The sequence below is a fragment of the Anomaloglossus baeobatrachus genome, chromosome 6, assembly GCF_048569485.1.
Source record: "Anomaloglossus baeobatrachus isolate aAnoBae1 chromosome 6, aAnoBae1.hap1, whole genome shotgun sequence".
Classification (NCBI taxonomy): domain Eukaryota; kingdom Metazoa; phylum Chordata; class Amphibia; order Anura; family Aromobatidae; genus Anomaloglossus; species Anomaloglossus baeobatrachus.
Genome location: NC_134358.1, coordinates 501,751,881 through 501,823,969, shown reverse-complemented (window position 1 = coordinate 501,823,969; position 72,089 = coordinate 501,751,881). Strand labels below are relative to the sequence as shown.

General features: G+C 44.1%; 1 protein-coding gene across 1 annotated transcript; it reads left to right on the top strand.

The window, feature by feature from the left end:
* The first annotated feature begins 21,657 nt into the window (after window positions 1–21,657).
* KLHL10 (kelch like family member 10) lies at window positions 21,658–50,107 on the top strand. The gene is made up of 5 exons (XM_075316740.1): window positions 21,658–21,889; window positions 28,086–28,575; window positions 31,335–31,952; window positions 40,004–40,153; window positions 49,673–50,107. The coding sequence occupies exons 1-5, from the start codon at window positions 21,711–21,713 to the stop codon at window positions 50,030–50,032; spliced, it is 1,797 nt and encodes a 598-aa protein (XP_075172855.1). The 5' UTR covers window positions 21,658–21,710; the 3' UTR covers window positions 50,033–50,107.
* The last annotated feature ends 21,982 nt before the right edge of the window (window positions 50,108–72,089 follow it).

Genomic DNA, 72,089 nt, shown 5'->3' with positions numbered 1-72,089 from the left:
GAACTTTAAGGAAGAAGGATTGATCATCTGGGAGAAGCTGTGACTTCTCATAGAGACGGGGACATTTATGCCACTACTGGACAATTTTACCCTCTGTTTTGTGGATTATGTTATGGACCATTTGATTTGCTTAGAATAAATGCTGTTTGGATTGTACAGCCATTTCTCGCTCTGTTGATTGTGTGATATGGGAGAAGGACCCCGTGACAACTGGTGGCAGCAGTGGGATCAACAGAGCGCAGCCTAATGGATATCCACCAAGAGAGTGAGTTCAGAAACTGGACTGCTTCCAGTCTAAAGGAGAGAGCCAAAGATCTGGGCCTGAGCTACCAGGGACTAAGTAAAGAAGCCTTAATTGATTTAATTGTGGGTGAGAGCCAGTCCACTTCCTCCCTGATGTCTGACGGACAAACACTGGGGACGGGGATCCCTGCCCCAAAAAGCCAGTGGGTGGTGTGGTTCGAAGAACAGATGGCAGCTCTTGGCCCCGGTATATCTCAGGAATATAAGGAGCAGGCTGCTCGCCGAGCACAGAGGAGATGATAAGCAATGGAGTCCGACAGAGGGAGTAATGTGAGTTGGAGTGTAAACCCAGCGATCCAGGAGCCTGTGCAGATCACCCGGGCAGACTTCAAGCCATTTGATGAGGCTTCCGGAGATGTGGAAGGGTTCTTCAAGGACTTTGAACAGCAGTGTGTCATGATGAAGGTTCCCCACTCTGGCTGGGTGCGTTATTTGATCTCTCAAATAGGCACACAGTTTGGTGAAGGGGGTGCCACAGAAAGTGACGTACCTGATGTAAGGGACTTAAAGCTCAAAATTAAGGACTATCTCAAGCGTCGTACTCATCTATGGTGGAACAAGGTTACCCTAGAAACGTATCTTCAAAAAAACATAGTCCCACGTTGGCTGCGAATACAAAAATTTCCCATGGCGGTAATCTCTGACCCTCTGTTCATTGAAAGGTGGGAGGAGCCACTGACTAGATGCTCTTGCACTCTCATAGAGTTACTTATAGGACTGGACAAAAAAGCTGTTGACACAGTAGAGAAAGATTTAGATAATTATAAAATCCAGATTCAGGAAAGTCTGTCTCCAGAGGAGCATTCCAAGTTCGATAAAGAGCTTGATTTAGAAATTAATAAATATGAAAAGGAAGTTCAAGATAGAAAAATCAAGAAATACCAACGAGATTTATCAGACTATCAGAATAAAAAAATATATCGTTGGTATAATAATACTCAAAGTGGGAGAGGGAGGACAGCTAGGAATTCAAGATCATCATCTCTAGCATCCAGTTTTTCTGAGGAATCATGTGGAAACCTATTTTTAGCCAAGCGGCAAGGGAGGGGAGACATATTGGAACATGGCCCCCTAGCCGATGCCATAAATTTGAGTGGTTCCGGACGAGTTCTGAGAAATTAAAAGAAAGGAGTGCAGAAAGACAGGGTAAATTAAAGGTAATTAACCTTTTTAATATAACACTTACGAAGTCTCAGATCAGTGTACTTGAAAAGGGACTTACGTTTTCCCCCACAGCAAAACTAGATCACTTTACTATCATAAAAGATTTAGAGCTGTTTGCTAGAAAATTGAGATATAAAAAATTCTTTGCCAACAGTGATGATAATAATTTATTCTCTACATTTAAGGAACAGCAAGCTCTTTCGGATTTGGAGTCTCTGTTGGAAGAGCAGAAAGAAGAAGAAGAACCTGAACAAGTTAAATTTCCTACTTATCTGCATAGCCGAACACAGGTTTTCCCCCCTCACGGCCTTTGTCCGAATGTGGACATCTTTGTAAAGCTGGTAAGAGAGGCATTATATACCATTCCAGACAAAATTACAAAATTTAATTTGACCTTTAATGAACCACAGGCAATTAAGGAGTTAAAAAATATGAAAACGGTGGTGATAAAACCCGCCGACAAGGGGGGGAATCTTGTTGTTTGGCCTGCAGATCAGTATGAATGTGAGGTTTTTCGGCAGTTGAACACTAGGTATGTTATCAAAGACTGGATGCCAATCCTACTGCCCAATTCAAAAGAATATTAGATGACATTATAGAAACGGTCTTTAGGAAAGGCATAATCTCACTCAAAATGAGAGATGGACTCATGGTTGACTGCCCAAACCTTCTATGTCATTCCAAAAGTCCACAAAAATAGAGACCGTCCACCCGGTCGCCCCATAGTATCGGGAATTAATGGACTAAATGAGAAGGCTTGCAAGTTTATTGATTTTTTTCTCCAGGGATGTGTCGGGACCCTGCCATCATATATCAGGGATACGACAGACATCTTAAGGCGCCTCAACCACATTCAACTGGAACCAGATATGTATCTGGTTACATGTGATGTTGAGGCGCTATATACGATGATTGTTTATAGCCATGGGACCGCTGCATCTAGAGCCTTTCTGCAAATGACTAACATGGACACTGAACTTATGGAATTCGTTATGGAGTTATTGGATTACATCTTAACCCATAACTACTTTATCTTTAAAGACCGCTATTACCTACAGCTCCAGGGGGTGGCAATGGGGGCGACTTGTGCGCCCTCATATGCTAACCTTTTCCTGGGGCTGTGGGAGCAGGAGGTTGTCCAACATGTAGAGGGGTTCGATGCAGTGGTCTCATGGTATCGTTACATTGATGATATCCTGTTTATATGGCAGGGCCCTGAGGCATCCCTGGTGAATTTCTTGCAAAGACTGAATGTGAATGAATTTAACATTCGGCTAACATCCAAATATGACTATTGGAAGGTGGAGTTTCTGGACGTTCTAATCATGAGGGGTGAGGATGGTCACATTGTTACAGATGTATTCAAGAAAAAAACAGCAACCAATACACTTTTGCACGCCTCGTCCTCACACCATCCTCAAACCATCAAGGCAGTGGCTACAGGACAGTTCCTACGCATGAGGAGAATATGTTCAAATGATAGAGATTTTGGTGTTCAAGCCCAACGATTAAGAACTAATTTGGAGGAACGGGGTTATAAACCGAAAAACATCAGACAGGGCTTCATTAGGGCAGAAAGGAGTGAGCAAGAGCATCTATTGGTGACACATAAAAGAAATCAGAACCTCCAACCAGTGAGATTCATCACTAACTTCAATGATAGGTGGAACTAACTTCAATGATAGGTGGAACGAGATTGGGGGCATTTTTAGAAAATATTGGCAGATCCTGTTGGCTGACAAGGACCTGGCCAAACATTTCACAACATACCCAGCAATGACTTGGCGTAGGTCCAAAAACCTAAGAGACATGCTTACGCGGTGCCATTATGTCCCACCACAATATAATCTGCTGGGTCAAAAAGGACCTAGATGGGGATGCTTTCAATGTGGGAACTGCACCGCTTGTAAATACATACAGAGGAGTGTGAAGTTTGACAATAGTTCTGCTTCCAGAAACTATTCTATCACTCATAACATTACGTGTAGGACAGACATGGTCATATACTACGCTTGGTGCCCGTGTAACAAAATATACATAGGCATGACCACAAGGCAATTAAGAGTGAGAACCCTGGAACATGTGAGGGACATAGTCAATGCCAAGGGCTGTAAAGATATAGTGGGGTTAAAATCAATACCACAACATTTCTTTCTCACCATAACAGTAGCCCAATAGGCTTTAAGGTGAAGGGTATTGACTATGTCAGCTTAGGTGCCAGGGGTGGAAACTATAAGAACGAATTATTGAAAAAGGAAACTAAGTGGATACTAGTCCTAGATACAATGACACCTAAGGGACTAAATGAGTCCCTGAGCTTTAAGTCCTATTTATCAGGTTAACGCGAATTTTAACTTAATTTTTCTTATACATGTTTTTAATTGTATTTATTTGTTTTCCTTGTAGTTCCCCATGTATGTTATAGTTCCGCTATTATTCACCATTTATTGAATGATGACCCCCATTGGATGATGCGTAATGAAAGAACCTAATTATCATAAGCCAAAGGAATGAAGGAAGGAAATGAAAGACAAGAGAGAAGAAAACTGGGATTGCAATATTTAATATATATATATATATATATATATATATATATATATAATGGTGGCTATTTTATGATAAAATATACAAAGATTACTAAATAGCTATTCCATTCTATTATCTAAATTGCAAGAATATAGGATGCGATCCCTATATTGATTTTTTGTTCTCTCTTTATCCTTCCAGGATAAATGATCATATGTAAATTAGGCTATGAATAGGCGGTATATGTACTGACATCATCTATGAAAAGGGTTACTTACAACTGGCGATGTTTTGTTTTCTGATGTGATTCAAATGATCAGGCCCAGGGAATGCGCGCTGATGGAGAGACGCGCCTGCAGCATGCGCTGCGCATTACCGCGAGCAAGTCAGCCGACAGAGAGAGTTGGCATGGCGACCGGATGATACATCCGGTCTCCCTGCTGGCTCCGTGTCACATGACCGCTGACCGCACATGAGCGGTCACGCGGCATATGACGCACTCGACAGGCGACGGGCTCACGGGATGTGCATCATGGGGCGGGCGCGTCCATAACAACTGACCGGGCGCGCACACCTGTGCTGGATCAGGGGATCTTTAAAAGGTGAAATCATTGCATGTCACACAAGCCTCCTGACGAAACCAGAGCGGTGAAATGCACGTAGAGGTATATTCTCTGGCGACGGCCCCCGCCACGTGGTGACTTTCAAACTATTGAAAGATATGACTTCAGGTATGGACTAAAATACTAGTATTGCAAGTGCATTGAAGGTTACAACTTGTTTACTTAGCATACTACAAATTATCTGAGTGGTATCTATATGTGGCCTTGATTGATTTATATATGGTAGTATTATGTTAATAACTTGAACACTATTTGCACATGTATTGAATGGTATCCATTTGCAGCTCTCATATAACCTATGGTCATTATGGTTATTATACTGACAGTCTAGATATACACAGTCCTACCATTTGGACTAAAGTAGGTTGCTGAGCGTCTGTGCATGGAGATATTCAGGCATGTTTGAACATTTCTTCAGACATCATCTCCTTTGCAATTTCTTGTAATTTAGTCAATGCCGGTATCTAATGAATAAATATACTATTGTTGGTCACCTCCTGCTCGGGGATCGCCAACTTACGAATTTTAGTGCCGCTCTACTATTCTTCCCCCATTGTTCACTAAACTGTTGTCCTATTGTTAAATGTTATTAATTAAAATGACTATGCACTTTGCTTATGAATAAAAAGAATTTTTCACTTTTTGAAAGCAATCTAGATTCCTGTATCATCATTGTAGGTAATATATGGGTGCGTTTGTTAGTGGGACTCCTGAACGGAAGCCTGGCAGAGGCTTATCGCACCATTGACTCACAGCAGAACCGGGATTACAACATTGTAAAGCGGACTATCTTGGATTACCATGCCATCACCCCAGACTCACATAGGGCACAGTTCCGAGACCTCCCATGCACCACGGGGGGGATCGTTCAGGATATATGCTCATAAGATGTCCCAGGCATGTCGGAGATGGCTGGAAGCAGAAGACGCCTTCACTGTGGAAGACGTTATACAGGTATTTCTTATTGAACAATTTCTGTACAAGTGTCCCTCAGAAATAAGGGAATGGGTCAGAGAGCGCATGCCGTGCACCTTGGATGGAGCTGCAGCCCTGGCTGATGAGGCCCTTACTATCCGACCACAATGGAGGTGGCTTCTGGACAATAAGACCCAGCCTGATCCTGCTCCCCGGCCCTCTTCAGTTATATCTTCCCCTCCAACCTGCTGCAGGCCGATGACAACAACGGCTCCCAATCCTGGGCCTCAACAGTTCCGACCACGCCCTGTGGGGATCACAGAGAGGAGGTATTATGGTTGTGGAGAACCTGGGCACCTGCAATCCAGTTGTCCTGCAAGGATTCAGAGGGACCCCCACGCACTTCTATCTCATCTGGTGCATTTTGTGCATTCCATCTCACCTGACGAAGAGTTACCAGCACCTCTACCGGAGTGTACCACTGATCCCTGCACCATAGATGCACCTGTTGGAGTGTATGGCCTCCGACCTTTGTCACTAGGTTCTCCTACTGCCTTCTCCAGAATGCACACTGGAAGGAATACGATGCAGAGGAGATGTTATCGATATGGACAGCCTGGGCATTTGCAAAACACTTGCCCTGTTGGTCGATTGAGGAATGACCTTGCACCAAATCGACCTGTTCATTCTCTACAGCCAAACACAATGGGGGAAGAGTTCTCACCCCTTCAAGTTGACTTGCCTAATGATTCAGACACTCATGGTCGGCCACTAGGTGTTTATGGGGTGCGAGCCACAGCCCCGAGTTCCTCTTACCATCAAAGCAAGCACTTACAGGAGGTTGCGCTGGATGGACAGAGAGTCATTGGATTTTGTGATTCTGGGGCATTTCTCACAATAGCTGATCCCCTGGTGGTTCGGCTAGAGGTGATACATCATGGACCAGGGATTGTTATTGAATTGGCTGGAGGACAAACAAGGAATATCCCAAAGGCGACTGTGAATCTGGACTTTGGAGTCAAGCAATGTGTGGTTGGGGTGATGAGCGACCTGCCTGCAGATATTCTCCTAGGTAATGATGTGGGAGATCTACAATGCCGATTTGTGGGTGCAGGAAACACAGTTTGAGTGAAGGAGGACACAAAGAGAAGCTTGTCCTTCCAACCCTATTGCTGTACAAGGGACTACCTACAGCTTCTCCATCCAATACAAGCATGGAAGCCAACACCAGAACGCTGATGGACTGTTCCGGCAAGAAGAACCATAGACTATTCACAGCTGAGCAACATGGACTTAAGTGAGGTAGCCAGAGGTCTGTGTAGACCTCATGGCATACTCACTTATTCAGAAGGAGGGAAAGGTTGTGATGGTGGGATATGAGGGGAGGTGTATCTTGCTGTACAGATTCCTATATTAAGCTTGGTTCACTGTCTTATTTGTACTGCTTCTGTGTACATTGTCCCATTTACAGGTTTAATTCCTCCCCTGCCAGGCTTTTGATCCTAAGTTGGGGGAAGGGGAGTGAGATCCACCTAAACTCTCTGCTTACCTGAAGAATTAGGCAGTCTGATCGAGAACTTTAAGGAAGAAGGATTGATCATCTGGGAGAAGCTGTGACTTCTCATAGAGACGAGGACATTTATGCCACTACTGGACAATTTTAACTTCTGTTTTGTGGATTATGTTATGGACCATTTGATTTGCGTTTGACCACCAGGGATTCCACCATCTGCTCTATCTCCTTTTTTTCCCGGGAGGTAGTCTTCTTCCTGGGATTTTTCAACCTCCACTATAATCTTTTTGAAGCCATCTGCAACGAGGCGGTCGGGCAACGGTCCTCGTGCACTCCTTCTATTTCCTGGGCTTTGTGGCCAGTAGGTTGCCGGGTCCTTGGTCTTGCCCATTTGTGCCTTTGTTGTCACGGCTGTGGTTATCAAGGCCTTAGCTGCCGGAGCTGAGGTACTTGCAGCCCAGGCTCTCTCACGTTTTGGAGCATCTTTGTACAGGAGAGTCACCAAGCCACATAGATTGCAGCTTGATGTTCCAATTACTACAGCTGCATATATTATTCATAAATTTAAGGTCTATGGAACTGTAGCCAGCCTCACTTGACATGGCTGCAAGAGAAAAATTGATGACAAATTGAAGAGACTGATTATATGAATGGTAAGCAAAAATAGCCCAGAACACCAGGCAAAGAGATTAAAGGGGAAGTGCAAGGTAATGGTACATCAGTGTCAGATCGAACCATCGATCACTATCTTAGCCACAGTGGACTTTATGGAAGATAACCAAGGAGGAAACCACTGTTGAAAGAAAATGATAAAAAGTGAGTCTAGAATTTGCCAAAATGAAAAAATTGACAAGCAACAAAGCTGCTGTGAAATATCTTGGCAAATGAGAAGTGTTCACTAACACCGATATAAGCAAAATTGTGAACAATAATTGAGAGAAAAAGGCCTTTTCTGTACATATAAAAAGTCTGAAGGCCCCGTTACACGCAACGACATCGCTGCTGAGATGTCGTTGGGGTCACGGATTTCGTGACGCACATCCGGCCTCGTTAGCGACGTCGTTGCGTGTGACACTTACGAGTGATCGCTAACGATCCCAAATACTCACCAAATTGTTGATTGTTGACACGTCATTCATTTTCAAAATATCGTTGCTTGTTTGGGACGCAGGTTGTTCTTCATTCCTGAGGCAGCACACATCGCTACGTGTGACACCCCGGGAACGACGAACAACAGCGTTCCTGCGTCCTCCGGCAATGAGGTGCGAGTGATGTTCATGCGGCAGCTCTCCGCCCCTCCGCTTCTATTGGTGGCCTGCTGTGTGACGTCGCTGTGACGCCGCACAAACCGCCCCCTTAAAAAAGAGGTTGTTCACCGGCAACAGCGACGTTGTTAGGAAGATAAGTTGGTGTGACGCGTACCGGCGATATTGTTCGGGCACAATCGACGGCGGCGGGTGCTATCGCTAGCGATGCCGCTGCGTGTAAAGTGGCCTTTAGATCTTAGTGTTCAGCTCATGAAAAATGGGAGCAAAACCAAGTGTTATGTTTATATTTTTGTTTAGTGTATATTTTTTATCGCTTAATAGGTTTTTCTTACTTAAACAGAAGGCACAAACAATTTTGTCCACTTGTATGTTTCAGGCTCCATTGTCTCATAAATTATGACTGATAAGTTTATTTCCAATGCAGATAAATCTCAAATTGAAGGTTTCATGCTAATAAAACAGCAATTGTATTTTTGCTATTAGAAATTGATCCCCGTAGCATTTTGATGGATCCGAGTTTTATTATTTTATGTCAAACCAGTAGTAAATTTTATCCAAGTAATATCCAATCCACATCTTCTTTGACGAAATTAGTATAAAAAAATAGCTTGATGGATTTATATTAAAATAATCTGTCACCAGGTTTTTGTCACCTAATCTGAGAACAGCATAATGCAAGGCCAGAGATCCTGATTACAGCAATGTGTCACTTACTCAGCTGCTTAAGGCCCCGTCACACTAAGCAACATCGCTAGCAACATCGCTGGTAACGAACAACTTTTGTGACGTTGCTAGCGATGTTGCTGTGTGTGACATCCAGCAACAACCTGGCCCCTGCTGTGAGGTCGTTGGTTGTTGCTGAATGTCCTGGGCCATTTTTTAGTTGTTGCTGTCCTGCTGTGAAGCACAGATCGCTGTGTGTGACAGCGAGACAGCAACAACTAATGTGCAGTGAGCAGGGAGCCAGCTTCTGCTGAGGCTGGTAACCAATGTAAACATCGGGTAACCAAGAAGCCCTGTCCTTGGTTACCCGATATTTACCTTTGATACCAGTCTCCTGCTCTCACTGCCTGTGCTGCCGGCTCCTGCTCTGTGCACATGTAGCTGCAGCACACATCAGGCAATTAACCCGATGTGTGCTGTAACTAGGAGAGCAAGGAGCCAGCACTAAGCAGTGTGCGCTGCTCCCTGCTCTGTGCACATTTAGCTGCAGCACACATCGGGTTAATTAACCTGATGTGTGCTGTAACTAGGAGACTGGGGGCTGGTCACTGGTTGCTGGTGAGCTCACCAGCAACTCGTGTAGCCACGCTCCAGCGATCCCTGCCAGGTCAGGTTGCTGGTGGGATCGCTGGAGCGTCGCAGTGTGACAGCTCACCAGCAACCTCCTAGCAACTTACCAGCGATCCCTATCGTTGTTGGGATCGCTGGTAAGTTGCTTAGTGTGACTGCACCTTTACTGTAGTTTTGAGAAAATCCCTGTTTAATCAGCAGTAGATTATCATTAGATAACTACTTTGGCTGCTGCTAGGTAGTCCAGCATATTCATGAGCTCTGTATAACTGCTAGATCTGCAGCAGAGAAAACATTGATTTTATCAAAATGACAGCAAACAGCTCAGTAAGTGACACATCACTGGAATCAGGGTATCTGTCTCTACATTATGCTGCTCTCAGATGGGGGAGCAAAAACCTGGCGGCAGATTCCCTTTAATCATAAAAGCTACAATATGTGAGAAATCTTTAGGCCATACACTTAAGTAGAAGGCCAATTTTTATCTCTTCTACTCCCCAAGAACATATACAATGGGTATGGAAAGTATTCAGACCCCTTTAAATTTTTCACTCTTTGTTTCATTGCAGCCATTTAGTAAATTCAAAAAAGTTCATTTTCTTTCTCATTAATGTACTCTTTGCACCCTATCTTAACAGAAAAAACAGAAATATCAAAATTTTTGCAAATTTTATAAAAAAGAAAAAGTGAAATATCACATGGTCATAACAATTCAGCCCTTTTGCTCAGTATTGAGTAGATGCACCCTTTTGAGCTAGTACAGCCATGAGTCTTCTTGGGAATGATGCAACAAGTTTTTCGCCCCTGGATTTGAGGATCCTCTGTCTTCCTTGCAAGTCCTCTCTAGTTCCGTCAGGTTGAATGGTGAACGTTGGTGGCAGCCATTTTCAGGTCTCTCCAGAGATGCTCAATTGGGTTTAGGTCAGAGCTCTGGATGGGCCAGTCAAGAATGGTCACATAGTTGTTCTGAAGCCACTCCTTTGTTATTTTAGCTGTGTGCTTAGGGTCATTGTCTTGTTGGAAGGTGAACCTTTGGCCAAGTCTGAGGTCCAGAGCACTCTTGAAGAGGTTTTCTTCCAGGATATCTCTACTTGGCCGCATTCATCTTTCCTTCAATTGCAACCAGTTGTCCTATCCCTGCAGCTGAAAAATACCCCCCTGGTTCCAAACTTCTTTCATTTAAGGATTTTCGAGGCCACTGTGCTCTTAGGGACCTTGAGTACTGCAGAAATTCTTTTGTAACCTTGGTCAGATCTGTGCCTTGCCACAATTCTGTCTCTGAGCTCCTTGGGCAGTTCCTTTGACCTCATGATTCTCATTTGGTCTGACATGCAGTGTGAGCTGTGAGGTCTTATATAGACAGGTGTGCGCCTTTCCGAATCAAGTCCTATCAGTTTAATTAAACACAGCTGGACTCCAATGAAGGAGTAGAACCATCTGAAGGAGGATCACAAAGAAATGGCAGCATGTGACTTATATATGAGTGTTTAAGAAAAGAGTATGAATACTTATGACCATGTAATATTTCAGTTTTTCTTCTTTAAAATATTTGCAAAAATTTCTACATTTCTGTTTTTTTCTGTCAAGATGGGGTGCAGAGTGTACATTAATGAGAAAAAAATGAACTTTTTTGAATTTACCAAATGTCTGCAATGAAACAAAGAGTGAAAAATGTAAAGGGGTCTGAATACGTTTCGTACCCACTGTATGTATACTCTGCTAAAAGCAGAAGGGGATTAAAAGGTGGCAATAACCTCTGGAATTATGTTTTGGGGAGCAAAGAAATATTAAAGGAGCATGTCCATGTCATAAAGTGATACAACATCCCCAGAGTGGGCCATTACTTTGTTGTCGATGTGGGTCTGATCTCTGGATCCCCCCATTAAATCTGAGAAGGGTAGTAATGCAGCGCTGACTCAATCACCTCTATCAATCATAATATGATATGATATTCTGGATGGCAATACCTCTTCGTACAACAGATTGTCAGTCTCTCTATATATCTTAGATAATCTTTCATTCACACCAATATATTTCTACTCTATATAGCCAGATTAAAAGAATAGTCAGTCAATACTATACACTACAGTATACCGTGTGCAGAATTATTAGGCAAGTTGTATTTTTGAGAATTTTTTTATTATTGATTAACAACTATGTTCTCAATCAACCCAAAAGACTCATAAATATCAAAGCTTAATATTTTTGGAAGTTGGAGTGGGTTTTTTTTTAGATTTGGCTATCTTAGGAGGATATCTGTTTTTGCAGATAACTATTGCTGTGCAGAATTATTAGGCAACTTAATAAAAACCAAATATATTCCCACAGGGAATTCCCCAGGGACCACAGGTTCTCTATGGGGTTCAGATCAGGTGAACAAGGGGGCCATGTCATTATTTTTTCATCTTTTAGACCTTTACTGGCTGCCATACTGTGGAGTAGTTGGATGCATGTGATGTAGCATTGTCCTGCATGAAAATCATGTTTTTCTTGAACGATACTGACTTCTTCCTGTACCACTGCTTGAAGAAGTTGTCTTCCAGAAACTGGCAGTAGGTCTGGGAGTTGAGCTTCACTCCATCCTCAACCCAAAAAGGTCCCACAAGTTCATCTTTGATGATACCAGCCCATACCAGTACCCCACCTCCACCTTGCTGGCATCTGAGTCGGAGTGGAGCTCTCTGTCCTTTACTGAGTAAGCCTCTGGCCCATCCATCTGGCCCATCAAGAGTCACTCTCATTTCTTCAGTCCATAAAACCGTTGAAAAATCAGTCTTAAGATATTTCTTGGCCCAGTCTTGATGTTTTATCTTATGTTTCTTGTTCAAAGGTGGTCGTTTTTCAGCCTTCCTTACCTTGGCCATGTCCCTGAGTATGGCACACCTTGTGCTTTTTGATACTCCAGTAACGTTGCAGCTCTAAAATATGGCCAAACTGCTGGCAAAAGGCACCTTGGCAGCTTCACACTTAATTTTCCTCAATTCATGGGCAGTTATTTTGTGCCTTTTTTGCCCAACACGTTTCTTGCAACCCTGTTGGCTATTTGCCATGAAATGCTTGATTGTTCAGTGATGCAGCTTCAAAAATTTGGCAATTTCAAGACTGCTGCATCCTTCTGCAAGACATCTCACAATTTTGGACCTTTCTGAGCCCGTCAAATCTCTCTTCTGACCCATTTTGTGAAAGCAAAGGAAGTTGCCTAATAATTAAGCACACCTTATATAGGGTGTTGATGTCATTACACCACACCCCTCCTCATTACAGAGATGCACATCACCTGATTTACTTAATTGGTAGTTGGCACTCAAGTCTATGCAGCTTGGAGTAGGACAACATTTATAAAAAGTATCATGTGATTAAAATACTCATTTGCCTAATAATTCTGCACATGGTGTATACTTTGTGCAGGGCACTTGGCTCGTATGGCATACAAGGCAGCGCGTGCAATATATGCCAATGAAACACCTAAGAGTCCTGCTGTACTGCTTAAAAGTCCAAATGTTGGAGTAGCAGATGTATTTCAAGACAGACCATGGGCTGTGTACAGACTTATGGCAGGGGAGGAATAAGAAATAAGAGTTACATACAGTGCCTAAAAGTAGTATTCAACCCCCTGCAGATTTAGCAGGTTTACACATTCGGAATTAACTTGGCATTGTGACATTTGGACTGTAGATCAGCCTGGAAGTGTGAAATGCACTGCAGCAAAAAAGAATGTTATTTCTTTTTTTTTTTTAAATTGTGAAAAGTTTATTCAGAGTGTCATTTATTATTCAACCCCTCAATCCACCAGAATTCTATTTGGTTCCCCTAAAGTATTAAGAAGTATTTCAGGCACAAAGAATAATGAGCTTCACATGTTTGGATTAATCTTCTCTTTTTCCAGCCTTTTCTGACTAATTAAGACCCTCCCCAAACTTGTGAACAGCACTCATACTTGGTCAACATGGGAAAGACAAAGGAGCATTCCAAGGCCATCAGAGACAAGATCGTGGAGGGTCACAAGACTGGCAAGGGGTACAAAACCCTTTCCAAGGAGTTGGGCCTACCTGTCTCCACTGTTGGGAGCATCATCCAGAAGTGAAAGGCTTATGGAACTACTGTTAGCCTTCCACGGCCTGGACAGCCTTTGAAAGTTTCCACCCGTGCCGAGGCCAGGCTTGTCCGAAGAGTCAAGGCTAACCGAAGGACAACAAGGAAGGAGCTCCGGGAAGATCTCATGGCAGTGGGGACATTGGTTTCAGTCAATATCATAAGTAACGTACTGCACCGCAATGGTCTCCGTTCCAGACGTTGGTCTCCGTTCCAGGGTAATCATCCTTCCATCCACTCTCCGTTGGTATTTGGCAGTCTGGTAACAATACCCTCTTTGACTGCATGTGTATCCGGTATATTGTTTTCCTCCTATTTTTGTGATTGGCATTTTTCCCCTTATTCTTAAACAAGCATTTATATATTTCTTCTAAGACATTAGCAATATACATTGTTGAATTGAATTGAGATTTCACTGCCCTCTTGTGTATACCTCCTTTTAAGGCATTCTTATCTTTTCCTATATGGGCAAGTGAATCTATGAATTTCATCTTAATACAAATGCTTTTGTCTGAAAAAGCCATATTGGCAATTTTCATCTCCTTATCTGCTTGTTGATATATATATTTTCTATGGGAAAGTGCAATCACCATCTATCACTTGAGGTTTACAACCACTGTTTAGTCTTTATATTCCCTTCCTTGGAATTGCACAAAAATATTTTCCATTGTGGATGTGCAAAAAACTTTCTCCTAGGGGTTTTTTTCTCTTGCTTTTAGCATACTATATATATTGAGAAATTACAATTTTTGGTGAATATTTGTGGTTTACTGTGATATACACATATGTGAGTTTATGTGGTTCTTGGAGGGATTGTTTTGTGGCATTAATCCCCCCTTTCTCTTATATTCCTATTATAAATGGTTTTTAAAAAATACTTTCAATAAAATAATTCTGTTTTTAAAAAAATTTTTTTTTTTCGCTATATACTCTGGTTTTTTCATTGGTATCCCTCCGTTCCAGACGAGCCCGTAAGGTACCTTTACTTTCAAAGCGTCATGTCAAGGCTCATCTACAGTTTGCTCATGATCACTTGGAGGACTCTGAGACAGACTGGTTCAAGGTTCTCTGGTCTGATGAGACCAAGATCGAGATTTTGGTGCCAACCACACACGTGACGTTTGGAGACTGGATGGCACTGCATAGGACCCCAAGAATACCATCCCTACAGTCAAGCATGGTGGTGGCAGCATCATGCTGTGGGGCTGTTTCTCAGCCAAGGGGCCTGGCCATCTGGTCCGCATCCATGGGAAGATGGATAGCACGGCCTACCTGGTGATTTTGGCCAAGAACCTCCGCTCCTCCATCAAGGATCTTAAGGTGGGTCGTCATTTCATCTTCCATCAAGACAACGACCCAAAGCACACAGCCAAAAAAAACCAAGGCCTGGTTCAAGAGGGAAAAAATCAAGGTGTTGCAGTGGCCTAGTCAGTCTCCTGACCTTAACCCAATTGAAAACTTGTGGAAGGAGCTCAAGATTAAAGTCCACATGAGACACCCAAAGAACCTAGATAACTTGGAGAAGATCTGCATGGAGGAGTGGGCCAAGAGACCTGTGCCGGCCTGATCAGGTCTTATAAAAGACGATTATTAGCTGTAATTGCAAACAAGGGTTATTCCACAACATATTAAACCTAGGGGTTGAATAATAATTGACCCACACTTTTATGTTGAAAATTTATTCAAATTTAACTGAGCAACATAACTTGTTGGTTTGTAAGATTTATGCATCTGTTAATAAATCCTGCTCTTGTTTGAAGTTTGCAGGCTCTAACTTATTTGCATCTTATCAAACCTGCTAAATCTGCAGGGGGCTGAAGACTACTTGTAGGCACTGTACATCATGTCATCATGCCATTTGTGTTTTTTCAGCTAGCTACACATTGTACTGTGTTTTTCTGCCAAATAAGACCCTGTATTATACTTTTTTGCCTCAAAAAAAGCACTAGAGCTTATTCTTGGGGAAACACGGTTGGGGGTAAGTTTGCAGATCCCCCTTCCAAGCAGTATCATACTTACCAGACTCCAGGCATCTTCATGGCTCTCAGGTTGTCCTGCGATCTTCGGCAGGCGCTCCCAGCAGGTATTCTCCAAGCGGCCCTCCTCTGCTTCTGGCTGACACACTCACATCCATCAGATCGCACACACACTTATGCTGATACACATCAGATCATACACACAATAACACAGCAGATCGCACACACTCACACACCACATCCGGCGATATGGATTGCTTCCGGCTAGCAGGGGAAAATGGGGTAACAGTGCAGTGGAACACAAGGAGAACTCGGCGGTGGAATGCATCAATGCATTCCACCGCAGGTCCTCTATGCATTCCACCACAATGCATCCCAAAATTCTCTGCCGGCCGGACACAATCGATATCGCCTGATATGGTGAATATTTGTGCTATCTGATGTGTGATTGTGTGTGCGATGTGATGTGGGAGTGCTTGCGATCTGATGTGTGGGGGTGTGCAATATGATTGTGACGTCTCCACTGGAGTCGACTTCTGCTTTGATCACCAGATGCCGCCGCGTCACCATTGTGGGCAGCGCTGGGGATAGGGGAGCAGTCAGTGGCTCTGTTGGGCGCAGGCTCTGCTAATCTTTTATGCTGGGTTTCCCCAGGACCTGCAGTACCACTGGTTGACTGTGGTGGTGTGTGCCTTCCAGCTGGAGTAACTACCTTTCAGCTGGGGCCAATGGGAAGGCACCTCACCCCTCTTATGCTTTCTCCCATCTACTGGCAGGTGCCAGATATAGTCCTTTAATTCCCTGCTAGTCTCTGGTTCCTTGCTGTTTGTTGGTATTCCCGTGGATTGACCTTAGCTTGATTACCTGACCATCCTTATGTCTGCAGTTTCTGTAGTTCACTGCAAGTTCTGGTCTTGACCCTTAGCTTGATATCTGACTACTCTCCCACCTGACGATTTTTGTCCCTGTTCTGCCTTCTGGATTTGACCATGCCTGGCTACTATTCTTCTCAGGACTGCAGTCTTCCACGGGCAGCGATCACCTGGACCCTGTCGTAACTCCAAATCCCTGTATAGGGGTTAAAGGGTTGTGGGGTCCGGGTTCCTGCTTTGTGGTAGGTTGTCTTTATCCACCTGTTTCACTGATCCTGAGTCTGTTGCTCCAAGCAGGTGCCACACTGATGTGTGTGGGTGTTCAATCTGATGAGTGTGGGTGTGCATTCCGCTGCAGGTCCTTGATGTGCTCCAGTGCAGGCCCTCCCGTTTGGCGTTTGGTGAGTGTGATTGTGGGGTCTTCTGTCTTCTTTCTTCTCTCGGGGGTTTCTGCTTTCTATAATGAAGTGTCCTGCAGTATTCTTTATTTTTTTAGTTGCATGGACACTTCATTATTGAACCATAACTAAGGTTTATTTTCGGGGTAGGGCTTATATTTAAGCTTTGCTGAAAATTCCTGCTAGGGCTTATTTTTGCGGGAGGGCTTATTTTTGGAAGAACACATTATTAGCTCAGGACCAATTTTATGGTTACAGATTCTCCTTCTGGATCCTATTCTGGTAAAAAAAAAAAATAATAATTTTACAGTAATTAGAATTAACAAAAAATATTCATTCCATATATGTTTTGCCGACAATATTTTTTCACCTCAGATGCCATTAAACACTGAGTCTTCTATGAAGGATTGTTAAAAGCTGATTTCATCCTAACTCATCCTGCAAGCGGCGGACTTGACTGAACTGATTATACTATTCTTCTTATATGTTGCTGTAATGTATTCTGACATTACAAACATGAAATCCTATTGACTTCCTATCATATCCAGGGATCCAATTACATGCTGAGACATTACTCAATACCTGGCTTTAATATGGACAGCAATATTAAAACTGGTTTCCTTAATATATGTGCATATTGCACCCGGATTAATAGACTTCCAGCAAGACTAATAAAACATTATTACCAAACAGCATAACGGATCGATATTCTGACATGTCATTGACATTTCCTATTTCTGTGTTCTTAAGTCAAACATTTTTCTGTAAGCCTTGTTCATTCCTGGAAATAAAAAGTTCCATTAATTATAGGAGGATATGTATTATTGAAAACATTTCATGATTTATTCCATGATGTACAATATATGAATACGCTGTGTACATATTGTGTATATCTTTAGATTTATGAATAAATGGTACATTGTAACACTAGTTATCTCAAAGTCAGGATAAGGGGAATTCATTGAAGGGGAAAGGGCATATTAGATACTTTCCTTGTAAAATCAATTTATCCTGTCGATTAAGAATGACTGGCAGTGGTTACCTACAGTCATATGAAAAGGTTTGGGCACCCCTATTAATGTTAACCTTTTTTCTTTATAATAATTTGGGTTTTTGCAGCAGCTATTTCAGTTTCATATCTCTAATAACTGGACTGAGTAATATTTCTGGATTGAAATGAGGTTTATTGTACTAACAGAAAATGTGCAATCCACATTTAAACAAAATTTGACCGGTGCAAAAGTATGGGCACCTCAACATAAAAGTGACATTAATATTTTGTAGATCCTCCTTTTGCAAAAATAACAGCCTCTAGTCGCTTCCTGTAGCTTTTAATGAGTTCCTGGATCCTGGATGAAGGTACATTTGACCATTCCTGTTTACAAAACAATTCCAGTTCAGTTAAGTTTGATGGTCGCCGAGCATGGACAGCACGCTTCAAATCATCCCACAGATGTTCAATGATATTCAGGTCTGGGAACTGGGATGGCCATTCCAGAACATTGTAATTGTTCCTCTGCATGAATGCCTGAGTAGATTTGGAGCGGTGTTTTGGATCATTGTCTTGCTGAAATATCCATCCCCTGCGTAACTTCAGCTTCGTCACTGATTCTTGCACATTATTGTCAAGGATCTGCTGATACTGAGTTGAATCCATGCGACCCTCAACTTTAACAAGATTCCTGGTGCCGGCATTGGCCACACAGCCCCAAAGCATGATGGAACCTCCACCAAATTTTACTGTGGGTAGCAAGTGCTTTTCTTGGAATGCCGTGTTTTTTTGCCTCCATGCATAACGCCTTTTTGTATGACCAAACAACTCAATCTTTGTTTCATCAGTCCACAGGACCTTCTTCCAAAATGTAACTGGCTTGTCCAAATGTGCTTTTGCATACCTCAGGCGACTCTGTTTGTGGCGTGCTTGCAGAAACGGCTTCTTTCGCATCACTCACCCATACAGCTTCTCCTTGTGTAACATGCGCTGTATTGTTGACCGATGCACATTGACACCATCTGCAGCAAGATGATGCTGCATGTCTTTGGAGGTGGTCTGTGGATTGTCCTTGACTGTTCTCACCATTCTTCTTCTCTGCCTTTCTGATATTTTTCTTGGCCTGCCACTTCTGGGCTTAACAAGAACTGTACCTGTGTTCTTCCATTTCCTTACTATATTCCCCACAGTGGAAACTGACAGTTTAAATCTCTGAGACAACTTTTTGTACCTTCCCTTGAACAACTATGTTGAATAATCTTTGTTTTCAGATCATTTGAGAGTTGTTTTGAGGAGCCCATGATGCCACTCTTCATAGGAGATTCAAATAGGAGAACAACTTGCAAGTGGCCACCTTAAATACCTTTTCTCATGATTGGATACACCTGCCTATGACGTGCAAAGCTCAATGAGGTTACAAAACCAATTTAGTGGTTTAGTAAGTCAGTAAAAAGTAGTTAGGAGTGTTCAAATAAAAAAATGGATAAGGGTGCCCATACTTTTGCACCGGTCAAATTTTGTTTAAATGCGGATTGCACATTTTCTGTTAGTACAATAAACCTCATTTCAAACCAGAAATATTACTCAGTCCATCAGTTATTAGATATATGAAACTGAAATAGCTGTTGCAAAAACCCAAATTGTTATAAAGAAAAAAGGTTAACATTAATAGGGGTGCCCAAACTTTTTCATATGACTGTAAATAAGAAGTGCATGCTGCTATAGGGAAGTGTCCCCCAACTACAGTCCTTAACAGCCACCAAAAGATCATGTTTTCAGGATTTCCTCAGTATTGCCCAGGTAAAAAGTCCATCTCCTGCACTTGTTATGATTCCTTCACCTGTGCAATGCTAAGGAAATCCTGAAAATGTAACCTGTTGGTATATCTTGAGGTCCAGAGTTGGGGAACACTGATTTGGAGCCTCCAAGCGCTGCTGTGAAGCTGTCCGGATTGCTGTATCAATCTTCAGCAGTGCACCACCACCAGGAAGCAGGCGGGAGGCAGCAGGGGAGCAGTGCGCTCCTGAAGACAGAAGAGTAGAACACGCCTATCACTATTAATATTATTATTATAATTTATTATTGTTTATTTATCGAGCACCATTGATTCCATGGTTCTATACATGAGAAGGTGTTGCATATAAAATACAGATATAAGTTACAAATGACAGACTGGTCCAGAGGTAGGAGGACCCTGCCCATGGGGTTTACATTCTATAGAATATTGGGAAGGAGACAGTAGGTGGGGCGGTGGTGAGGCGACAACTCTGGCGGTGGTGAGGTGACTCCTCCGGTGATGAACAATGAATATTTAAATCAAATTTGCAAACTTTTTTTGAATAACATTTTTCTAACTTTACTATTTTTAAAAAAGGTTATGGTTGATAGTTGTGCTGGAACTTTGAAAATCATGGCAAAAAGCTGTGATCATCAGGAAATTAAATTCAACCTGTAAACCAGAAAGAGTCATGCAATTACCAGGGTGAATACAAGAAAGGTTTTATTAGAAAATATCCTTACAATAGTAACACCACAAAATGCAAGATAAAAATAAAAAATAGTGCTGATGAGGATAACAAAAGGGAAGGAACACTCAGACACAGACAGATTAATAGGAGATGGGTATAAAGTGTCAATGCATAATAGCAGCCAAATTGTAGATATTGCACACAAAAGAAAAGGGTAGTCCAGTCATACCCGAAGAAGCCCACACGAAACGCGCGTTGGGGTCCTGGAGCTGCATTTCTCCACAGACAAGGAGTGATTATGGGTGAGTGTTCATCTATAGGCGGCTAAATACACTCATTAGCACTATATTTTATTTTTATCTTATATTTTGTGGTATTACTATTGTATGGATATTTTCTAACAAAACCTTTCTTGTATTCATAATGGTAATTGCATGACTCTTTCTGGTTTATAGGTTAAATTTAATATTTTTGGGTCTCTACCATATTCTTTTATATATTGTCATGTTTTGGTGGATTTTGAACTACACTGTGGGTCATTTTCACGTCCCCCATTGTATTCAGATGTTGCTTATAGAACATCAGGTTACTGCAGCCATTTGTATGTTGTATATAAATGCAGCACTACATGGCAAACATTCAAATAAGTTACATTGTATTATATGGATGGGTTACATTGTATTATATGGATGGGTTACATTGTATTATATGGATGGGTTACATTGTATTATATGGATGGGTTACATTGTATTATATGGATGGGTTACATTGTATTATATGGATGGGTTACATTGTATTATATGGATGGGTTACATTGTATTATATGGATGGGTTACATTGTATTATATGGATGGGTTACATTGTATTATATGGATGGGTTACATTGTATTATATGGATGGGTCAGGTCCTTTAGAAAGTAGCTGATGATACTTTGTGGCTCTGTGCTCCGATTTATAGAGAGTGGCTCCAAGAGTAAGGGAAAGTATAACAAAATGCCAAATTGAAAATATTTTTTATCAGGTTACTTGTAAAATAAATTAAAAATACCTCCCAATGTAGATAAATAGACATGTAGATAAATAGACATGAATTATTATGGAACTTTAGATGAGATTAGATGTAGGATTATGGGATTTTATGATAGGAGTAATTAGATGAGACTCCAATGTCCGTCTCTGACCATTCCGCTCAGAGTTATATCACACAATGTAGATTGTGATGTCATGAAAGAACATCAGAGATTCCTTTAGCTGATCAGCTTGGAGACGGGATGATCTACTGATGGGACAGGCCACTCTACATGCACAATGGACTTTGAGGATAGCTTTTCCACCAGCAACATGGAACACAAAATGACTCCTCTGGCTTACACCATTTTTAATGAGCTTAGACTGGAGGGCAAGCTGTGTGACGTTATAATCAAAGCTGGCGGTGTGGAGTTCAATGCGCATAAGAACATCCTATGTGGCTGCAGTTCCTACTTTAGGTCAGTGTTGGTGACGCTCAGCGAGAAATTGAATTTTTGAAAATGTTCATGATTGACGGTGAATTATAATTCTATAAACATTGATGACATTTTCCAGAAATACATATTTCATCAATGTGAGACCCTCATCAATCAACAGAACTCAAGGGTTCTTTCATTGTTTTACTAGAGTGGCTTATTCTTACAGGGAGCTATGACCGGTACGATTGCTCAGCTCCAGTCCTGAACACAGCTATATGTAACGGCATGCAATGGGTCAATATAAAGATTAAGGGGGTTAAATTACTCTAGAAAACCTTGCAGACCATGATGCAATCTAAAAACTCACATAGCACAGCGGTATGAAGCCTACACATTTCGAACAAACTAGGCTTTAATATGGCAGAATAATTCAAAACGAGTTAGTTCGAAATGCATCGGTTTCATACCGCTGTGCTGTGTCACTGTAGGCCGTTCTATTGGAATGTTTCATAGATTTGAATAAAGAAAAATTCTATTTATGTTATGGTGAGCTACTGATCTCTTTTTTTTTTTTTTTTTTTAAAAACTCACATGGATATCCTAAGGACAAGACAGTAAATCTAGGAAATCCCTTTAAACAGAATCTGTCACCAGGTTTTCGCCTCCTAATCTGAGGGTAGCTTAACATAGGGCAGAGATCCTAATTCCAGCGTTGTGTCACTTACTGGGCTGCTTAGTGTAGTTTTGATAAAATCACTGTTTAATCAGCAGTAGATTATCATTACAGGGCTAGTTGTCCTGCTGCCAGGTAGTCCAGCATATTCATGAGCTCTGTATAACTGCTAGATCTGCAGCAGAGAAAACATTGATTTTATCAAAATTACAGCATACAGCTCTGTAAGTGACACATCGCTGGAATCAGGGTTTCTGTCTCTACATTATACTGCTCTCAGATGGGGGAGCAAAAACCTGGTGACAGATTCCCTTTAACTAGAAACGTGCAAATTATTAAAAATTGTAATTTGCAGCTTTGCTTGAAAGTCTTCAGGAAATTTGATTTGTATGGAATTTAATAGATGCAAATCGATTGTGTATTCGTATGCTCTGGGGTCTCTTTAGACCCAAAAACAAAGTAAAGATAGCTTTAAAAAGTAAACAAATATTCTTTCCATTCGAGGGGTGAATTAGGAGTAGCTTGTGCCTTGCACAATTTCCTTTTCCCTTAGACCTTCTTCACACATCTGTTTCTCCGGTACATGTGAGGCCATTTTCAAACGTACCGGATACACGGACACACGTAGACCCAGTAAAATCACTGGAGTTGTCAGTGTTTTGATATGTACAGCGTGTCTGTGTGATCTAGACGGCAACATGTCTGTTTTCTGCCGGCAGCACGGGTGTCACATGGAACGCACTCTGATGTGATCCGTGTGCGACGTACCGGAGGAAACACCTGTTACTGAGAAATAAATGTATTTTTACACTTAACCTGTCTCCAGCACTGCTGTCTCTGCCTCTGCCTCTGCTGCTGCTTCTGTGCCCACTCATTATGCTCAATGCAAATTCAGTGTACTCACCGGTGACCCAGAAGTAACAGCAGCACGGGAGACAGCAACGCCGGTGACAGGTAAGTATACAAAGTTCATGCTGTCCGTGTGCTATCCAGATGTCACATGGATAGCACAGGGACAGCACATGTAGAACACACATACAGACACACGCACACACACACATGCTCACCTTCACCACGGACCATGTGTTTTGCATGGACGTGTGAAAGAGGCCTTATATACAGGGCTAAACATAACATAGCGCTAGACGTAATAGAGCAGAGGTGGGCAATTAATTTTCCTGAAAGGCCACATGAGAGACCACGACTTTTGTGGAGGGCTGAACCAATAGGCTGACATTAATTCTGTGCAATATTAAAATATAAATTAGAATTATTATTTAATATTGGTATTAATTGTTTCACTTACCAGAGTTAAGTATAATGACATTCCTCTGTATACTGTATGAGTCCACACACACAGCACCCTCTATAAACAATGAGTCCACACACTTCCCCTTTATCTAAAGCAAAATCCCCCACATAGCCCCTTATATATAGTATAACCCCTCACATAGCCCCCCTATGTACAGTATGAACCCCCACATAGCTCCCTATAGACATTATGAGACCTCACATAGCTCCCTATATACACTATGAGCCCTGACATAGCCTCCCTATATACAGTATGAGTCCTGACATGGCCCACCTATATATAGGACTAGCTATAGTACCCGGTGTTGCCCGAGATAGTAACTGTCACTATCTCTCTCCCAGTCTCTGTCTGTTTGTCGCTGTCTGTCTATCTCTCTGTCTGTCTCCTTCCTTGTTTGTCTGTGTCTCTGTCTGTCTGTTTCTATCTCTGTCTGTCTTTGTATCAGTTTATCTGTCTCTATCTCTGTGTCTCTGTGCCTGTCTGTCTCTCTCTTTCCCCATCTGTCTCTATCCCCATCTGTCTCTTTCCCTATCTGTCTCTTTCCCCATCTGTCTATTTCCCCATCTGTCTCTTTCCCCGTCTGTTTCTTTCCCCATCTGTCTCTTTCCCCATCTGTCTCTTTCCCAGTCTGTCTCTTTCCCGGTCTGTTTCTCTCCAGGTCTGTCTCTTTTAAGGTGTGTCTCTTTCCCCATCTGTCTTTGTATATGTCTCTGTATGTTTCTCTCCCAATGTGTCTCTTTCCAGGTCTGTCTCTTTCCAGGTCTGTTTCTTTCCAGGTCTGTCTCTTTCCCCGTCTGTCTCTTTCCCTGTCTGTCTCTTTCCCCGTCTGTCTCTTTCCAGGTCTGTCTCTTTCAAGGTCTGTCTGTTTCCCTGTCTGCCTGTCTCTGTCTGTATCTTTCTTTGTCTATCTCTATCTCTCTGTTTCTTTCCCCGTCTGTCTCTTTCCCAGGTCTGTGTCTTTTCCCCGTCTGTCTCCCCGTCTCTTTTCCTGTCTCTTTCCCTGTCTTTGTCCATCTCTTTGTCTGTGTCTTTTGCTATCTGTCTCTTTCCCTGCCTGCCTGTCTCTGTCTGTCTCTTTCCTTTTCTGTCTCTATTTCTCTGTCTCTTTCCCTGTCTGTCTCTATCCTGTCTGTCTCGTTCCCCATCTGTCTTTGTCTGTCTCTCTGTCTGTCTCTTTCTCTGTCTGCCTGTCTCTGTCCCAGTCTCTGTCCCTGTCTGCTTGCCTCTGTCTGTCTCCTTCCCCATCTCTCTTTCCAGGTCTGTCTTTTTTCCCATCTGTCTCTTTCCCTGTCTGTCTCTTTCCCTGTCTGTCTCTCTCTGTCTCTCTCTCTATCCATCTCCCCACCGACATCTTCTTACCTCACACATAAGCTTCTTATACTAACAATGTCCTTTGTTCCTATAGCAACCAATCACAGCTGCTATTATTAACTTGTAGTTCCAGGCTCCATTCACTTTAATGGAGGCAGGTTTTTTGGAGAGTAACTGTAAAGCGCGGGGTTAAATTTTCCTGTCATAACATAGTGTACGACATTCTCTGTGTCACATGAGGCGTCTCTGCAAAATTTCGTGATTGTAAATGCGATGGTAGGGATTCCATTAGCGGACATACACGCATACATACACACACACACACACACACACACACACACACACACACACACACACACATACACTCAGCTTTATATATTAGATGAGCCCGCACATATCCTCTGTATATACAGTATGAACCCTCACATGTCCCTATAAACAAAATGAGCCCCCACATCGCCCCCTATATACAAAAGAAGTTCTTTATATACAGTATGAATCCCCTGATAGCCCCCTTATGTACAGTATGAGCCCCCACATAGCTTCCTATATTCAGGATGAGCCCTCACATATCCCTCCTATATATAGTTTTCCCCCTTAGGCCGGTTTCACACATCCGGCTTTTCGCTTGTTTGCCGGATCCGGCGCTCTCCCATACAGTGACTACAGTACAGTGACAGCGCAACAAGCGCCGGTCACATGCTGTCATGTGACCGGCGCATGTGATCCGGAAGTTACAACGCTGTCACTGTACTGTATTGTCTGTACGGGAGAGCGCCGGATCCGGCAAACAAGCGAAAAGCCGGATGTGTGAAACCGGCCTTACATAGCCACCCTATATATATACTGTATGCTTTCCCATATCGTTCCCTATATATATATATCATGAGTTTTCATATAGATTCCCTATATACATTATGAACCCCCACATAGCCCCTATATACAGTATAAGCCTTTCTAGAGCCCTTTATATACAGTATGAGCCCTCACATAGCCCTTTATATACAGGATGAGCCCTCACATAGCCATAGCTCCCTATATACTGAATGGCCCTCACATAGCCCCTATATACAGGATGAGTCCTCACTTAGCCCCTTATATAAAGTATGACCCTACACATATCCCCTATACATTATGAGCCCCCGAATAGCCCCCTATATACAATATTAGCCCCTACATTGCTCCTTATAATCAGTATGAGCCCCTACATATCCTATTTATACAGTTTGAGCCTTTAAATAGCCCCTTATGTACAGTATGAACCCTAACCTACCTCCTTATATACAGTATGAGCTCTCACATAGCCCCTGTACATACACGATGAGCCCTCCCATTGCCCCTATATAAAGTATGACCCTTCAAATATCCCCTGATACATAAAGTATGACCCTTCACATAGCCCTCTATATACATTATGAGCCCTCACATAGCCCCCTATATACAGTTTGAGCCCCCACATAGTTCCCTATAAATAGTATGAGCCCTTATGTTAACTCCCTATATACAGTAAGAGTCCCCACATAGCCCCCTATATACAGGATGAGCCCTCACATAGGTCTCCTTTATAGAGGATGAGCCCTCACATAGTTCCCTATACACTATATTAGTACTAGCTCCCTATATGCAGTATGAGCCCACACATAGGCCCCTTTATACAGGATGACTCCTCACATAGCCCTCCTTTATACAGAATGAACTCTCACATAGTCCCCAATATGCAGTATGAGCCCCCACATAACTCTCCTATATACTGGATAAGCCCTCACATAGCTCCCTATATACAAGATGAGCCCTAACATAGCCCCTATATACAGTAGGAGCCACCATACTATGAGCCCTCATATAGCCCCCTATATACAGGACATGCCCTCACAAAGTCTTCCTATATACAGGATAGGCCCTGATATAGCCCCATATATACAGTATAGGGCCCTCACATAGCGCCTTTATACAGAGAGAACCCCCACATAGCTCCCTATATACATTATGAGCCTCACATAGCCCATTCTGAAATGCTGGCAGTGGAGCTCTAGGAACGTTTCCTGCTTGGTAATCTGTGCTGCTGATGGCGGTGGACGAAATATTGTAAAGATAAATGGAGACAGGCGGGCACTGCAGCCGCCGATAGGTACTCACAGATCATGGTTCTACTGAATAATGGACTTCCAGCAGTCCACGGTGGTGCTCAGCCAATGTTGCAGGAGAAGTCAGATGAATCCAAAGAAGGAAGGAAGGTGGCACTTCACAGTGGGGTTCTGCAGTTTTTAAACTTAGACCCGTGGAAGCTCTTAGCCTCAGTGCGAAACGGCCATCGTCCGGCGCACATTAAAAACTGCAGAACCCCACTGTGAAGTGCCGCCTTTGGATTCATCGGACAAAATATTGTTATGAGGGCAATCTGGCCATCGGCCCACATGAAGCTCCCGGTCTGGAGTGGTAGATTGCCCTCATTAAAATCCGCTTATGCTAGTAGCGATAACTGGTCATGACATCGCAAGGTCTAATCAGCAAGGAAGCAAGCAAGTGAGGTGCCGAAGACAGCGGGTGCTGGAAAATGCTGAAAATGGAAGGGCACCAGAAGACTCCAAAGATGGCCCAGTGAATACTGCACGGAATAAGTGGTGCACACCTGAACATGTGAGTATAATTTTTTTTTATTTTTTTAACCCATTTCTGGCTCTTTATAATCTAAAATATGGTAGATGAGCTGACAAAATATTTACAGAAAGTTACATCCAGAGCGGGTCAGCGTGGTGAAAGGACGGAACCAGAAGTGTGCACAGTGGGTATTTGCTCTTATTGCAAAACATTGCTCTTAAACCAAGTTACAAATTTTTAAAAAGCTTTGCTTGTCGGTTCCACTGTATTTAACTCATTCCTGTAGGTGTTCTACAATGTAATCATCAATGCATTTATTTCCGCCTTATCTCTACTTGCAGAGCATTGTTCACAAGTAGCTGGAAGAACGGTGAAGAGAAGGTATATGACATTGCTGACGTCTCTCCAGAGATTATGAAATTGATTCTAGAGTATGCCTACACCTGGACTGTCCCAATCAACACTAACAATGTGGAAAATCTCTTCATTGCTGCTGATTACTTCATCATTCTGGGTCTTGTCCAACTTTGCTCGGATTTCATGGTGAAGCAACTGTGCCCACAAAATAGTATTGGCATCTGCAAGTTCACTGAGTATTTTTATTGCCCCGAGCTCCACCAGAAGGCATATACTTACATCTTACATAACTTTGAAAATATATTAGAGACTTCAGATGAGTTTGTTGACATGTCAGCTACTGAATTGAAAGGAATTTTAGAGAAAGATGAACTTAATGTTAAACAGGAGGAAGCCGCATTTGAAGCTATTATAAAATGGATCAATCATAACCCAGCAAGCCGGAAACAATACATCTCAGTTCTTCTTCAAGAGGTAATGTTCAATTTTTACTATGAAACCACCTAGAATTAAAAGGTATCAAAAGTTAATTAATTAAATATTGCCAACATCAGTGAAGGTCTGACCACTTGAAACCTAATTGTTTAGTAAAAGGAAGATGTGCTGTTGACTATTTGGCTTTTACTAGGCACAGTGCCACCAAGATCAATGCCTTGTGTTTAGATAGTAAGATAGATAAAGATAATACAGTGCAAATTGCTGTATTGTGCAGTAGAAGTACTTCATTCTACCTTTTTATTGTTGCCATTATCTTCATACTTTTTATTGATGTGGGATAGACAATAAGTTCTCTTTTTCCAAAGCACATCAATCATCTGAATTGACTTTTTACAATAAGCTGTCTGCAATGCTCATGGTTGGTGTCGAGGCAGGGAGCAGGATTAGTGGACCCACTGGACCACAGCAGGGACCTGGGCTTACCCCTTAGTGAGAGGGGAGTAACTATGCAGCCCCAGCAAGGCAGTGACCAGGACTGTGGCAGCTGACTCCTGGACTCAGGTATAGACGGGTACAGGCGGGGTCACTGAGGCAGGCTGGACAGGTGGGTATGGACAAGAGTGGTGGGCACGGCAGGGCACAGCACACAGATATGGGAAGGCAGGTTTTGGAGACGAACACAGGGATAACAGCTAGCAGACTGGTATACTGATTAACTGAATGTGTTGCACAGGCACTTCCCCTAATGGGAGGATGCCTTAAATACATAGTGCCTCTCAGCCATAGACTAAGAAGCATTTCCTGGAAATGGCACACCAGCCCTTTAAGAGGAGCGTGTTTTAGGTGCACTCCCGGGAACCCTGTGTGGCATGTACAGGACCCGGGAGGGGAAGGAGGCAGCAGCACACATGGAAGATCGGGGGAGTGCGGGGAGGACGCGACCCAGCTAGGGCGGTGAGCAAGTTGGCTATTCTGACTTTTATATGATTTTAATTTTGCATTTTTACCAGTTTCTCCATCTGTAAAGTTTGGTTGTCTATGAGCTAGTGTGTCGACTAGCGGCTATGATGTCTCCAATACATGGTACATAGAGACATGAAGGATTCATGCTTCCCTATCTCTTTGTAGCACACAGACAAAAGCAGCATTATTAAGGATGTTATATAGCAGTTGTGAGCAGTGTAACTGAGAATCCAGCACTGGAATTAAATAAAACTAGAAATAAGTGGACAAATTAGAGTGGAATTGATTTAATTTTGAATTTTACAAAAATACGCATTCCCCAAAATGCAGATTTTTTGTAATTCACTTCAACACTGATTGAGCAAAATGACTTAGGGCGGCTTTGCACACTACGACATCGCAGGTGCGATGTCGGTGGGGTCAAATCGAAAGTGACGCACATCCGGCGTCACTTGCGATGTCGTAGTGTGTAAATCCTAGATGATACGATGAACGAGCGCAAAAGCGTCGTTATCGTATCATCGCTGCAGCCTCCGACATTTCCATAATGCCGGGGGAGTGACAGGTGCGATGTTGTTCCTCACTCCTGCGGCAGCACACATCGCTGTGTGTGAAGCCGCAGGAGCGAGGATCATCACCTTACCTGCCTCCCGGCTGCAATGAGAAGGACGGAGGTGGGCGGGATGTTTACATCCTGCTCATCTCCGCCCCTCCACTTCAATTGGCCGCCTGCCGTGTGACGTCACTGTGACGCCGCACGACCCGCCCCCTAAGGAAGGAGGCGGGTCGCCGGCCAGAGGGACGTCGCACGGCAGGTATGTGCGTGTAAAGCTGCCGTAGCGATAATAATCGCTACGGCAGCTTTCACTATATATCGAACGTGCGACGGGGCGGGACTATCGCTGCAGCATCGGTAACACATTGTTACCGATGTTGCAACGTGCAAAGCCCGCCTTAGCCATAAAGGGCCATCAAAAGATAAAAAAATCCTTATACTCATCTTACTGCTCATCTCTCTATACCCTCCACTACTAACCACCACCCGTTTGGTTATCGCTACAACTTCTGATTCCCCTTGGATTTTTGGCTTTCATGAAGCTTGGGAAGGTTCTGAGCATGTACACATTTGGTGACATCATGATGCCATGGACCTTCTGTGCGGATTCCAGTAAGAGTGATGGGGAATCAGAGATGCGGCAAAGATCAGACTGGTGGTGGTGAGTATCAGAGGGGTAGAAGAGATGAGCAGTAAGTTGAGTATGTTTATTATGCTCTGGGGTCAGAGAGTATAACTTTTCCACAAATAAAACTTCCTCGGGAGAAACTGCATGAACAGACAAACTAAAATTTTGCATGATCCACTCATTTCTAGATAAAATCACTTGCTAGAAAGCAGCAGTACCTCGTTCTTTTACTCTTCATTTTCCTCCTTCTGCCACTAAACTCTCCATAGACTTCATTCAACAGCTGTAATATGTAAAGGGTTATGAGTAGGGATGGTCGAATATCACAAATATTCGGCAATATTCGGCTTCGCGAATATCCGACGAATAGTTCGCCGCTATGCGAATATGGCAACTATTCGGGTTTCCCATATACTTACATTGCGCATCGAATATTCTCAAATAGTGGTGACCTATACGGCGAATATGGGCGTTGCCGAATATTTGCGGTATTCGATCATCCCTAGTTATGAGAAGAGGCTAATAATAAATAATAATAAAATAATAATAAAATATACCTTTTCTCTGATAAAAAATTACCACATTTTTTGTGCTATAGATGTAGGCAAATTTTGTTGAAACAACAGTAACCATTACATTTCTCTCCAGGTTCGCTTTGCCTTCATGCACACTGAATACTATGACAACAATGTCAAAACCAACATCTATGTAAAAGACAATGAAGAGTGCAGACCTATTACTAATGATGCTTTCAAAGTCATTCATGGCCTCAATGTTAATGACCCTTCAGATTCTAACTTGAAAAACCATATGTGCAGACCTCGTCTTCCTTATTCAATCCTGTTTGCCATTGGTGGTTGGAGTGTAGATGGACCAACCAATGCCATGGAATCATATGATAATCGCGCTGACAAATGGATCAACATTACATGTGAAGAGGAAAGCCCAAGAGCTTATCATGGAACAGTATACTTAAACGGCTATGTGTACATTATCGGTGGATTTGATAGTGTGGATTACTTTAATACTGTAAAACGTTTTAATCCAATTAAAAAAACATGGAAGCAAGCAGCACCCATGCACTTTCGGAGATGTTATATCAGTGTCACTGTTCTGGATGAAAACATCTATGCAATGGGAGGCTTTGATGGCCATACTCGTCTTAAGACTGCTGAACGATACGAGCCAGAAACCAACCAATGGACTTTGATTGCCTCCATGAATGAGCAAAGAAGTGATGCAAATGCCACCACACTTAATGACAAGGTAAGGAGATATTAATCTTAAATACAGATAAGCAGATTGTTTGGTGCTCAAATTTGCCAGCTTTGTTGAATTTTCCCAAAAAGATAGATGTATTCAATTTCCTTGAATCTTAACAGTGAAAAGTCTCTATGTGTATAACAATCACAGGTCTCCTAGAACTGTATTGAATCTCTTTTGAGCTCTTCAATGCAAATACAAACTTACTAATGTCCAAGTGACCTCAACTCATCTGGCAAGGGGAAACTGGATGGAAACTAGTAATTACCTACAGCTATATTCAGGTGGTGTATGAAGTGTGCAAAAAATAAAATAAGTTATGACACGCACACTTTGGGAGGCAGAAAATTGTATTTAAAGGGACCCTGTCACCGGATGTTCATAATACTTACCTAATGGTCGGTACGGAGCAGACTGGTCGGATGGGTGTCTCCTTTCTCCAGATCCCGTGCCTCCTCTTTTACCCATCTTTGTCCTTCTTCTGAAGCTAGTGTGGATGACGTGTTCTATGTCATTTATACTATCCGACAGTGAGGTCCTGCACAGGCGCACTTTGATCTGCCCTGCTCAGAGGAGGCGCGGGACCCAGAGAAAGGAGACGCCCATCTGACCAGTCTGCTCCGCACCGACCGTTAGGTAAGTATTATAAACATCCCGGTGACAGGTTCCCTTTAAATCTTTGGATTCTGGAGATTTTACTTATGTCTTTAAAGGGCCTCTATGAAAATTATAAAATAAATAAAATAAATAATACAAATTTAAATATATATTTTTTGTAAATATCTTTATTTATAAAAAAAGGTATACTTTATCTAGCGCACTCTGTCAGAATCTTAAAGATGGCAGATGCCATAAATCAATGTGCACCCGTCCTAGAATTCAACTGACATGCAGTAGGACAGGCTGCGTAAAGAACATCTGGTTAAGACATACTTCAGATCTGAGCAGCTTCCTGTCAGGCCCCGAAAATGCAAATTCCTCTGTTCAGTCACCCTGCCAGTACACTGATAAAAATGGATTAAAGGAGAATATAATCACTTTTCTTTAGCTGAGTGAGAATGAACATCCATCTCAGTCAGTGTAACTCTTAAGGCCCCGTTACACACTATGATTTATCTGACGATCTCGTTAGCGATGTGACACGCCCAGATCGTAGTTACGATTTGCCAAGATCGCACATAGGTCATTTAGTAGCGGTCACACGTACACATCTCACAAACGATGCAACATCATTCAGCGATATATTGTTTGACCAAGGCGGTCGTGTGGATGTTGTTCGTTGTTGGCAGGGTGTCAAATGTAGCAATATGTCTGCTGCGTTCCAAACGACGAACAATATTTTGATACTGAACGACGTGTCAATGATCAACGATTTTCAACCTATTTGCAATCGTTCGGAGTCACACGTAGGTGTCACATGCAACGATGTCGCTAACGATGACGGAAGTGCGTCACGGAAACAGTGACCCCGATGACATATCGTCAGATAAATCGTAGTGTGTAATGGGGCCTTTACAGTGCCGTACAGGGAAGTTGTCTGTCTGCTAGATGGAGGCTGCCATCTTTATGAAAAGAGTGCACTACAAAAAGAATATTTTTTTTCCTACTGAAAGCTTTTTAGAAACATATTTCACATTAAACCCTTCACTCCCGAGCCTGGTTTTCACCTTCATGACGGGGCCATTTTTTTCAATTTTGTCCAGTGTCACTTTGACAGGTTATAACTCAAGAACGCTTCAACGGATCGGGGTGATTCTGAGACTGTATTTTTGTGACATATTGTACTTCATTTTAGTAGTAAACTTAGGATGATATTTTTTGAGTTCAGTTGTGAAAACATTGGAAGTTTGAAGAAAATGTTGAAAATGTAGCAATTTTCAAACTTTGAATTTTTATGCCCTTAAACCAGAGTTACGTCACACAAAATAGTTAACAAACGAGATTTACCACATGTCTACTTTATACCAGCACAATTTTGGAAACATATTTTTTTTTTTGGTTAGGACATTAGAAGGGTTAAAATTTTATCAGCAATGTCTCATTTTTTAACATTTACAAAACTATTATTTTAAAGGGACGACATCATGTTTGAAATGACTATGAGGGGCCTTTGTGACAGAAAATACCCATAAGTAACACCTTTCAAAAAACTGCACCCCAAAATTGCTCAAAACCATATCCAAGAATTTTATTAACCCTTTAGGTGGTTCACATGAACTAAACAAAGTGGAAGGAAAGAGTGACAATTTTACTTTTTCCCACAAAAATGTTACTTTAGCCCCTAATTTAGCATTTTCACAAGGGTAACAGGAGAAATTGCACCATAAAATTTGTTGTACAATGTCTCCAGAGTATGCTGATACTATTGTTTATGTGCATGGCAGAATTTGAAAGGGAAGGAGCGGCATTCAGCTGGAATCGTTAGCGGACACTATGTTGCATTTGAAGAGCCATTAATGTGCCTAAACAGTGGAAAGCACCCATATTTGACCCCATTTTGTAAATTAGATTCCTCAAGAAATTTATATAGATGTATGATGAACACCTTGAACCCACAGGTTCTTCACTGAATTTTATAACATTGAGCCATGAAAATGAATAAATACATTTTTCCCACAAACATGTTGCTTATGTCCAAGTTTTTCATATTCACAACAGTAACCGGAGAAAATGTAGCATACAATTTGATGTTCAATTTCTCCTGAGTATGCGGATACCCCATATGTGGTGAAAAACTACTGTTTGGACACACAGCAGGGCTCAGTAGGGAAGAAGTGCAAATTTAGTTGGAATGGTTTGGGGTGCTATATTACATTGGCAGAGCCCCTGACATGCCAAAATAGCAGACCTCCCACATGTGACTCCATTTTACAAACTACACCCCTCAATTAACTCATGTAAGGGTGCAGTGAGCTTATTGACATAACAGGCGTCACTACATTTTATAGCATTTGGCAGTGAAAAAGAATAATTCATTTTTTTTCACTAAAATGTTGTTTTAGCCCCAAGTTTTTAATTTTTATATCGCTAATAAGAACAAAATGGACCACACAGTTGGTTTTGTGATTTTTTTTTTCTGAGTTTGTAATCGTAAACTACTTTTGAGGCACAATACAAAGCTGAGAAGGGAAGAGCTCTATATTGAACTTCAAATTTTGCTGGAGTGGTTTGCTGGGGCCATCTCACATTGGCAGAGCCCCTGAGGTCTAAGATGAGCAGAAATCCCCCACAAGTGACCCAATTTTAGAAATTGTGCCACTTGGTGAATTTACCTAGAGCTGCAGTGTCACAAAATTTTATACTATCGGGCGGTGAAAAAAAAATAAATTAAACTTTTAGCACTAAAATGTTGTTTTAACACCAAATTTCCATTTTTTACAAAGGGAAAAAGTAAAAAAAGACCCTATTATGTATTACACAATTTCTCCTGAACGTGGCAATACCCTACATTTGACTGCATAGTACTGTTTGGCCGCACCACAGACCTTGAGAGGGAAGGAGTGGCATTTGATTTTTGGAGCACAGATTTTCCTAGAATAGTTTGCGTACTACACTTGTAGTGCCCGTACATTGTGTCAAGCTCATGCTTCTGGAGACACACACCCCATAAATGAAGTGGCGCTCTTCACTACAACAATGGCAAACATGTAGATGCTAACTGTGGTTAAGATACACTGATATGTGGGACTGAGAAGGAAGGGGGGCATTTGGATTTAGGAGCTCAGATTTTGCTGTATTTCTTTTTTCGGAGCCATAGTGCTTTTACAGAGCCTTTGTACTACCTGTAACAGATGACGGACCTGACGGAGAACTTGTGTTTTTATGGGTTGATTTGAATGCTATTTGGTGGCAATTTGGGTACAGAATATTTTGAATCAATTCACATTTATCCTGTGCTCTATGCTAAGCACATACATGATTAGGGTTTCCATCTACATCTCCGAAATATGTGATGCAGGTGAAACCCTCTACATGACTCCATTGACTATGCTGAGGCAGCAAAGTTACTCCAGACTAGGTTTGGCCTCTGTTCAGCGGTGTCCATTTTTTCAAAGGTGTACAAAAGTGTTGTTTTACATATACATAAAGAGATCTTTAAAAAAAGTATTTCTAAAGATCTTTATGATATGCTGATGAGCGCAGGGACTACTCACAAGGGTGTTAGTTCCTGCATCCATTCCACCTTCTTAGCATGTTAGCACGCCCACTGAAGCATGCTAACATGCTATTTAATGTCAGCATCATATGCGGTGACGCGTGTACCTGTGTCTGCTGTCACCGCTGATGACTCACGCTTTAGGCTCAGTGCGCATGGTCAGAAGTCCCTGGCACTTCCAGTCATCTGAACTAGACCTCTAGGAAGCCGGGACGTGTACACCCAGCTTCATAGTGCACATGACCAGAAGTGCCTGGACTTCTGATCATGCGCACTGTCCTTGTGTCTGAACTTTGTGGATGTTTTCTGCACCATAATTGGCTGCAGGAATATCTGAAATAAAGTTAAGAAAAAAATGGGACCTCGCATGTCTGGCTTCTCCCGAGTCCCCACCCCCTCCACACATTAAATACATCCCCCCCATTCATCATATAGAACCACAATCCTATCCAAAAGCATAACATGTTATTAGAAAACATTTTATTAAAACGCAATCAGTGATTGAACAGAACCAAACATTGCCGACTTTTGGGGAAAGTGCTTGGGTTACTGAGCCAGAACTGAACAGGCTTAAGGGCGGCTTTCCTCTATTCTCTCATGCCCTGTGTGTCTGGGTTCTGGTCCACCTGAAGGTCTGGGCTGCTGCTTACTACGCCTGCCACAGATGCAGCTTCTGTCTCTCTTGGGACTCTCCTGCAACTTCCTGCCTGCTTGTCCTTTTTGTTTAACTCCTCCCTGCAGTTAACGCTAGCTAACCCAAAATTACAAGGGAAGCATTCACCTAGTGGCTGCATCAAACATTATACAGTTACAACATTTTTACCTATGGGTTGGATGAGCCCTAGACCCCCTTACATAGGGGCAAAGATCCTGATTGCAGTTATGCATTACTTATTGAGCTGCTTCAGGCAGTTTTGAAAAAAAAACAAAACACTGTTTTACCTGCTGCAGATCTTGCAGTTCTGAGTGCTGCCCACACAACTGATTTGCAGCTTTCTATGTACAGTGTGCTAATCAGTGGTGGGAGTGGAGTTATGCAGAACTTATAAAAATGCAGGTCTACTATGGCACCGAGTTTACCAGTCCTCTAGTGATAATCTCCTTCTGATAAAATTGTGATTTTGTCAAAACTTCAGCAAACTGCCATGTAAGTGATCTGAGATTAGTTGGCAATATCCTGATGACAGCTTCCCTGTAAGTTTCTGTGAATATTGGAAGTTATCGTTATCTAGAATGTAGCAGATGTCAGGAGAAATATTGGCTGCTATATGATTGGGTTTTCAGAAACTCTTGCACAGCCTGAATAGTGCATTTATAGGAAATCCTATGTCCTAAAATATATAAATTTATGCAAAACAAACTGCTATATCATTAGGCTTCCTTTCAGCTTTTCATAGCATTTAGACATAATAAAAAAAAGCTGTGAGTTGAAGATAAGGGCAGCATTTTAGATCAGTTTCCTAGTAAATCAGCGTCATTATAGTCTGGAGAAAAAAATAAATTGTAATATAATTTTAAAATATTCATTAATGAGGCAAACAATGGATATTTTAGAACTTAGATCCCACTTACTTCATTACTATGTTCTTAAAAAGGTGGTTCACTACTTACCTTTACTGGCTATATCGATATAACGTTGAGAAACAAGGCTTCTCTTAAATACCTTGTGCTGCCAGTAGTGCCTGTGAGCGGCTCCATTTCGGTCCACTCATCCTCATCGTGTGACCCCCTGGCTCCATGAGCTATGAAATCTGGTGATGTCATGTCAACTTCCAGTTGACCCAACATCAACAAGGCCGACCCCAGTGTCCGTGAGTGACTAGGCTTTGGGTGGAGTATCACCGCTCATCACAGCCCAGCATCTTGTGCACTTCCTCCTTCACTGCAGAGCGCCGCAAGCAGGAGGGACACTGGGCTGTGATGTGTGGTGAAACTCTGCCCACAGCCCAGTCACTCACGGACTGGGGCCCGCCTCGGTGATGTCAGGTTATTTTGTATTAAAAGCAGGGATCAGGGGGTCGAAACCCCCCTTGCATGATTACAGTGGACTAGAAGAAATATCACCATGCCCACCAACCAAGCTGGTCACACCCACTAACCTGGAAGGAGCCCATACATTCTAGGCTCAAGCTTTACGGGACTGGCTTGGATTAAGATTAACTCGTAAAGGGTACCTATACAATATGGAGAACTATGGTGGGTCCATTTTACTATATCAAAGACTATGGGGCGTGTTTTACTATATGAATGACTATGGAGTGCATTATACTGTATGGAGGGCTATGTCGAGGCCATTATAATATTTGAACCGTTTTGTGGAGGCTATAATATTTGGGGGGCTATGAGGGAGCCTTTACACTTTATACTCGCTGCCGCCCGACCACCGTGCGGAGCTGCCGCCCGACCACCGTGCGGAGCTGCCGCCCGACCACCGTGCGGAGCTGCCGCCCGACCACCGTGCGGAGCTGCCGCCCGACCACCGTGCGGAGCTGCCGCCCGACCACCGTGCGGAGCTGCCGCCCGACCACCGTGCGGAGCCGCCGCCTGACCTACAGCCCACCTATTGTCTCCTCCCCATAATCCTATAGAATGTAAGCCCGCAAGGGTAGGGCCCTCTTCCCTCTGTACTAGTCTGTCTACTGTAACTTGTATACGTATTTTGTATGTAACCCCCTTCTCATGTACAGCACCATGGAATTAATGGTGCTCTATAAATAAATAATAATAATAATAATAATAATAAATAGATGGCTATTCAAGGGCCATTATACTATATGCAAGCAATTATACAGTGTGAAGGTTTGTGTGGGGTCCATCATACTGTTTGGAGGTCCACTGGGGACGATTATACAGTGTGGAGTTTTTTGGAGGCCATTATACTATATGTAGGTACATTATACTGTATGTAGGTCCTTTATACTGCATAGAGGGCTGTGTGGGGCTCACAGTTGGGGATCATACTGTGTTGGAGTCACCATACTTTGATGGAGTAATTGAAGGGGGGTACAGTAGAGTCATGATACTTCATGTGTAGGGTACTCTAGAAGAATTCACTGTGGAGGCATCATACAGTGTTTGTGGGGCACTTTTGTTGGCATCATACATCATGGCTGCAATGACAGGGAAATCCAGGGGCTCAATAGGAGAAAAAAATAGTTTGTAAGGCCTTCAAAGTTGTGCAATATGCGATGACAGCTGAATATACATATTTTTTGGGGGGGCCCAATTGGAAACTCCATTATGGGGCCCCATGATTTCTATGTACGCCCCTGGTTCAACAGCTTAATTAGGTCATTAGACCTATACTTCCCAACACCAGGCAGCATGAATCAGAGTTTGGCTGTGTGATTACAGCCATGTATATCTTACTCTGAAATTCTCTGCCATTTTAGTGAAAACATAGTTTAACACTAGAAGTCCCAGGAATTTCGAGCTCCATAGAGTTCCAATGGTAGAAATGTTAAATGACCCCTCTCTGGGACTTCTAGTGTTAAAGATCCAGCTGGCACAGAGAAGACTAGTCTGGCAGAGATAAGACTAGTCTGGATGCTTCTCCCTGCACCGCTCCAGTTAAATGATGATAGCTCTCTCCCAAGTGTATGCATCAGGAGAGACCTGTCAATCACCAGAAACTGTGAAGATCTTAAAACACAATTGCAATTGTGCAGCCAGGCTGTGAGTTATGCTGCCCTTGATTTGGGCAGCATGTATCGTCTAACAGGTTCCCTTTAACGCACAGAGAAGCAGCACACTTGATAAACACGTCCTTATTCTTTGTTCTCTTTCTACTACTCTACTGAAGTTCTAACAAATGTTAGTAACTTTTTCTTCTGTATGTATAAAATTATTTATGTATGTGTATGTATACAATTTATGTCTATTATTATTTTTTTCACAGATCTATATATGCGGTGGCTTCAATGGGAATGAGTGCCTGTTCACTGCCGAGATGTACAGCCTTGATACCATGCAGTGGAGTACAATTTCTTCAATGAGGAGCCGGCGTAGTGGAGTGGGAGTTGCTGCCTATGGAGAAAAAATATATGTGGTATGGAAGACATATTTAAAAATTGTTATTAATGGACACGAAGGCAAATCATTTTAAAACATATTTCTTTCTTTGAAAATGATGGCCATAATTACCGTAATTTTTTGCGTTTTTCTAGAACCCACTTTCTTTTTTTTTCTAATGATCTTAGTTGCTATTTTTGACACGATATTCATCCAAATCCTGCTTGCAATTCATCAATTTGGCACACAGTAAAAGTATCGGCTTTCTTCCTGACGTGAACTGTTTTTGCAACTTTTGGTACCAGAAAAGTTACAAAAAATGCACTCAGAAATTTGGCATATTGACCATAATGACTGGCATATGGCCAGTTAAATTTTTCACTATCTGCATTTCAGTATCCCTAACTTTTTTTTTTTTAATGATATACCGTAGATTTTCAATTTTTTGGAATAAAGCAATTTTCAGCATTGTTTCCGTAACTTGTTGCTTCTTCAGTTTTACCAGTCATGTGTGATCATTTTACTATTACTATTATAACATTAGTTTAAATTCCTATAAAAAATGTATTACATAATACACATTTGTTTAAAAATTGTAATGTTTTTGCATACTACTTTATGCTGATATGCTATCCTCTGTTATTACACAACTAATTATTACACAATTTGCTAATATTAATAAAGGGTTCCTGGTTTATCATTCTTTTTGTGCCTTCATTTGGAGTAAAAGTTTGGTTGTGGACATTTTAATATTTTTTTTTGCCAAATTCATCATAGCTTTTACTTAATTTTTACATCAATTTACTCAGTCCTCATTATTTATTTATTTGACAATGTGGCCATGATTTTCATTTTCTAAATGTTTTCAGCTAATTAAAGTTTTGACATTTTTTTGAAACATCGCAAAATTTGTTTTTGCAACTATCCTCCAATATCCTAGTGAAGTATATAATCTGTGTAATTTTTTTGCATAATTAAAGACTAACCGGGAACATTTTAAGCTTCTTGAAGGGAATGTAAAAAAAACAACAACTCAAAAAAGGTTCAAATTAAGTAATATATGCGATGCTAGTCACTACTTACGGATAGTATAGACGGAAGGGTAGTCAGACAAGTCAGGGTCAGGAAACAGGAGGTCATGTCAGGACAGGGAGTAAGCAGATACGCAGTCAAGTAAGAGGCCGAGGGTCAGAAATCCAGGAGAGTACATATTAGATTCAGGGAATAGACAGAGATGTGGTCAGATAATGGTCTGAGGTCAGAAGCCAGGAGGTAACAACAAGAACAAGGAGCAGGCAGAGAGGAATCAAACATCAGTCTGGAGTCAAGAAACATAGACAGAAGCCAAAAGCACAACTGCAGAACTAGAGAGTACGACTGGCGAGGTTCTTGGAGCGCAAACTCAGCAATGAAACAGAGCAATTACCCGGAAGGTAGAACACCTGAGTAAAAGCACCTCCCCATACCAGCATGGAAACCTGTGCTCTCAAACAACCTGCCAGCTAGTGCTCAGAGAAACACAGCAGAGCATCTCCAAATATGCAAGATTCTCTGCACAAGGAAACATGTCACTGCCGGCTCTATAGTTCAGGAAGGCGTGGCAGAGGATTACCAGTGTGCAACATGCTCTACACAGAGGAATTGTGACAATATATAAAAAAAATAGCATCTTTGAATTTACACCAAATTCTTCAAGCATCGCACATAATTTTGATGAATTTGGCACTAAATCCACCAGCAGAAAAAAAGATGCTAGACGAAAAGCTGCAGATATGAATTAGGGCCTTAGTGTGTATAGTTTGCTGAATAAAGAGATTTCTATGTCCTCAGGGCTGATGACAGATGGGTCCCCAAGTTATCAATTAAGACTGGAAATTGGCTAATACCCCAAAATTCTGTCTTTTTGTGATTTCATTTGTCTCTACTTACAACTATATCGGAGTCTGATGTTTTTGCATTATTGGATTCCACCCTACGATCTAAGTAACATGGGGATGTTGCAGAAAGTGAAAGTCCCCATACACCTTAGGTCGTCATCTTGACTGAAGGTTACCCCAATCTTGAGGAGGAAGAGGATTGGCTGTCATTAGATGACCAACCACGGTAGGGCAACACGAGAAATTATGTAGAACCTATTCTACATACAGAAAATATGAAGAAAGAAAAGAAAAAATTCCCGCGCTTTCCAATAAAAATACTCCACTTAAATAGAAAATTCTTAAAATCCAGCACAACAGTTCATGATATAGATCTCAGTGAGAACTACGTGTTTATCGTAGATAAACGTGAGATCTATATCATGAGCTGTTGTGCTGGATTTTAAGACTTTTCTAATAAAGTGGAGTATTTTTATTGCACAGCGCTGGAATTTTTTCTTTCTAACTTTCTACTTGGTGGCCAGACTATTCCGTGTGCAGGACATTTATATCTAACAGCAATCAGCTGATCGATGAGCTGGACTTCTTTCCTTTTTGTTACAGAAAATATGGTACTTGTCACGCTCCCCGGGTCCCTTGCGCAGCTCCCCGGCTCACCTGTCACACTCCCCGGCTCTCCTGCCTCGCTCCCCGGTTCCTCGGTCCGGTCTCCACTGCTCCCCGCTCTCCAGCATCCATTGCCGGCGCGTCCCAGGCGTCCTGGTCCCCGCTCCCGGCGCCCGTCGGCTTCTCAGCCCCAGCCCGGCTCTGCTGCTTCCTCCTCTCAGCTTCCTTGTTACGGTTGCTGCGAGCACTGGAGACTATGTCCAGATTTCTTGCTACTGCACATGTGCGAGCGCTGGAGACTAAGTCCAGATTTCTTGCTACTGCACATGTGCGAGCGCTGGAGACTAAGTCCAGATTTCTTGCTACTGCACATGTGCGAGCGCTGGAGACTAAGTCCAGATTTCTTGCTACTGCACATGTGCGAGCGCCGGAGACTAAGTCCAATCTTGGAGCCATTGCACATGTGCGGGTGACATCATCGCTGACACGAGGTCACATGTCTCTGACACCTTCTATGCCGATTGGTCGCTGGTCATGTGCTTGTGACGTCTTGCTCGGTGATAGGCCAGCATGACGTCACTCCTGTCGTTCTGGAAGCGGATTGGCTCTGGTGTCCTCCATCTTGGATGAGGCACAGAGTCTATATAAGACCCTGACACACGCCGCATGGTGCTCAGTCCTCTTGGTTCATGCATATGAGTAGACGCTCTGTGCGCGTTCCTCTAGGCATTCCTCTGTCTATGCTAGGTGAGCGCTACCGGCAGGGTAGCGTTCTTATACCTTACAGCTTCGGCTGCTGTCCGTATCCTTACCTCTTAGGGGAGCGGACATAGGCAGGTGCCTGAGGCACATGGTCTGGCTGGGCCTTGTGATTGTACTCGTAGGTGGACGTTGCCGCTAGGGTAACGTTCCTTATACTGCGTCTGGCAGTTGTTCGTATCCTCGCACACTAGGGGAGCGAACAGAGGTAGGAGCTTTGTGCGGCTTACGCTGCTGTTCGTCTCTTTTGCACCACTAGAAGAGCGGACCTAGGCAGGTGCCATATCTAGTGGTTCGTGTCCTCGCACACTAGTGGAGCGAACGCAGGTAGGAGCTTTGTGCGGCTTACGCTGCTGTTCGTCTCTTTTGCACCACTAGAAGAGCGGACCTAGGTAGGTGCCATTTCGCACACATTGCCTTTGTCTCTGTGATTATTAACAGAGATCATTCCACACACCCTCCAAGTAAGGGAGGAATTGCTTTACTTTCTTATTATATCTTTCTGTGAGTTAATAGAGGTATTGCACTCTGCCATAGTCTGCAGCAAAGTCTTTGCACGGTGGACCCTGACTGTCTGATACTCCTTTCGGTTATTATCAGACAGCCCCCCGTAACATTCCTGCTCTGGCTTCTGGCACCCGGGCCGCGCGCATGCGCATTAGGGCGCGCGCGCGGTCATTGACCCTTTCTTAAAGGGCCAGCGTCCATTGACAGGAAATGAAGCACACAGGTACAGGGTATAAAGGGGTTTAATGTCCAAGTGGGCGGGGCCTGATCTTCGTGTTTCTCAAGCTAGGAGTCAGGTCTCCTTGTGTTCCTGTGAGATACTCACCTCTCTCTCTTTTAGAGCCGAGCCTGCTTCGCCATCCGGTCCTGCCGAATCCCGAACCCCGAACGCTGCCTATCTGCCATCCTGACAGTCCGTACCATCTCGGATCCCTGCGGTGACCCATCATCTCGCTCCAAAGGTTCCGGACCCCGCCTGACATCTTCTCGGCTTCCGAACCTGAGCTCCGTCACCCGGACTACCATCAGTGACTCCGTGGTCCCAGGGACTTCTCCGTTATACTCTTGTGCACGGACTGTTCTGCTACCTATAGTGCTCCAGCTACCGGACCCCTTACCATCATCAAGGAGTTCGGCCCAGTGGATCCACCTCCTGGGTCTGCCCGACCACCTGGCCCTAACAGTAAGATCAGGCCATGGATCCCGCTGAAGCACTAGCAGCTGTACAGGAGGAACTCACACGCCAGCGTGAGACTCAGACCCGCATGCTGCAATTCATGTCATCTGTGGACGCCCGCCTGAACACGCTACAAGCGTCAGTTACGTCTTCAGCATCCCGGGCTGCCACTAGACAATCCACGGCCCCAGCTCCCGTGGCGGCTTCTTCGGATGCTTCCAGACTTCGTTTGGCCTCACCACCCCGGTACGCCGGAGACCCCAAGACCTGCAGGGGATTCATAAACCAATGTTCCCTCCATTTCACGCAGCTGCCGCATTTGTTTGCCTCCGACCAAGCCAAGGTCGCCTTCATCATGTCCCATCTAGAGGGTGAGGCACTGGCGTGGATGAACCCCTTGTGGGAGAAGGAGGATCCTGTGACCACGAACATCCAGGAGTTCCTGCAGGCATTCCGTGGCACCTTTGACGAGCCCGGACGCGCCTCCGCGTCTGCCTCATCTCTTCTCCGGTTACGTCAGGGGACTCTGACGGTGGGTCAATACGCAATCCGTTTTCGCACCTTGGCTTCGGAACTCGGGTGGAACAACGAGGCCCTAACCGCCGCCTTTTGGGAAGGACTCTCGGGTCGAATTAAGGATGAGCTGGCTGGTCGTGACGTACCGTCCACCCTGGACGCCCTGATTACCCTAGCGACTCGAGTGGACATTCGCTTTCAAGAGCGGTCCAAAGAGGTGTCCCGTGAGAGACGTCCGGTACGGCATTCCTCTCCTCCGCAGAAGCCCTCCGTACTTCAGTCAACGGCATCTGGTGTCTCCGTCCACGAGCCCATGCAGATCGACTGTGTGCGGCAGTCTGAACAACGTCGAGCAGAGCGGCTCGCTAAGGGCCTTTGCTTCTACTGCGGAGAAGGCACACACCTGCTACGCTCCTGTCCAGAGAGGCCGGGAAACTCCAAAGCCTAGGGTTGGTAGGAGAGGCCACCCTAGGTGCTGGGACTCTCTCAGACCCGGTTACATGGACTGTGCAGGTGACAACGGGAGAGACGCGGTTCACGGCTGAGGCGTACCTCGATTCTGGGGCAGCAGGCAATTTCATCCAGCAGGCCACGGTGGACAAGTACCAGCTGCCTGTTACTCCACTCGACAAACCCCTAGTGATTGCCTCTGTGGATGGGAGACCCCTCTCTGACACCATCTCCTGGATCACCAGGCCGGTCGAACTGCGTATCGGTGCCCTGCACACCGAGAACATCGCTCTCTACGTCCTCCCACACATGTCCCATCAAATCCTGCTGGGACTTCCCTGGTTTCGGACACACGAACCATCAGTCAGCTGGGGCACTGGTGATGAAATCACCCGATGGGGCTCTTCATGCCATGAGAACTGTCTGAAGACCATACAACCCATCCGACGACCTCCGGTGCCAGAGAACCTACCGGGACTGCCCTCGGCCTATTGGTCCTTCGCGGACGTCTTTGATAAAAAGGAATCTTAGGTACTTCCGCCACATCGTCCTTACGATTGTGCCATTGACCTGCTCCCGGGCACAACACCACCTCGAGGACGGATATATCCATTGTCTCCCGCCGAATCAAGGGCCATGTCTACTTACATCACAGAGAGCCTGGCAAGGGGATTCATTCGGAGATCCTCCTCTCCTGCTGGAGCAGGCTTCTTCTTCGTCAAGAAGAAAGAGGGCGACTTATGCCCTTGTATAGACTACCGGGGATTGAACCAAATCACCGTGAAAAACAAGTACCCTCTGCCACTCATCCCCGAATTGTTTGACCTTCTGAGAGGAGCTCGTGTGTTCACCAAGTTGGATCTTCGGGGTGCCTACAACCTGGTCCGCATCCGCTCTGGGGACAAATGGAAGACCGCGTTCAATACTCGCGATGGGCACTATGAATACTGCGTGATGCCCTTCGGCCTGTGTAACGCACCAGCAGTCTTTCAAGAATTGGTGAACGACGTTTTCCGGGATCTTCTCTACGTCTGTGTGGTGGTGTACCTGGATGATATCCTTGTCTTCTCTCTGGACCTCCAGACCCACAGAGAGAACGTGCAGCTGGTTCTACAAAGACTGAGAGAGAATCGTCTGTACGCCAAGTACGAGAAGTGTGTCTTCGAGCAGTCTTCTCTTCCCTTCCTGGGTTACATCATCTCCGATTCCGGACTGCAGATGGATCCAAAGAAGGTCTCCTCCATTCTCAACTGGCCTCCTCCTTCTGGACTGAAGGCAATCCAACGCTTTCTGGGATTCGCCAACTATTACCGCCAGTTCATCCCTCACTTCTCTGCTCTGACTGCTCCTCTCTCCGCCTTGACCAAGAAGGAGGCTAACCTAAAGGACTGGTCACCTGCGGCCGACGCCGCGTTTGGCTCTCTGAAGCGGGCATTTGCCTCCTCTCCTGTACTCCACCGTCCGGAGTTAAACCGCCAGTTCACCTTGGAGGTGGATGCCTCCTCCTCGGGAGCCGGAGCAGTGCTCATGCAGAAGTCCTCCTCCGGGAAGATGGTGACTTGCGGTTTCTTCTCCAAGAGCTTCTCTGCGCCTGAACGCAACTACACCATCGGTGACCGAGAGCTATTGGCAGTCAAACTGGCTCTGGAGGAATGGCGCTACCTTCTGGAGGGAGCAGTGTACCCCGTGATCATTTACACGGACCACAAGAACCTGGAATACCTGCGGTCCGCTCAGCGACTGAACCCACGGCAAGCCAGGTGGTCCTTGTTCTTTGCCAGGTTCGATTTCCAGCTCCATTTCCGACCCGCGGACAAGAATGTACGCGCTGATGCCTTGTCCAGGTCTTTCATGCCCATGGAGCAGGAGGAGAAGACATCCCAACCCATCATCTGTCCTAGTAAAATCATTCAGGTGGCCCCTGTCACCCTGGCCCAGATACCGCCCGGGAAGACCTATGTCTCTGAGACTGACAGGCAAAAAGTGTTACACTGGGGCCATGCCTCGAAAACAGCCGGTCATGCTGGTCAGAAGAGAACATGGACTGCGATTGTACGTCATTACTGGTGGCCATCCCTTCGCACGGACGTCGCTGCTTTTGTCTCTGCCTGCCCCTCTTGTGCCAGGAACAAGACCCCCAAACACCTGCCATATGGCCGTCTGCTGCCTCTGCCCTCAATTCCGTGGCAACACATTGCGATGGACTTCATTACGGACTTGCCATTGTCCTCCGGACACACAGTCATATGGGTCGTGGTGGATCGGTTCTCTAAAATGGCTCATTTCGTCCCTATGGCTGGACTGCCCTCTGCTCAGGAACTCGCGGACGCCTATATACATCACATCTTCCGCTTGCATGGCTTTCCATCACACATCGTGTCCGACAGAGGAACTCAGTTCACCTCCCGCTTCTGGAGGGCTCTCTGCAAACATCTGGGAGTGACTCTGGACTTTTCTTCTGCCTACCATCCTCAGTCTAATGGCCAAGTGGAAAGGGTCAATCAAATCTTGACCTCCTTCTTACGTCACTACGTCAACGCCCATCACGACGACTGGTCCACGCTTCTTCCATGGGCTGAATTCTCCCATAACCACCACGTCAGTGAGTCCTCCTCCAGCTCTCCCTTCCATGTCGTTTACGAACTTCAGCCCTCCGTCCCATTGCCTGTATCCCCTTCTTCGGATGTCCCTGCTGCTGATGCTGTAGCCCGTGACTTTGCAACCATTTGGGACTCTGTCAAGGCGTCCCTTGGGCGTGCTTCCCTGCGGATGAAGAGACACGCAGACAAGAGACGTCTGGACCCTCCGTGTTTCTCTCCTGGAGATCTAGTCTGGCTTGCTTCCAAGTACGTCCGATTGAAGATACCATCCTACAAGCTGGGTCCTCGCTACATCGGGCCGTTTAAAGTCCTCAACAAGATCAATGAGGTCTCCTACAAGCTACAGCTCCCGGCCACGATGAGGATACCCAACTCCTTCCACGTCTCCCTGCTCAAGCCGGTTGTCCTTGGTCCCTTCTCCGCTGCTGCCAGTTCGGCTCCTCCTCCTATTGCCGATGACGACATCTATGCGGTAAGAGATATCGTGGCCATGAAGACCGTACGGGGTCGACAGTTCTTCCTGGTGGACTGGGCAGGGTATGGTCCTGAGGATAGGTCCTGGGAGCCCCGGGAGAATGTGGGCACTCCGCTGATCCGTGCCTTCCTGTCCCGGTTGCGGGGAGGGGGGCGTGGGGGGGGGTACTGTCACGCTCCCCGGGTCCCTTGCGCCGCTCCCCGGCTCACCTGTCACACTCCCCGGCTCTCCTGCCTCGCTCCCCGGTTCCTCGGTCCGGTCTCCACCGCTCCCCGCTCTCCAGCATCCATTGCCGGCGCGTCCCAGGCGTCCTGGTCCCCGCTCCCGGCGCCCGTCGGCTTCTCAGCCCCAGCCCGGCTCTGCTGCTTCCTCCTCTCAGCTTCCTGCTCTGGCTTCTGGCACCCGGGCCGCGCGCATGCGCATTAGGGCGCGCGCGCGGTCATTGACCCTTTCTTAAAGGGCCAGCGTCCATTGACAGGAAATGAAGCACACAGGTACAGGGTATAAAGGGGTTTAATGTCCAAGTGGGCGGGGCCTGATCTTCGTGTTTCTCAAGCTAGGAGTCAGGTCTCCTTGTGTTCCTGTGAGATACTCACCTCTCTCTCTTTTAGAGCCGAGCCTGCTTCGCCATCCGGTCCTGCCGAATCCCGAACCCCGAACGCTGCCTATCTTCCATCCTGACAGTCCGTACCATCTCGGATCCCTGCGGTGACCCGTCATCTCGCTCCAAAGGTTCCGGACCCCGCCTGACATCTTCTCGGCTTCCGAACCTGAGCTCCGTCACCCGGACTACCATCAGTGACTCCGTGGTCCCAGGGACTTCTCCGTTATACTCTTGTGCACGGACTGTTCTGCTACCTATAGTGCTCCAGCTACCGGACCCCTTACCATCATCAAGGAGTTCGGCCCAGTGGATCCACCTCCTGGGTCTGCCCGACCGCCTGGCCCTAACAGTACTGTAGAATAAAATCCCAGAAAATCCCCCAGAAAAGGCCAGAATAGCCTTACCAGACAAAAAACAATATCTTAACAATAATGAAAACATGAAGTTCTCTTAATATTTAAATTATCTTTATTTAATATTTTTCAGGTCGGAGGCTTTGATGGAGTAAATCGCCTGAGAAGTGCCGAGGCTTACAACCCTGATGACAACACTTGGAATATGGTACCAAGCATGTACACTGCACGTAGCAACTTTGGAATACAAGTACTAGAAGACTTTCTTTTTGTTATTGGAGGATTCAACGGATTAACTACCACATTTAATGTGGAATGTTATGATGAAGCAACAAGTGAGTGGTATCATGTCCATGGCATGAATATCTACCGCAGCGCCTTAAGTTGTTGTGTGGTACCTGGCCTCAACAACATCCGTCAGTATGTAGCCTGCCGAGACTTCGATTCTAATAATGAGGTCAAAGCGTACTCCACTCGTTCACTACCAGAATAACATCTTATTTCATATACAACAAACAAGTACTGTTCACCAGCAAAGAATAAAAGTTAAGCAAACTGAACTTAAAAAGATATTCTATTGCAGTTTATTATAATGCTAAAACATAGATCTAAGATTGTTAACTGGTAAATTTTAGCCTGGAGGCCTGCAGCAGCATTAGCATGAGGCTACAATCACATGTGACACCTCCAAGTATTGTCTGATTTTTTTTTTTTGGGACAGCAATCGGATATGTAAAGTTTCCTTGATCCATACACACATCAGTTTTAACCTCTGCATGACATTTGAAGTACACTTACTTCATAGTTGGGAAGGGGTTTCCCCAAAATGAAAAAAACATACATCATGGTGATTATGCGGCCACAGGGGCTGTGCCCGCACAATCACCAACGGGATCTTGGCGTATGTTTCCGGCTGTCAAATCCAGGGACCGTCCCTGTGCCATCCATGACTGTTTAACCTCATAAATGCCATGATCAATAGCAATTGCAGCATTTAGGGGGCTGGGAGAGTGAGTTTCTGATCCAATCAGAATCGCCGAGACATGATCATGGGGGACCAATTCTTGCCATGGCATCCTGAGGTTATCATGATAATATCTGACTCAGCCATCTATGACAAGTATGTTAGACAATGACAGGAGCATGATCCAAGAGGCTTCTGTCAGTACAGCACTGACAGACCCACCAATGAGCCAAAGGGTAATAATATTTTGAACTTTTGATTTTCAGGCTCCATATCTCCCTATCCACTACCTTCATTTTACAATCATCTTCCCTATTTCATACATAAATTTGACTTGCAGCTATTTAGCAAATGATTAGTTATGCAGATTCTTGTCTTGTCACTGCATTGTTACTGTTTTGCTCCTAAACATTTAAAGTAACATTTTTATTATTTTGTTAGTATTTTGTAAATCCACTTTTGGCTTTCAACTATGCCTGAATCCTTGTAGGCATGCTCTCGATCAGATTCAAACATGTCTTCACCAAAATCTGATCCTAAATCTCTTCTACACATTTAAATTGTTGGTGCATACTGGTCGGCTCACTTGGGTATGTATACAGCTTTTACTTCAACTCTACCCACAAGTGTTCGATTGGGTTGAGATCTGGGGACTGTGAGGGCCAACCCAGTACCTCTACTTCATTTGTCATTGAACCATTTCTTTGCCAATCTTGATGTATGTTTTGGATTGTTGTCCTGCTTTAACACTATGTCATCCTTTTCATACTGATGAACAGTTGCACTGAGTAAGGGAGGGCTCTACAGAAAAAATATATACTGGGGATCTATACCAAACAGCAAATCCTGAAACACATGAAATGACAAGGAAGAAAAAGTGGGATGTGCAAAAGTATGGGATCACCCAAACATGTTTCAAATTAAGTTTTATTAAGTGACTTACAAGACACAAAAATGGCACATAATAAAAACATACTTTCTATACACCAATTGTCCATCTTATTGCCTGTAGCTTTACATATTTGATGGTATTTTCCTTCCCCATGTCTTTATGGTGTATGTGGCCTGGTGAGTCAAATTTTGTTATTATGTTAGGGGTTCGGTTTTAGGTGCAATATTGATCTGCATATATCATCTACACCTTTTGGAGGCTTTCTGAGCTTTTTAAGTGATTTTATTATGCGCTATTTTTCTCTGTCTTGGGATTCACTTAATAAAACGTCACTTTAAACATATTTGGGTTAACCCATACTATTGCACATCCCGCTTTTTCTTCCTTACCTTTTCATACTCATAGTACTAGAGTGTACCAAGTAAATCGTCTTGTAGGACGCTCACATATAGCTCAACATTGAGACCACCATTGATCCTGGTCAAGTATCCAACGCCTTTGGCTGTGAAATAACCCCATATCATCAGACTTCCTCTGTCGAACTTGACAGTCCCTTCAACTTCTCGAGCTATTAGCCCCTTTTTCCCTTGTTTTTTCCCAGGCCCATTTGTGCCTGTCAGAGTCTAGTCTATTGACTTTCATTTAATTGCTCCAAATTAACTGTTTACAGTCTTCAGCTGTCCACTTTTCATACTTTTTTGCAAACTCGAGCTGACTCTTATGACGATATTGAAGTCAAGACTTCTTCACATTCTTTTTGGGCCACCATTCCAGACTTATGTATTGTGTGTTGCACAGAGCTTGCATGGACATCTGTGATCTCACTATTATGAAGCATATGGGCCCCCTCCACTGCTGTTTGTCGGGCCAGAACTGATAGACTTTGTGATAAGCTGACTTATTGACACTTATATTTTGCCTGGACATCACCTTTTGGCTTTGAATGGATGGACGGACTTCAACTCATATTCTTCCAACTTTCCTGGCGCTCACTTGCTGCAGTTTGACAATTTGTTTGGCCGAAAAACAGATATCAATAAGCTGGATGATGCTGTTTCTCTTTTCTTCGGAAATCTTCATGGTTGATCCTCGATTCAAACCAGTGACCTTTCGCTTTGGAATCAACCTAATAACACATTGAGCTATTAGGGAATTTGTACTATACAGGGAATATTTTTCAATACAACAGGAGCAAAACAGTAACAATGCAGTGACATGACAAGAATTTGCATAACTAATTAGGGATTATTTCCTTATAGTCTTTGCTGCAGCAACATAAAATCCAAAGTTTTTTTTAGTCCTACATCTATTCTGTAGTATAGATGTAGGGTTCTCCTATATTATCCTAAATAGCAGAAATCCAGCTCATCTGGTCTTAAGAGTGCACGGAAAATGCTCACAGATCAAAAAGTTCAAAAGTTCAAACTAGAAAAGTCCAAATCACCATCTGTATCCATACATGTCCCAGATACACAGTTTTCGTGTTTTAGGGATATACCCCTTAATCATAACCTGAATTTTAAGGCAAGTAACACAGTCTTAAAAGCAGTTGGAAGTCTACGCCTCCAACATCATACAGGTGAGTCCAATGAGATGAATGCATCAAAATATTCACTTTTTTTTCCCTTCCCTTTATTTTTTTCTTTTCCCTTCTTTTTCTATTTCCTTCGGTTTTTTCCCTTTTTCCTCTTTTTCCTCTTTCTCTTTTCTTTCAAAGGTATACAGATATGTACCGCCCCCGTGCGAGCAGCCGGGTTGCTGCTGCCGCTCGTATCTGGATCAACGGTGGCTCGAGGGGTCTCCGGACCCGGGGGTCGCGCGGCCACTCGATTAAAAGAAGGGGGGGAGATATGTACAGGGGGATTTTTGGAAAGTTCGTGATGCCACCCACAGTGCGTGGTAATGTGAGGGACCACCGCTGCCGTTGGGGAGCCCTGTGACGATGGTGTGACAGCCTGATGTTTAACCCCTCCGTGGGTAGGCGGTTTGTGTCGGGGCCCATTGAACATGGATGGTGTTTGGGTGTCGATGGGGGATAGGTGCAGAGGTTTCCAATGTACTCACTCAGTCCCAGAATAACCACACCGACAGCTTGTAAACCAAAGTTCTGAGCACCACGGTAGTCTGCGGGGAGCACGCCTGGATCTGTGCCCTTGGTGTTGTTGTTGGTCTGTGGCCCTATAACTGGCGCCTTAGTCTCGATTGGAGCCATTGGTATGAAACTCTCCGGGTCCCGCTCACCCGTATGGCTAATGGAGTGAGCTTGCTCTCAAGGTTCACGTGTAGGATTTCTTTGGACTGTAGTGGGAAAGTCCAATCCCATCAGTCTGCTAGTACCCCGATTTTGGAGCAGGCTGGGGATGACACTTGAAGTCTTCACCCCCATTGGGTAAAATATCGGAACGCATAAAGCTACATTCCGGCCTGGGGTCCACGTACCCCGTCATGCCCTGGCCCCTGCCCGGTGATAGCTCAAGGCCGCCGGCTGCCCTCCTCGGTAGTCTGTTCCCCTTGACACTGTCCCCTGTGACCGGGTTCCAGCTTCTACCTGGCCCAGACCAACGTCTGCCACCTAGTATACAGGAGCTCTTCTCCATGGCCTCTCCACACGAGAGCCACTTCACCTTCTTCTCCTTCACTCTCAACTCTCAACTGTCACTGTCCTCACTTTTTCCTCACCAACTCCCCATGTGGGCGGCCCTATTCCCTTCAGGCCCCCCAATGATGTCTCTGGTAGGATTAAGTGGGAAGTGTTCCTAGGATTTTGATTGGACAAGCTGTTTACAACACCAAAGGACTGGGATCCGTTAACCAAGGAGGGTGGATACTGTGCAGAAGGGCAGATTGTACAATACCCTGTGACGACCTGATAGGCCAGGGCGTCACATTCCCCCTTGGTTAAACGTAGTTCGTCTGCGAGCTACAGGATGACACAGGTTTATTTTGTTTTGCTGGAACTGGAAAGAAAATAAATTAACATTCTTTTATTGAACGGGTCCATCCCACACAGGGGAGGTAATGCATTTAACGTTACTAAAACCCTACTTTACTTAGAGTTCGTCGCCCAACGGTGGGACGCTACCGGTTTAACTGGTAACAGAGGCTCAACCTACTCCGTTGCAGCCCCTTCCTGCAACAGTCCAGTCCCAACGTCCCGGATCCCAATAACCCTCCACCCAAACAACCTGTTCCCCCTGGAAACCTAAAGTGTCCGTGACTGGGTTAAGGTCCCGAGTGTTGTGATTTTGACGACTCTGGCTGGCACAGGAGGTGCAACTATTATACAAGACACAAGTTTGTGTTGGTCACGCCAGTCCTGTGACCGTGGTCCATTTTTTACTTAAAATATATAAAACTGAACAGAGTTCATGTACCGGTGTCCACATTTTGGCAATTTTTCTAGAAAATCTGGTAACTTTCACTCTTTTCATTAAAAAACTGGTTGATTCACTGACATTTTCTATATAAAAAATAGCAAACTGTGGAAAATAATAAACGAAACACCGATACCTAACATTCTATGGCATTGCAACTGTTAGTACTGTAACATTTAACACTTATTCACGCTCACTGGGAGGCAGGTAATCACAGCGGCGGCTGGTACTACTCGCTCGTCGACCATGGCGAGCCGCTGCACATCTAGGGCATACCAGCCCCGTTCACCCCAATGGCGAGTGTAGCTGACTACTTCTCCGGCCTCCAGGTTACGACCTGGGTGACCACTGGGGAGAGGCTGCTCGATATCTCGGCGGTTAACAAACATTTCTTCTGAGAGACTCGCCTCCCACAGAAAACCCCCACCTTTTCGGAGCCAAACCACCTGACGTACCCTCTGTGCTGCGGCCCACGGACACGGAAGGTGGCCTTCCTCATTTACTCTTTTTCCCTACAGGTTCAGGCAAGCATCTCCTGCTGTTGTCGCTCTTGCGTGGTCATCACAGGCATCATCTGTTGCTGGTGTGGTTGTCGTTCCCAGTAGGGGGCATCAGTGTCCAGCCTCAGCTTCCTATCTGGCTCTGGCTTTACTTGAGCTCTGGCGGCCCCAACAGCCGCCGGGATGCCGTGTGGTAGCGGAACAGGCAGACATCTTGGTTCCACTGCCGCTGATGTAAACAGATTAACCAACTGCTCCGCAGCCGGGGTTGCAGGGTCCGAGTGCTCTGCCTCAGAAGTCGGGCCCGGTGATGTGGCCGGGTCTGGTCTGGCCAGTGTCTGGGGGACCGCTGCCATGGCTGGAATGAGGGCCTTGCTCTGGATCTCTGCAGCTGGAGACTCTGGTAAACATACTGAAGGTTCCGCTGTCGGGGTTATTGGGGGCAGCTCGGCATCCGCTGAGGATGGGGTAGTTGGCTGTGGAGCTCTCACCGTGACGGTCCATATACTTCAGCCACTTTGGCTGGATTTGTGCAATCATTAGGGACTGGGTAACCGCTTACCCACTCTTCACATGGGATTTCAATCTCACAAGCTCGCACCGCCACCGCCAGGCTCCTCATCTCTTCCCTCCAGTGGTTCAGAATGAATAGGAATTGCATCCGCATCCTCTGGCACAGCTGCTCTGTTTCCTCCTCTATCCATGCCGCGGTCCCGGGGACAGCATGCTCCGGGGACCAGTCTCGCTCTGCCATCTTGCCATTGCGTCTTCGAGGAAGATTGTGACAGAGCCCTGGTGACCCTGTTCCACTTCTGCTCTGGTTACATTCCTTCACTCTGGTCGGGTGGAGGCAGTGCCGCCGCGCTTCCATCACTTGGCGCCGACATCTCTGCGCGCCCCCTCGGTCTTTTCGCAGCACTCTCTCGCTGACAGTGGCCCTCTGGAAATTTCCGGCTTCAGCCTCTTCAGGAAGACGAGGGGCGGGGCTTAATCTTCACGTGCTTTCTCGGAGAAGACAGGGTTTTGGCATGAAAAAATGGCGGAAAATGGCGGAATTGGCGGGAAACAAAATTTTGACTCACGGTCTTCGGCTTTCAAGGCGCACGTCACCCAGGTAAGTGGGTCCTGATCGTATCCTGTTCATGACTCCAGGTTTTTCGAGGTGTACCGCCCCCGTGCGAGCTCTGAGTTGCTGCCGCCGCTCGGATCCAAATCTGCGGTGGCTCGAGGGGTCTCCGGACCCGGGAGTCGCGCGGCCACTCGATTACAAGAAGGGGGGGATATGTACAGGGGGATTTTTGGAAAGTTCGTGACACCACCCATGGTGCCTGGTAATTTGAGGGACCACCGCTGCCGTTGGGGAGCCCGGTGACGATGGTGTGGCAGCCTGATGTTTAACCCCTCCGTAGGTAGGGGGTTTGTGCCCCGGGGCCCGTTGATGATGGATGGTGTTTGGGGGCCGTTGGGGGATAGGTGCAGGGGTTTCCAATGTACTCACACAGTCCCAGAATAACCACACCGACAGCTTGTAAACCAAAGTTCTGAGCACCACGGTAGTCTGCGGGGAGCACGCCTGGATCCGTGCCCTTGGTGTTGTTGTTGGTCTGTGGCCCTATACCTGGCACCTTAGTCTCGATTGGACTCATTGGTATGAAACTCTCCGGGTCCCGCTCGCCCGTATGGCTAACGGAGTGAGCTTGCTTTCAGGGTTCATGCGTAGGATTTCTTTGGACTGTAGTGAGAAAGTCCTATCCCATCGGTGTGCTAGTACCCCGATTTTGGAGTGGGTTGGGGATGACACTTGAAGTTTTCACCGCCGTTGGGGTAAATTACCAGAACGCGTGAAGCTACTTTCCGGCCTGGGGTCCACGTACCCCATCGTGCCCTGGCCCCTGCCCGGTGATAGCTCAAGGCCGCTGGCTGCCCTCCTCGGCAGTCCATGCCCCTTGACACTGTCACCTGCGACCAGGTTCCAGCTCCTACCAGGCCCAGACCAACGTCTGCCACCTAGTATTCAGGAGCTCTCCTCCGTGGCCTATACCTGGCACCTTAGTCTCGATTGGACTCATTGGTATGAAACTCTCCGGGTCACGCTCGCCCGTATGGCTAACGGAGTGAGCTTGCTTTCAGGGTTCATGCGTAGGATTTCTTTGGACTGTAGTGAGAAAGTTCTATCCCATCGGTGTGCTAGTACCCCGATTTTGGAGTGGGTTGGGGATGACACTTGAAGTTTTCACCGCCGTCGGGTAAATTACCAGAACGCGTGAAACTACTTTCCGGCCTGGGGTCCACGTACCCTATTGTGCCCTGGCCCCTGCCCGGTGATAGCTCAAGGCTGCTGGCTGCCCTCCTCGGCAGTCCGTGACCCTTGACACTGTCACCTGCGACCGGGTTCCAGCTCCTACCAGGCCCAGACCAACGTCTGCCACCTAGTATTCAGGAGCTCTCCTCCATGGCCTCTCCATACGAGAGCCACTTCACCTTCTTCTCCTTCACTCTCAACTCTCAACTGTCACTGTCCTCACTTTTTCCTCACCAACTCCCCATGTGGGCGGCCCTATTCCCTTCAGGCCCCCCAATGATGTCTCTGGTAGGATCAAGTGGGAAGTGTTCCTAGGATTTTGATTGGACAAGCTGTTTACAACACCAAAGGACTGGGATCCGTTAACCAAGAATTGTGGATACTGCACAGAAGGGCAGATTGCACAATACCCTGTGACGACCTGATAGGCCAGGGCGTCACAGATTATATATATATATATATATATATGTGTATATATATATATATATATATATATATATAAAAAAGTCCAACAATGTAGACCAGCTCACTCCTGTGAATCACCTGGAACCTCAGCTGACCTGGTTAACTCCGTTGTGCCCGGATCATGATGTAGGAGTCCATCCATACAAGTGTGAACAACGACAGAGCAAAGTCCAGCAATAACTTTTTTAACAGCATCCCGGATTCCTCACGTTATTGCTGGACTTTGCTCTGTCGTTGTTCATATATATATATATATTTATATATATATATATATATACAGTTAGGTCCAGAAATATTTGGACAGTGACACAATTTTCGCGAGTTGGGCTCTGCATGCCACCACATTGGATTTGAAATGAAACCTCTACAACAGAATTCAAGTGCAGATTGTAACGTTTAATTTGAAGGTTTGAACAAAAATATCTGATAGAAATTGTAGGAATTGTACACATTTCTTTACAAACACTCCACATTTTAGGAGGTCAAAAGTAATTGGACAAATAAACCAAACCCAAACAAAATATTTTTATTTTCAATATTTTGTTGCGAATCCTTTGGAGGCAATCACTGCCTTAAGTCTGGAACCCATGGACATCACCAAACGCTGGGTTTTCTCCTTCTTAATGCTTTGCCAGGCCTTTACAGCCGCAGCCTTCAGGTCTTGCTTGTTTGTGGGTCTTTCCGTCTTAAGTCTGGATTTGAGCAAGTGAAATGCATGCTCAATTGGGTTAAGATCTGGTGATTGACTTGGCCATTGCAGAATGTTCCACTTTTTTGCACTCATGAACTCCTGGGTAGCTTTGGCTGTATGCTTGGGGTCATTGTCCATCTGTACTATGAAGCGCCGTCCGATCAACTTTGCGGCATTTGGCTGAATCTGGGCTGAAAGTATATCCCTGTACACTTCAGAATTCATCCGGCTACTCTTGTCTGCTGTTTTGTCATCAATAAACACAAGTGACCCAGTGCCATTGAAAGCCATGCATGCCCATGCCATCACGTTGCCTCCACCATGTTTTACAGAGGATGTGGTGTGCCTTGGATCATGTGCCGTTCCCTTTCTTCTCCAAACTTTTTTCTTCCCATCATTCTGGTACAGGTTGATCTTTGTCTCATCTGTCCATAGAATACTTTTCCAGAACTGAGCTGGCTTCATGAGGTGTTTTTCAGCAAATTTAACTCTGGCCTGTCTATTTTTGGAATTGATGAATGGTTTGCATCTAGATGTGAACCCTTTGTATTTACTTTCATGGAGTTTTCTCTTTACTGTTGACTTAGAGACAGATACACCTACTTCACTGAGAGTGTTCTGGACTTCAGTTGATGTTGTGAACGGGTTCTTCTTCACCAAAGAAAGTATGCGGCGATCATCCACCACTGTTGTCATCCGTGGACGCCCAGGCCTTTTTGAGTTCCCAAGCTCACCAGTCAATTCCTTTTTTCTCAGAATGTACCCGACTGTTGATTTTGCTACTCCAAGCATGTCTGCTATCTCTCTGATGGATTTTTTCTTTTTTTTCAGCCTCAGGATGTTCTGCTTCACCTCAATTGAGAGTTCCTTAGACCGCGTGTTGTCTGGTCACAGCAACAGCTTCCAAATGCAAAACCACACACCTGTAATCAACCCCAGACCTTTTAACTACTTCATTGATTACAGGTTAACGAGGGAGACGCCTTCAGAGTTAATTGCAGCCCTTAGAGTCCCTTGTCCAATTACTTTTGGTCCCTTGAAAAAGAGGAGGCTATGCATTACAGAGCTATGATTCCTAAACCCTGTCTCCGATTTGGATGTGAAAACTCTCATATTGCAGCTGGGAGTGTGCACTTTCAGCCCATATTATATATATATAATTGTATTTCTGAACATGTTTTTGTAAACAGCTAAAATAACAAAACTTGTGTCACTGTCCAAATATTTCTGGCCCTGACTGTATATATATATATAATTTTTCCACATTTAATTAATAATGCAATTTCAAATCAGTACGTTTATTCATATCCGATGGCAGGATGAGTCAAGCATTAATATCCAGTATGCCTCTATATTTAAAAATACTCTTCTCCTATCCACTCCACTTGGTGAACAAACTTTCTCTATACCATGAAATAAAAATCCTGTCATATCCCCTTCCATGTACATCAAAAAATGCCTCAAGACATTAGATGGGTTATGAGCATTTCCATTCCCTGCATCTTTAGCAAATTCATTTATTCTTTGTCTTATTTTTCTGGTGGTACATCCCACATACATTTTAGCACAAACCGTGCACTCTATACAATAGACTACAAAGGTTTTACCACAGTTAATGAACCGTCTGATTTCATAGGTTTTATTCTTATTCCCCACCATTTAAACCATATTTATTTTTTTAATATACCTACAAGCCGCACATTTGTCAACCTCGCACTTATGAAAACCCAAAGGTGTTAACCAGGTTTTTTGGTTTAGCCCAAGGACATTCCTTTCCAAAACCAAACTAGGGGAAAGAATAGTCCCCAGATTTGGGGATTTTCGGACAGAAAAATCTCATCCATTTCCTATTCTGATTCAAATACTGGCCAATAGAGATGAGCGAACCTGAGGTTCGGGATTCAAGGTTTAGGTTTGGAAACCGACTTCCAAAAGAGCGAAGTTTGGTTTCAAAATTCGAGTGAGTTAAGAGTGCAAACCACTCAACCGAGCAGCGCTGTGCTTGGGTATGAGTGATGCGAAGGTATGAGAGTCACAAACTGCCCAATTACAGACTTCCATTGAGGTTCGGATCAAGTCGGGGTCACAAAGCAAACTTTTTTAAAGTTCAGCTGTGTGTGCCAAACTGAACTTCCAATTATTTGCTCATCACTAGTAGAGATGAGCAAATGCAAGGTTTGGTTTTAAACCGAACCTCGAGTTAAAAAATAGAGTTCGAGTTCGGAGTTCAGATGCTTTATGTGTGAACGCCACTCATGCGAGCATCGCTGTGCTCAGCCCTATGTGAGCCGCTTGTGGTGTTTGAGTGTTTGAACAGCATGATCGGATGTAGAGTGCAAAAAAAAATTTTTTGGGAAAAAGCCTGCCCACCCTCCCCCAGAAGTGTTCTGCGTATTGCTGGATATATGTGGGCGGACATTCAAACTGCCAGTCAGTGATTTTGAACCGGGCTCAGGCTAAGTTCAAATCAGTGGGAGGTTCGGTTTGATTGCTGCCAGCAAACCGAAGGTTCACTCATCTCTAATCTGAAAATAAATATGATGCTTACAGAAGGCTTTGTCTGCCAATCTAAGATGTTATATGAAAATACTGTGTTTGCCTAAAAATAAGCCCTACCCCGTAAATAAGCACCAGCAGGATTTTTTGGGCTTTTCGGAGTAAAGCGGGCTTTACACGCTATGATATATCTAACGAGATATCGGCGGGGGTCACGTCGTAAGTGACACACATCCGGCATTGTTAGTGATATCGTAGCGTGTGACAGCTACGTTCGACGGTGAACGAGCAGAAATACTCACCTTCTCGTACATCGTTGACACGTCGCTCATTTTCAAAAAATCGAGCGTCTGGTTGTTCATTGTTCCGTGTGACACCACAGGAACGATGAACTGCAGCTTACCTGCGACCGCCGGCAATGCTGAAGGAAGGAGGTGGGAGGGATGTTTACCGCCCGCTCATCTCTGCCCCTCCGCTTCTATTGGCCGGCCGATGTGTGACGTCGCTGTGACGACGAACGTTCCTCTCCCTTCAGGAAGTGGATGTTCGCCGCCCACAGCGAGGTCGTTTGGAAGGTAAGTGCGTTTGACGGGGGTTACAGCATTGTGCGACACGAGCAAGAAATTGCCCGTGCCGCACAAACCATCGGGGCGGGTGTGATCGCAAATGCGATCGAACGATTAATTGTAACGTGTAAAGGAGACTTAAGTATTAAATATAAGCCCTACCCCGAAAATAATCCCTAGTCCCTGTTCAATAATGAAGTATTCATGAAGCTAAAAAAGTTAAAGAATAGTGCAGGACACTTCATTATAGAGAGTAGACACCCCCAAGATGACAGAAGATGAAAGAAGAGAGACCCCACAATCATACTCACCAAACCATGACACTATGGAATGTGAGGACCTGCAGTGGAACGCATCGAGGATCTGTGGTGGACACACACACCACACATACACAAACACATCCGGTGATACCATAATACTCCGTTGACCTGGTCTGCTAGGAACGTGAGGATCTGCAGTGGAATGCATCGAGGACCTGTGGTGGAATGCCTCAATGCTTTCCACGGCAGGTCCTTGATATGCTACACCTCAGGTCCTCATGTTCATAGCGTCCCTGATCCCACTTTCTGCCAGAAGCAATGTGATATCACCGGATGTGTATGTGTAGTGCCCCTGAAACCCTCAGGGCACTACAGGGAACTGCATCCTATTGGGGATGCTGGACCTAATCCCTGAGACCTGGAGTACCAGTGCCGATTCCATCAAAACACGACCAAAATCCTAGTTCTCCACTGATTCTCTAGAAGTTAAAGTTAAATATGGACCATGGCTGCAGGACTGGCAGCAGCCAACATGAACTTGTGTTTTTGTAAATAGTTGCACCCAGTGTGCCTTCCAGAGTAATCCCAATTTGCATCATCAGGACATTGATCCCACCACCAAGGAGAGGAAGGTTGGAGGAAAGGTCTGGGATAGAGATGGCCCAGACCTGACCGGTGACCTGCCTCCTCAAGGGTTTTGGGGAACCAGGACCTTTTTGGGCGGTGGGTTGATGGGGGGATGCTCAATGTTGCAATGTTTAAGAAAGGTGCCGCCCCTGCATGGGAAGAATGTTATATGCATTAACTTTTTACCTTTTTCATTGAGGTTCAAAATAAAACTCTATCTTGCTTAGAGCCTGAGGACGTGCTGTGCTTAACCAAGGGGGAATGTAGCACCCCTGAAACCCTCAGGGCACTACAGCAAACTGCATACTCTTGGGGATGCAGGACCTACCCCCTGAGACCTGGAGTAACAATGCTGATTCCATCAAAACACGTCCAAAATTCTAGTTCTTCACTCCACACTGGGCATTGAGGGTTAACCATGTAAGGGGATGGTCACCATGGGAACGAGTCCCTGGGTATAGCCAGCCTGGTGGGAGGGGTCAGTCAGTCAGTACTGAGGAGAGAGTCAAGTAGCACACAGGAGAGGTGTGCGGACGTGCCTGAGCTGGGTCCATGTAACGGTGACCCCGGGGCACAGGAGAGAGGTTGCCAGGATGGTTACCGGAGATACCACTGGGACCAGAGCACGCACGAGGCACAGGGCCCTAGGTCAAGCGCAAGTTGTAGATTGTTTGGCAAATACCTGCCCGGTGAGGACACCTTCACGGACTTCACCGAACCAAATAATCCGGGGGCATCAGCAGTAAACTAGGATCGGGATTCGGACACTTACCTCCCCATAGGGTCTGCACTGCCTGCCATATGGAGAAGGAGACAGTACCCCAAAAGGGACAGTTGGGGGCCCCCAAAATCTCCATGCTACGGGGACCCAATCAACTGAGAGTGCCTGCGGAGGGCCTAGCATCACAGCTGCCACTACCACCAGCCCTGTGAATACCCACATTCAGCGGTTCTCCATCATTAACCGCAACTCACAGGTGGCGTCACATGACAAAAACTCTTATCTCCCATATAAATACCCCCATTAACAAAAGGGGCCCAGGGCACGGAACCGGGCAACGGCCACCAGAGTGACATTCCCAATTGTTGCTGCCCGGGACCGAGTACCCATATCCCTGGACTCTACATATGTATGTGTATGTTATTAAAAAAATAATTTAAAAAAAAAATACATGGGCTGTGCTATATTTTTGTATGCTAGCCAGGTATAGCAGGCAGGTAGGGGCTGCCTCCAACCACTAGTAGCCTATTTGTACCCGGCTGAGAACCAAAAATATAGGGAAGCCTTTTTTTAATTATTTCATGTGATCAGTGTCTGTGTCTGTACATTATGCTCCTCTCAGATTAGGTATCAAGGACCTGGTGATAAATTTCCTTTAAATCCCCCCCCCCCACCAAAAGCAAACTAAAATGTATGAAAAAAATATTTCACTGTGTATTTTAATGATATGTCACTATAGGGTACACACGTTCATCTACAACATATTGATCTTCAATCTGTTTTTCATCCAGTATACACCCAACCACTATAAATGAAAAGTATTCTGTATCAGAAAGATTCTATTGTAAATTGCTTTCCCCCAATATAGTCAATGGTAATAGATTTAGAAACGTTTGTAAAATGTATTTTATCATTTGTTTAAATCCTATTCAAATTAATAAGATCCATAAAAATCTAAATTCCAATGCCTTCATACAACATTTGTTCTGCTTATGAAAAGTTAGTTGATCTTGATTACCTGTCTTTTTGTATATTGTGTTTGATGTCACTATGAAATGTGTTGTGAGGACCCAATAGTATGAATCAGAGCAATTTATGTGGCAAGAGGTTTTTCCTCTATACAACATCTTCATTCATTGTCTATATCATTATTAATGTGAACATTATGTGATTTTACAATGCTCTTTACTTTTCTAGAACCTCATTTGTTCAGAAGAATCAATTTCAATTTTGTCCAAGTGGATCATAAATATCAGTGATCTTCCAGCTGTCATCAGTATGTAAGAGTATCTTACTATTCCTGGATGAAACATAGTCATAGAGCTCTTCAAGCCATAATGCTGGATCAGGAAAACATTTTTTGTCACCGTCTGGTCATCAGTTACCACATAAGTCAATGGTCATAATAGTATATGTAAGATGGGCTAGTTGCTACACAATGTGTCAGTGTGGAAAAGCCAATAATTAGAGATGGCGAACCCACAGATGTTCAGCTTCGCCGGGTCCGGCCGGACTTAGAACTGAAAGCATTTTTTCAAACAATACCCTACCAAGGGTTGATTTCATTAGTTATGAGTTTCTCTAATTCTCACTTTGTCAGGACTCCGATTATGCTGATTACCTTTTGGGCTTTTTTTTTGCCCACTTCAAAGATGGTGTCTCCTGCTTCATTCCTCTCCTTGTGTTTTTTGTCCTCCTGCCTTTATAAACCCCAGTCCAGCCTCCATTCCTCTGCTTGAGTATTCTACCTGGTTTTCTACTCATAGTGGCATCTCAAGTCTCAAGTTACTCCAGAAAACCTGTCTGAAACTCCTGTTGCTGCTCTTCAGAGGTTCTGCCACCTTCTGCTCACCTGCTGCCTCCAGCTGCTGATGCCTAGCCCTTGTTGTGGCTCTTGCTTGACCTGCCTTGCTGACACATAAACTGGTTTGCTTAATTAACTGCTCTGTTGATTTCACCTTTGAATTGATGCTATAGCAGAGCACAGGACTGTTCTGGACACTAGAAACTGCATCTGGTTACTGAACATTGTATTCTGCTCTGCATCTCGTTTTGGATTTTCAGAGACTTCCTTACGGAGCTTCAAAGACTGCACTGTTAAACCACATTATCCTGTGAGGTTTTCAAGAGACTTTCCTTAAAGGCTTCATTTGATATTTTCACTGTGTGTTTATGGACTTGATTGTTTTTCCTCTGCACTTGTTTGCTAATCACCGTGAGTTACAATACAAACTTTGTGCATAGTCACTGGTGTGCAAACCTTATCTTCATATAGTGATGTTTTTTTTAGGTTTTTGCACCCAGTTCAGACTTAGAATGGAGTTCCAAACGTTATTCCTTATTTGTTAGTAGTTTTTCGTTTGTGAACCCTCCCCACTCACACCTATTGCCAATCCACATGATACGCATAAATAGCCTGGGTCTCAGCTTCCCATACACGGTAAGTTTTTTAACTGCATGAGAGGACACACACTAGCTAGGGACCCCAACGTAGAGAAATACTTTGGCGTAGTGTTGGGGCTCTATGGCATTGATCAATTCAATAGCTAAATTTCTCTTGATTCATATGTTCATGGCAGTAATGCAGATTCCATTTTTCACATTTTCATTCTTACATATAACAATTGGATTTGTCATGTCAGTATTCACACAGCAGTTTCTGCTATTACATGTATTTCCCTTGCATAGTCACTGGTGTGCATACCTTATCTCCATATAACAATACAAACTTTATCACCTATAAACCGGGTTCAGTTGTGTCTTTGCTCCGTGCAAATAGATTCCTGAGTTATCCATTATAATTATTCCACACTTTTTCTAATATGATGGTATACATATTACAGGATTCATTTCTTTCATCATAAACATGTGCAGCTCTTTCTTCCCTGGTTTTTAACTTGATCAATTTCTCAATATGATAATATGACTGTGAATTTATAAATTCAAATAAAAGCAAGGTGCACTGCACATCAAATTGTAAGTACAAGATAAATAATGGGGGTTCCCAGCTCACCACCACTTGAAAATGTTGAAATGCAGCATTTTGAGAACCACAGTCAGACCAGACATGGAAATGATGCAGACGGAAAATAAAAAAATTCCAGATGTTGATTAAAATTCCTCTTTAATGTATAATATTAAAATTAATTCCAGAATGCGCATGGTGGATATAAACAGAACAAAGCTAAGCGTTTCAAATGCTATTCGGCGTTCTTTATCAAGGCTTAACGGGAAACATTTCCCAGAGGTCCTAAATATCCCAACGCACCAATAGAATCAGAAAACCTGAGCATACAATAAGGATGAATAATCAATTAAAACACACATGTGAACTTGAAAAAAGAGATTACAAAAAACTAAAATAGAAAAATACAACAAGCTTGAACATAATGAATATCTTAAAAATGATATATTATTATTATTTATTATTATAGCGCCATCTATTCCATGGCGCTTTAGATGTGAAAGGGGTATACATAATAGGGACAAGTACAATAATCATAAACAGTACAAGGCACAGACTGGTACAGGAGGAGAGAGGTCCCTGTCCGCGAGGGCTCACAGTCTACAAGTGATAGGTGAGGATACAGTAGGTTAGGGTAGAGCTGGTTGTGCGGCGCTATATCAGACTGAGGGTTACGGCAGGTTGTTGGCTTGTCAGAAGAGGTGGGTCTTCAGGTTCCTTTTTGAAGCTTGTCAAGGTAGGCGAGAGTCTGATATGTTGTGGCAGAGTATTCCAGAGTATGGGGGAGGCATGGGAGAAATCTTGGATGCGATGGTGGGAAGAGGAGATGAGAGGGGAGTAGAGAAGGAGATCTTGTGAGAATTGAAGGTTACATGCAGGTAAGTACTGGGAGACTAGGTCACAGATGTAGGGAGGAGACAGGTTGTTGATGGCTTCATATGTCATGGTTAGTGTTTTGAAATGGAGTCGTTAGGCAATGGGAATCCAGTGAGGGGATTGGCAGAGAGGAGAGGTCGGGGAGTAGCGGCGGGACAGGTGGATTAGCCGGGCAGCATAGTTTAGAATAGATTGTAGGGGTGTGAGACTGTTAGAAGGGAGGCCACAGAACAGGAGGTTGTAATAATCCAGGAGGGAGATAATAAGGGCATGTACTAGGGGTTTTGCAAGTTCTTGGAAAAGGAATGTACGAATCTGGGAAATATTTTTGAGTTGGAGGTGGCAGGAGGTGAAGAGGGCTTGGATGTGTGGCTTGAAAGAGAGATCAGAGTCTACAGTTACTCCCAGGCAGCGAGCGCTTGGGACTGGGGAAAGTGAGCAACCCTTGACATTAATGGATATGTCAGGTGGGGGGGGGGGTGGAGTGAGGAGGAGAAAAGACAATGAATTCTGTTTTGTCCATGTTCAGTTGTAGGAATCAAGCCGAGAAAAAGGATGAAATAGCAGAGAGACATTGTGGTATTCTGGTTAGTAGGGGGGGTGATGTCAGGTCCAGAGAGGTAGATCTGCGTATCATCAGCATAGAGATGATACTGAAAGCCGTGGGACTCTATGAGCTGTTCCAGCCCAAGGGTGTAAATGGAGAACAACAGGGGTCCAAGAACTGAACCTTGGGGGACACCGACAGATAGGGGGTGAGATGAGGAAGTGGTATGAGAGTGGGAGACACTGAAAGTTCAGTTGGTTAAGTATGAGGAGATCCAAGATAGCGCCAAGTCTGTGATGTCCAGAGACAAGAGAATCTATGTAGATAATCTCTCCCCTCATATTGAGACCATCAGGCAACCAAGAGCCAAGATTAAAGATCCAAAAAGCTTTCCTAGATAACAAACATCTTTTGATATTGCTTCCTTGTGTAGGCTTGTTAAACTTTCCAATGCCATAGACCTGAAATGAAGAAATCTGTGATTGAAAATAAAATATTTAGCAGCAGAGGAAACATGGCGTTTTGAATAACCTGCATTAGTTAGATGCTCATTAATGAGAATTTTCAATATAAAGTTTACTCATAGAGTGCATAAGATAGCATAAACAACATTTTGCGAATTGCCTTTAATATATTGTTTATATTATGGAGAGTGTTGCACCACAGCTGCTTTCTCAGTCTCTGTCGTGACCTGTACGTTGCACTGCATTATTTAATAATTGATGAGAAGCAGTGAATGTGGTCTTAGTGCCGGACTGTCTTCTCTTTGGATGAATATTGTTTATACTGTTTCCATTCAATCTCAACCACAACTAGCAGGAATAGGGGTTAGGAACCCTGGATCTATTATTTGTAGCGGTTTTAGCAGCATGAAGCATCAGTAATCAAATATTCATCAACTATCCTATCAGCTAACGTACACAATTTGATAAGTTTTGGGGCATCTATTCAGTTATTCGTTTTTTTAGTCAAATCTGGCTCATATTGAGTTCATATTGATTCCATTGGGACATATTTCTATGTTTCTTTAAATTTTTATGTTTTTGTTTTAATGTTTAAGTCATACTTTCACTCCACATATTTATTCTCTGATATTTCATATTCATATCCTCCTTCCTCAACCCTATCAAAATAAGTTTTTGGATAGCAGTCCTTAATTGCTCAATTGCTGTATCCATAATTCTCATTCAGCTTAATAAATCATTTTAATTAGTGCTGATATATGATTCTCTTGACTATGTGCATATTATAAAGCAGCTCACATCAACTCATAGTGAATCTTAAATGGACTTAAGAATTATTAATGATCGTGTGACTCAATACACATCAAGCTACCAAAGTAAAGGGCCATTTACATGCTACGACATCGTTAACAATTTATCGTCGGGGTCACGGTGTTTGTGACGCACATCCGTCGCCGTTAGCGACATCGAAGCATGTGACACGTACGAGCGACCTTCAACGATTGCAAAAGAGGTAAAAATCTTTGATTTTGGAGAGGTCGTTCATTTACCATAAATCGTTATATGTGCAGTAACGATGTTGTTCGTCGCTCCTGCGGAAGCACACATCGCTATGTGTGACACCGCAGGAACAAGAAACATCTCCTTACCTGCGACCGCCGTCAATGAGGAAGGAAGGAGGTGGGCGGGATGTTTGGCCCGCTCATCTCCACCCCTCCGCTTGTATTGCGCGGCCACTTAGTGACGTTACACGTACTTACCTGCCTGCGACGTCGCTGTGACCGGCGAACTGCCTCCTTTCTAAGGGGGCAGTTCGTTCGGCGTCATAGTGACATCGCTAGGCAGGTAAGTAAGTGTAACGGGTCCTAGCGATGTTGTGCGCCAAGGGCAGTGATGTGCCCGTGACGCACAACCGACGGGGGCGGGTACACTCGCTAGCGATATCGGTACCGATATCGCAGCGTGTAAAGTACCCTTAAGTGTGCACGGTTGTATGCATTTAACAAAAAATTCTGATTTTTGTTAAATGCATACAACCGTGCACACTTTCTTTGGTAGCTGCATATAAAAACTCACTTCCACTTGATTACAAACTATGTTTGAGTGGCAGCATGTTTTAACATGGGTTTCATGTTTTTTCTTAAAATTGTATGGCCAATACACATCAATGCCAATATCAAACCCCAGACTTCTTTGCTTAGTAACTACATTTGTATGTTCGTAATGGCCTCGCAACATGAATGTTCTTCATGACTATTCGGTTCACATCACATACTGTATAACACTACTGTAGAAGTCACAGAAATTTCGAGCTCCCCCTGAAGTACCGAAAGAGGGTCAAATGATCTGAATAGAACTGAATAGAACTAACGAGAAGCTAAATGGCTAAACTCAATGGAAAACAACAACCTCATGTGGTGCGACTGTAATGGCCTTAATTACAGAACAAAAGACGGTGATTATAGGATGTTAGCTAAAATCCTTCAGGTCATTCGACCCATCTCTGGGTTCCAAAGGTAGAAATGTTAAATGACCCCTCTCTGGGACTTCTAGTGATAAACAGACTTACCAAAGTTTTGAATAAGATTAAGTAATTTTATTTTTGCTTTATTTTATTAAGGAGCTTTTACTTTATATGTAGCTGTAAGAATAGTGGACTATGGCTGTTGAGTTTGTGTTCCTACACCTTGAAGAAACCAATCAAGTTATTGCTGTGTAACGCAAACAAAGTATTGTGTCATTTTATAAATATTGAGTTACGTGAATTGTATTGGGATGTAGAATGTGATGTGTTAGGAATGAAATGTAGATTATCAGGTATAATGTATAGTAAGTATTGTATGTGATATTGCATTGCATAGCACTTGTATAGGAATTTGTCAGACAGTAGGGCCAGCAGTGGTTAAGCATTGGGACTAGCTCACCGTGGGAGTGGTCAAGTAAAAGGGAAAGGGATGATTAATTCCGGGGAAGTCAGTGAACTTCTAGTGAGCAAAAGAGATGGACGTATAGTCGGTCGGTCGTATAGGTCGCAGATAGTGGGTGGTTTGTGGCAACAAAGGAAGAAAAGAGCTAGAAGGTGAGATAGCATGAACCTAGAGTTTTGACAGAGACATGGAGTATGAACAGTGTTGAAATAAGAGACAGATCCTTGTATTGAGTAGCCCCCGACAATAAGAGCTGGAAAACAGGACTCTAAAGCATGCTTTACACGTTGCAATTTCGCATATGATATCATATGCGATTTGCAACGCCCCCATCGTATGTGTGGCACGTTCAATTTGTTGAACGTGCCACACAAACCATTAACCCCCGTCACACATACTTACCCGTCCATACGACCTCGATGTGGGCGGCGAACATCCACTTCCTGGAGTGGGAGGGACAATCGGCGTCCCATCGACGTCACGCGGCAGCCGGCCAATAGAAGCGGAGGGGTGGAGATGAGCGGGACGTAAACATCCCACCCACCTCTTTCCTTCCACATTGCTGGCTGGAGCCGTGGGAGGCAGGTAAGATTTGTTCAATGTTCCTGGGGTGTCACACACTGCGATGTGTGCTGCCTTGGGAACATTGAACAACCCGACATGCAATTGTCAGGATTCAACGACGTGTATGCGATGAACGTTTTAACGTTCAATCGCAATCAAACGTACCTGTCACACACTACAATGTACCTTAAGATGCCGGATGTGCGTCACTTACGACGTGACCCTGCCGACACATCGTAAGATATATTGTAGCATGTAAAGCGGGCTTAATGGCTCCTTTCCTGTCAAGGTGCTGAGTTAACCTTAACTGGCATGTGAACATAGTCCATTTCCCTCTAAGCATCCAGGAACATCAAGCCTTGTTCAGGTCATGATGGGTCCCTTAAGGAGATTGGATGTGGTACTGCTAGAAGGGAAAGTAAAAAGGGAAGTGAAAAAAGAATAGCTGAGAAAAAAAAGGAAAACATTTTTTTTTTCATTTTTAAAGTTTTTTGTTTGTTTTTTTTTTATTATTTTTTCATATTTTGATATTTCAATTGACATAGTTTGTATTAACAATATAAAATAACTATATGTTTATGTTTTTATAATATATTTTCTATGATACATTTTTATGATATATTTCTATGAAAGTATTCTATGATATGTGTTTTTAGCACATTATTTTACAATTTATATTTTGAGAAACATATATCCTGATTTTACTTGTTTTTTTTTCAAGATATTTTGTAATGAAAAGACGGCTGCACTGAGCGTATACCCCTAGGGTGTGGTATAATTTGTGGTTGTCTCCACCCTTTCCTGTAGATTCAGTATTGATTAATGTCACTCACTATATAAGCTAGACACT

Bases quoted from the DNA above. Each gene is read 5' to 3' on its own strand.
- KLHL10 (XM_075316740.1), top strand. From the start codon at position 21,711: ATGGACTTTGAGGATAGCTTTTCCACCAGCAACATGGAACACAAAATG. The intron at 31,953-40,003 runs GTAAGGAGATAT...TTTTTTTCACAG, and splicing joins CCACCACACTTAATGACAAG to ATCTATATATGCGGTGGCTT. The intron at 40,154-49,672 runs GTATGGAAGACA...AATATTTTTCAG, and splicing joins ATGGAGAAAAAATATATGTG to GTCGGAGGCTTTGATGGAGT.